Source organism: Mytilus trossulus, chromosome 12, assembly GCF_036588685.1.
Source record: "Mytilus trossulus isolate FHL-02 chromosome 12, PNRI_Mtr1.1.1.hap1, whole genome shotgun sequence".
Taxonomy (NCBI): domain Eukaryota; kingdom Metazoa; phylum Mollusca; class Bivalvia; order Mytilida; family Mytilidae; genus Mytilus; species Mytilus trossulus.
Window position 1 is genome coordinate 37813662 of NC_086384.1, and position 72089 is coordinate 37885750.

The 72089-nt window shown below is 31.9% G+C and overlaps 3 protein-coding genes across 6 annotated transcripts in view; 2 read left to right on the forward strand and 1 right to left on the reverse strand.

Annotated features, from left to right (window-relative positions):
- The first annotated feature begins 251 nt into the window (after positions 1-251).
- LOC134692018 (solute carrier family 12 member 9-like) lies at positions 252-51173 on the forward strand. Of its 3 annotated transcripts, none has more exons than XM_063552359.1 (12): positions 252-287; positions 15401-15674; positions 23042-23176; positions 28296-28582; positions 29940-30108; positions 32457-32564; positions 37616-37727; positions 38100-38257; positions 41650-41732; positions 42526-42650; positions 45428-45620; positions 46233-51173. In XM_063552359.1, exons 1-12 carry the CDS (start codon positions 267-269, stop codon positions 47376-47378), a joined length of 2811 nt encoding a protein of 936 aa, XP_063408429.1. In that variant the 5' UTR covers positions 252-266; the 3' UTR covers positions 47379-51173. The 3 variants fall into 3 exon arrangements, with proteins under 3 accessions (XP_063408429.1, XP_063408430.1, XP_063408431.1); XM_063552360.1 differs by lacking the exon at positions 252-287 and adding an exon at positions 10346-10507; XM_063552361.1 differs by lacking the exon at positions 252-287 and adding an exon at positions 10360-10402.
- A 6347-nt stretch (positions 51174-57520) lies between these two features.
- On the reverse strand, positions 57521-59147 carry LOC134693775 (uncharacterized). The gene is made up of 2 exons (XM_063554684.1): positions 59013-59147; positions 57521-57863 (listed from the first exon to the last, which is right to left on the reverse strand). Exons 1-2 carry the CDS (start codon positions 59101-59103, stop codon positions 57589-57591), a joined length of 366 nt encoding a protein of 121 aa, XP_063410754.1. The 5' UTR covers positions 59104-59147; the 3' UTR covers positions 57521-57588.
- A 12551-nt stretch (positions 59148-71698) lies between these two features.
- The window catches only part of LOC134693307 (uncharacterized), a 5974-nt gene continuing 5583 nt past the window's right edge, over positions 71699-72089 (forward strand). For both annotated transcript variants that reach the window (XM_063554063.1, XM_063554062.1), the window contains exon 1: positions 71699-71741. In XM_063554063.1, coding sequence (XP_063410133.1) covers positions 71731-71741 — 11 coding nt within the window. In that variant the 5' untranslated portion in view covers positions 71699-71730. The remainder of the gene's footprint in view (positions 71742-72089) is intronic.

The window sequence follows — 72089 nt, forward strand, 5'->3', positions numbered from 1 at the left end:
AACAGTATATCAATACCAACATTTTCTGTTTTTGAATATAGATAATTTTCCCGGTTTATACACAATACAGTCTTTACACCCAATGTGACGTCGACTATTTAAACTTAATAAATAAGGAAGATAATAAAAAAATAATAAAAATCTTCCTTTTATTCTTACAATAAATGAAACTAGAACTTTGTAGTGAATATATTAGATAATATTTCAGCCCATACTTCAAATAATTCAAAAACTTTGGTTGGTAATTTTATTTGGATAACACGTCAATGCATCAATTTTCTACCTCGGTAAGTTGAACATTTTCTGATCCTGATTTAAAAATATATTCAATGTCAAATACGATAGACCTTGTTAAAGCTTTTTAATGTCTCCGCTTTTCTGATTTCTGAATACCATCTACAACTGTACAAAAAGCCTGCTGTTCAGGGTATCGTTTGTTGATGTGGTTCACAAGATGTTTTGTTTTTTGTTTTTTTTATGTATATTAGACAGTTGATTTTCCTGTTTGAATGGTTTAACACTAGTCATTTTATGGCCCTTTATAGCTGCTGTACGCTGTGAATAAGACGCCGTGTTGAAGGTCGTTTTTTTATCTTTAATTGTTTACTTATTATACATATCAGACTTGTGTGGAGAGTTGTCTCGTTTACACTCATACCACATCTCCTTTTTTTATATTAACCGTCTAGCCTTGATCTCTGTGTGTTTAGTAATGCACGCTACGTGAGACTGGCTGTTTTGCGTGACCTAAAATTCGATCTAGAATTCTTATTTTGAGAAATAATAAGTGTCCATGTACATCTTTTCAACATTAAGATCTTTAGTGTGTTTCCCTGTATTTGTGTTTTAACCCAATCACGTTCTTTTTTCTTGGACATATAATGTATCCTGTTTATCTATCCTGAAAATAAATCATGGTTTTAATTTTCCTCATATATAAGTACATGGATGAAAAGGATTTTTTATAATTAACTGTTACATGCATGTTTCTATTTCCTCCTAAATAAATCACGGGTTTTCATTTTCCTCATGAATGTTGCCATATCCTAGATGACTGAAATATAACCACAATAAGATTGTAGGATGCAATTATTTATCAACAGGTTAAGTGCCTCGTGTACATTAAGAAAAGATCATTAAGAAAAGATATAAGCAGTATCCTTTAACTTTACTCTCCGCTATGAAGATGATGTTCACTAACTAAATGAATCCAAAATTTGGTGACTATGTTGAACGCATGTATCCCATCGAACTAGTCTAGATATAAAGTAGATACACCAGATACTGTTAGTCTGCCTCATATCTTGACTTTCATCTAGAACTTGACAATGAAGGTCGGTTGAAAACAAAACTTTCAGGCAAAAGAGATAATTTCAACCTTACCAATTATGAACTTTCCATTTCTATGTAGCAACATTCAAGCATCGCCTACATACGGAGTATATATCTATAATCTGGTGATATTCTTGGGCTTGTGTTTCATATCACTATTTCTTTGATAGAGGGTTGCTGCTCACAAGGAAGCTATTAAACCAAGAGTTTTCGAAGGGTGAAGCTGAAATCATATTTTCGTAAATTTTACGTATCTATTGCAAGTTGGTTGACCGTTATGGAATATCCATTTTACAGATGACATTGAATATGTTCCTTAATATATCGTAACTACAATCCCGTTCCCTTTTCACGAAAGTGACTTTAGGAATTATATACTATTTACCGCAGGTTTGTTATAGCATGAGCAATATGACGGGTTACACATGTGGAGCAGGATCTGCTTACCCTTCCGAAGCAGTTGAGATCATCCACTATTTTGGTGTGGTTGGTGTTGCTTGGTCTTTAGTTTTCTATCTTGTGTCTTGTGTACTATTACTGGTCTATCTTTTTCTTTTTTAGCCATGGCATTGTCAGTTTATTTCGATCAATGATTTTAAATGTTCCTTTAGTATCTTTCGTCCCTCTATTAAACTTGCTTTCAGTGACATTGAGTATTCTTTGAATGCATAATATTCCGTGCATCCATTTTTCCAATCTTATATTGAAACGTAATCTCTGCAATTGCCCACGCAGTCACCAAGCATTAAAATGAGCGACTGTGGAGATTTAATTGTACATCATATATTTCTCTGGTCCAATGTTATATTCTGAGTGTACTGACATGTAGAAATATTTAAATTAATTAAGTCCGACATGTATATAACAAAATACTGTTATTCCACTGCAAGTTGATTTTGATAGCAAAATCAACATTTGATTGGTTAAAACTTTCACACGTGACGTCGAACAAAACTTCATATTCCCTTCTGAGTATCATATTCCCCTCTAAACTTTGGGATTGCCTTATGCGACGTTACCTGCGGTTACTGTTTAAATAAAATATTCTGATAGAGTTTGTTTAAAAAATTATTTCAATTCTAAAAACAATAAGAAAAGAATAATTAAATAATTAACTTTCAATCGGTACAATATCATTGTCTATGTGGTGTATATAGTTATAAAACAAAACGAATAAGAAAACAAGTAAAAAAAGGCATAGGCAGTGGAATAAAACATTCATTTCCCTTGGCTTCGTGAGATATGAAGATTTGTTCACCCTCGAAAAGTTATATTTCACGAGGGTATCGCCCGAGGGAAATATGACTTTTCGAGGGTGAACAAATCTTCATATATCCCTCAGGCACGGTAAATAAATGTATAACGTTACATGTTTGTTTGAGAAGAATCTGTTATTTTAATTGGGCGTGACTTAATACTGAAATTAACCTTCATATTCCAATGAAGTGTAACATTCCTAATAACACGTGCCATCACAATAAAGAAATAAATGATATTTCTAAATCGATATTTTACATGACCGTAGCATAAAAATGTAATTAAAAGAATTTAATGGTTCTTTTAGCAATTTAATAGGGTCGTAAACGTGTTGTTCATGCGCACATTTCTAGAATTGTTGCTTCTGCGCTTCATACATTATGTGCTTCGGTCAAGTAAGTTAGTAAAACTTTATTTTGATTCGGCATATTGACAAACATATTACAAATGAACAACATAACACTTTTATGCCCCAATAAAATTGCAAAAATAAGCACTCATTCTTAAATGAGTATTAAACTGGTTTAATCTTAAAACATTGAACCATAAGAAAAGCGGTTATGGTTCCAACATCACTGAAATGAAAATGGGAGTTGAAGGTGCACTACATCATATACATATCATATGAAAAGCAGATAGCAGTTATTCCTGTCTTTGAAAATGTGTGATGTTTTATCATTATTTTTTTTGTACTTTACTTTACTATAGATTGTATTGTTTCGCTGCCACATTGAACAAACTATAGTTTTACAGGGTATCACCAGCCTAGTAGTCAGCACTTCGGTGTTGACATGAATATCAATTATATGGTCATTTTCATAAATTTTCTGTATACAAAACTTTGAATTTTTCGAAAAACTAAGGATTTTCTTACCCCAGGAGTAGATTACCTTAGCCGTATTTGGCACAACTTTTTGGAATTTTGGGTCCTCAATGCTCTTCAACTTTGTATTTGTTTGGCTTTTTAACTATTTTGATCTGAGCGTCACTGATGAGTCTTATGTAGACGAAACGCGCGTCTGGCGTATAAAATTATAATCCTGGTACTTTTGATAACTATTTACACCACTGGGTCGATGTCACTGCTGGTGGACGTTTCGTCCCCGAGGGTATCACAAGCCCAGTAGTCAGCACTTCGGTGTTGACATGAATATCAATTATATGGTCATTTTTATAAATTTTCTGTATACAAAACTTTTAATTTTTCGAATAACTAAGGATTTTCTTACCCCAGGAGTAGATTACCTTAGCCGTATTTGGCACAACTTTTTGGAATTTTGGGTCCTCAATGCTCTTCAACTTTGTATTTGTTTGGCTTTTTAACTATTTTGATCTGAGCGTCACTGATGAGTCTTATGTAGACGAAACGCGCGTCTGGCGTATAAAATTATAATCCTGGTACTTTTGATAACTATTTACACCACTGGGTCGATGCCACTGCTGGTGGACGTTTCGTCCCCGAGGGTATCACCAGCCCAGTAGTCAGCACTTCGGTGTTGACATGAATATCAATTATATGGTCATTTTTATAAATTTTCTGTATACAAAACTTTGAATTTTTCGAAAAACTAAGGATTTTCTTACCCCAGGAGTAGATTACCTTAGCCGTATTTGGCACAACTTTTTGGAATTTTGGGTCCTCAATGCTCTTCAACTTCGTATTTGTTTGGCTTTTTAACTATTTTGATCTGAGCGTCACTGATGAGTCTTATGTAGACGAAACGCGCGTCTGGCGTATAAAATTATAATCCTGGTACTTTTGATAACTATTTACACCACTGGGTCGATGCCACTGCTGGTGGACGTTTTGTCCCCGAGGGAATCACCAGCCCAGTAGTCAGCACTTCGGTGTTGACATGAATATCAATTATATGGACATTTTTATAAATTTTCTGTATACAAATTTTGAATTTTTCGAAAAAACTAAGGATTTTCTTACCCCAGGAGTAGATAACCTTAGCCGTATTTGGCACAACTCTTTGGAATTTTGGGTCCTCAATGCTCTTCAACTTTGTATTTGTTTGGCTTTTTAACTATTTTGATCTGAGCGTCACTGATGAGTCTTATGTAGACGAAACGCGCGTCTGGCGTATAAAATTATAATCCTGGTACTTTTGATAACTATTTACACCACTGGGTCGATGCCACTGCTGGTGGACGTTTCGTCCCCGAGGGTATCACCAGCCCAGTAGTCAGCACTTCGGTGTTGACATGAATATCAATTATATGGTCATTTTTATAAATTTTCTGTATACAAAACTTTGAATTTTTCGAAAAACTAAGGATTTTCTTACCCCAGGAGTAGATTACCTTAGCCGTATTTGGCACAACTCTTTGGAATTTTGGGTCCTCAATGCTCTTCAACTTTGTATTTGTTTGGTTTTTTAACTATTTTGATCTGAGCGTCACTGATGAGTCTTATGTAGACGAAACGCGCGTCTGGCGTATAAAATTATAATCCTGGTACTTTTGATAACTATTTACACCACTGGGTCGATGCCACTGCTGGTGGACGTTTCGTCCCCGAGGGTATCACCAGCCCAGTAGTCAGCACTTCGGTGTTGACATGAATATCAATTATATGGTCATTTTTTATAAATTTTCTGTATACAAAACTTTGAATTTTTCGAAAAACTAAGGATTTTCTTACCCCAGGAGTAGATTACCTTAGCCGTATTTGGCACAACTCTTTGGAATTTTGGGTCCTCAATGCTCTTCAACTTTGTATTTGTTTGGCTTTTTAACTATTTTGATCTGAGCGTCACTGATGAGTCTTATGTAGACGAAACGCGCGTCTGGCGTATAAAATTATAATCCTGGTACTTTTGATAACTATTTACACCACTAGGTCGATGCCACTGCTGGTGGACGTTTCGTCCCCGAGGGTATCGCCAGCCCAGTAGTCAGCACTTCGGTGTTGACATGAATATCAATTATATGGTCATTTTTATAAATTTTCTGTATACAAAACTTTGAATTTTTCGAAAAACTAAGGATTTTCTTACCCCAGGAGTAGATTACCTTAGCCGTATTTGGCACAACTTTTTGGAATTTTGGGTCCTCAATGCTCTTCAACTTTGTATTTGTTTGGCTTTTTAACTATTTTGATCTGAGCGTCACTGATGAGTCTTATGTAGACGAAACGCGCGTCTGGCGTATAAAATTATAATCCTGGTACTTTTGATAACTATTTACACCACTGGGTCGATGCCACTGCTGGTGGACGTTTCGTCCCTGAGGGTATCACCAGCCCAGTAGTCAGCACTTCGGTGTTGACATGAATATCAATTATATGGTCATTTTTATAAATTTTCTGTATACAAAACTTTGAATTTTTCGAAAAACTAAGGATTTTCTTACCCCAGGAGTAGATTACCTTAGCCGTATTTGGCACAACTTTTTGGAATTTTGGGTCCTCAATGCTCTTCAACTTTGTATTTGTTTGGCTTTTTAACTATTTTGATCTGAGCGTCACTGATGAGTCTTATGTAGACGAAACGCGCGTCTGGCGTATAAAATTATAATCCTGGTACTTTTGATAACTATTTACACCACTGGGTCGATGCCACTGCTGGTGGACGTTTCGTCCCCGAGGGTATCACCAGCCCAGTAGTCAGCACTTCGGTGTTGACATGAATATCAATTATATGGTCATTTTTATAAATTTTCTGTATACAAAACTTTGAATTTTTCGAAAAACTAAGGATTTTCTTACCCCAGGAGTAGATTACCTTAGCCGTATTTGGCACAACTTTTTGGAATTTTGGGTCCTCAATGCTCTTCAACTTTGTATTTGTTTGGCTTTTTAACTATTTTGATCTGAGCGTCACTGATGAGTCTTATGTAGACGAAACGCGCGTCTGGCGTATAAAATTATAATCCTGGTACTTTTGATAACTATTTACAGCCAGAGACATATAATTGAAATAAATAATCATAGTAGACAGTATATATACATGGTGTATTTCTGTCTCAGTTTTATTAAATCGTTTTACAGCCTAATTGTTGCCATGATTTTACTTCGTGTCGCTGGTAACTGGTGACAGTCTCAATGAATGATTGAAAAGTTTGATCAATCAACTAAAGCTAAGATTACAAACAAATGTTATTAGGGAAAATATGTTGTGAATTACATTATCAATTTAAAAATAATTCTGAAATGTTGAGTATATTACAGAAATTTTTCGCTGAACCTGTTTCTTTATATGCACAAATTATAATAGAGCATGTATGTGAAATTTCAACTTATAATATGTAAATCAGGTAATTTCATATTAAATTAACACAAGGGTCACTAAAGGAAAACACAACATTGAATGATTAGTGAATATAATTGTATTGAAGTACGCAATTGGCCGAGTTCACTTGAATTGAGTTACTCGGTTTTCAACAATACGATTATACCTGAACCACTCGAGATAACCACTCGTACTCTGATTCCAATCCCCACCGAGCCAGGATTAAACTCGAAAAACTCTTGAATGACGTCAAACCAATGAAAGTATTTTATTTTTTAGGCTTGCATTGGTCAGGGCCTTATCCTAGAGTTACTTAGAGTTGTTCCGTATATCAACTCGAGTGCGTTCAACTCTGACGTCGATTGTAGAGTTTCAAGTGAACTCGGTCATTGATTCAACAATGAAAACATAAATCGTGAGTACAGATTGATTAACTATTTTTAAAAATTTAATGAAACACATAACATTGTCTGTCATTAGCGTTCCTTGACCGTTATGGAATGTATCTGTTATATAAATAGTCTATATGGGAATATATCTGTTATATAATAGATAGCCTCTGATATAATAAGGATTAATGGATTTGAAATTTAATATTATTCATATACATTTTTTTTTCTTGCATAAATGACAGTGCATCAAACGCCTCTAAAGGCTGGTTGGTATAAATATACATGTTATGACTGCTTAATATGTCTAAAATTGTAATATGTTTTATTGCATATCGGTTGAGAATAATCTCCTCTTATTGGATAAAATGGGTCCACATGAAATATTCATTATTCATCTGTAATTAATTCCATCGGTCATTAACAAAGCAAAAGACCAGAAAACCGGTCGTTAATAGATTTTTACTTGATAATTACCGGTGGGGCTAGGTTTCCGTCTGTTAATGACCGTTGGAGCGTGGTTAATTTGTTAATGACCGGTGGGGCGTGGTTACTCTGTTTAGAGAGATGTCCCTTTAATAAAACATTTTCCTGCTTTCAATAGTATATTTAAGTTGTTGAATAGTTTATCATATGTTTTGATAACTGATTATAAAATTATAGAGATCTTGATTTAGTATATATGTCGTGTACAAGTTGCGATTTTGTACAGGTTATAACATGTACAAAAATATTGTACATGTTATAACTTGTATGATGCAAAAATACAAGTTATAACATGTACAAAAGTACCCCATACATGTTATAACCTGTACAAAATATTGCTTAAAAATGGTTTTAACTTGTACAAATTTAAAATCAATCTTAAAGAAGTAAAATATACATTTAAATTCACCAATGCATAAAAAACAACAATAAATAGGCCAGAAAGTGTCTTTTTCTGTAAAGGACAATGATCACAAAGTTTCAGAAAAGTATGTTTCATGAATAATGTTGGCAAAATGTGTGTTCATGTAATTGTATGTTTTGTGCAGTACATCATGGTTTAAATAAGTGTGAAACTATTTACTAAAAGCTTGACATGCATTCCTCAAATGACAACTACACTAGATACCAGTTTCTAAATTCTTCCAAAAAATATCAAAGTGGACACTCACAATTATAATTCATCAAATAAAGATATGTCCATAGATAGTCATAAGAGTATCATATGACATGTCCCAAGATATATATCTTAGAACAGGTCTTAGGAATGCTTTGTAATACCGACCCCTGGACATTAACTGTATCAAAAAAGGACAATACAGATAAGATAAGATAAGATTTATTTTATTAAAGTGTCACCATCCATTACAATATCAATATATATATATATACACATAAAGTCATAAGAACCCAACATTTATGTAAAAGAATGCCAGCCGAAAACGACTTATGAGACACTATCATTAAAACAAACATCTAAGACATACATAAAAGGACGGCTTTGATACATTTAAAATGTATTTCGTAAATTAAAAAAATAAATAAAAAATAACAAAACATATATAATTTCTAGATGACATGTTTTCGTCGATAAAACATATGATAAAGGGAACTAGCTAAAAGAGGAACCATATTCTCATTAAACACTAACATGAAGGAATAATAAAAAAGTTATGACATAATTGAAACATATCCTTAATTTTCGATTTTGTACAAGTTAAAACCATTTTTATGCAATATTTTGTACAGGTTATAACATGTATGAGGTACTTTTGTACATGTTATAACTTGTATTTTCGCATCATACAAGTTATAACATGTACAATATTTTTGTACATGTTATAACCTGTACAAAATCGCAACTTGTACACGACATATATACACTGAAAAATTGCACTAAAATGAATGGCAGTATTACTACGACTTTGCCATAGAAATTGTACAACTACTCGAGTTTGCTTTTGACATTTTGAATTAATAAGAATTTTGAAAAACATGGTTCCTCAGTGAAATAAACATAACAGTTATTAAAGAACTGGTCATTATCGTGATATTTGGACTGCCCGTAGGACAGTGGTATAGACTGTGACAGCGATAATGACCTCGCAATAGGCTCAGTCATTATCACAATCTTACATTAGTTAATACGACTGTCCTGTGGGCAGTTCATATATGGGTCGTTTTCCAAAAATGTCGAATTTTCAGTTCACCTATGCTAACTTTTTTTTTTTATTTCTAATGGAAATTTCAGTTGTAATGGTTTAAATGAAAGCTTGTCGGATTTGTGATTCAGAACATTAATAATAAACACACCTTAATCTATAGGAAACTAAAGAATAAACAACACGAACAACTTTTGAAAACCAATTTTTAGAGGCATTTTTCAGTACAACCTGGAAAATTGGCAAATAATCTATTATATTACAGAATGAATATATATAGAAGTTAATTCTCTTGAAAACCATCTAATTGTCTACGTAAAACAAGCTTAACAGTTTATCTAAACCTTTTATTTAAAATAACCCAAAATTTCTTTTGAAAATGGAAACAGGATAGACAAAATAATGTACCACCGATCAAAACATGTTTCAACATATTCTTGTGTGACATAATTAAGATTGCATCTTTTAATATGTTGTTCTTAAAGCACTGTTTGTTTTGATTTGCCTATGTAGAGGGTTATTTGAATAAGTAACTTTTAATATTTTTTTTCAATTTCCTATGCTCATTGAATTTTCCTTGGAGTTTAGTATTTTTGTGATTTTACTTTTTAATGAGTGCATCGTTCGGTTTACAAATCCATAACCTGTAATGAAATATAAAAAAAATGTGTTTCGACTATCTGTTTTTTTTTTTTTTTAAAGTATAAACATCTATAGACATATAAGCATATATAATATACTCTGGTATACACGAGGGTATATATGCACAGAATCCGAGTGATCACTTTTTTCTACTACTGAGTACTGTACAAAAGAGTGAACGTCAGCCATCTTCATTGAACATCACATATAATTTAATACTAGACCATCCAGAACTTCTAACGTCAAACAAATAAAACTTTTATCAGCGACTGCAAAATACCGAAATTAGTTGACCGTGTTTGGTTTCCTTTTTTAACACTTTAACTTTTAAAGATTTTTATTTACTTCCGGTTTGAAAAAAAATATCACGGGACTATCACCAATCTGGTGGTAACCGGTAAATACTCTTTATATCTCATGCCATTGTCTTTGTCATTAATTCGACATATTGATATAATCAAGACAAGTTTATAGTCACATACAGACAACTCATGAAAGCGAGGTAAGCACTTCATTTGTGCGAATTTGTGGAAATTTACCATATGAATTTGTTTTATTGTACAGTTGTAAACACACTATTTGCCAACTGTCACTATTTGTGGTAGATTTCCCTCATGGAGAGCAATTTTGTCCACAATTTTATTCAAAACAATGATTTTTACAATGGCTATAGCACAGGCACCCCCTTGAAGGTTTTGTAGGACTATGAGAGCCATCTTGCACGTAACCCCCCACAGACATTTTTTGAAAAGTTGGCAGGTATGAGCTCTTTTTATCCTAGCTCTTACAATGTACATGTACATATGTAGGTCCCTATGTCTATGATTTAGTCTATGGGGGGTCTCATTGGGGGGTTCTGATTCGGGATCCTGCTTACTGTTTTGACAGATTCCCGTATCCCACTTACACTACAAATGTATGTACTTGAGCAATTCTCATTTTTTGGTAATTTCCTGTGTCCCGCTGGACTCCATTTCCTGTTTTCCTTCACAATAATTCAACTTTCATATGTCACGCTTACAAAAAATTGGCAATCCCACATCACGCTTAGACCCCAATGAGACCCACTCTATGGACTGCAAATTGTCAAAAAATATCTGCACATGACCCCCTGATATTTACAGTTCTGTTGCTATTCTTGAATTTTGTCCCACAGGCACTTGGAAAATCAATGTGTTAAACCTCTTTCTTTCAAAGAAAATATATTGTTGTAGACCTGGAGATATAACGGTTACATTGTAACTAGTTGAATTAGGGAAGATCTTCTTTGGCTCAATTGGTACATGTACAAATGTACATTGTAATAGCGCTGCATTTAAGTCCACAGATTGAGGATTCAAATCCCACTGGTAAAAATTTTGTTTATATAGATTAGACCGTTGGTTTTCCCGTTTGAATGGTTTTACACTAGTTATTTTGGGGCCCTTTATAGCTTGTTGTTCGGTGTGAGCCAAGGCTCCGTGTTGAAGGCCGTACTTTAACCTATAATGGTTTAATTTTTGAATTGTTGTTTGGATGGAGAGTTGTCTCATTGGCACTCACACCACATCTTCCTATATCTATGTACCATCCATAGATTTTCACAACAATATTTACATGAATTTATGAAGAAAGACATGAGGAGGGGGCTTACTTTAGAGTAAAACAAGTGCCTGAGTCCTATGCAATTGACTATATGTTCGCCAAGAAATACATGTAGCCGTCTTGGTGTTAGATCATGTAACATTTGAATACAACAGTACAAGACAGTGGCTATTTTACAGGCCATGGCAAAATAACAAATTTGCTGGTTTTGATAAATACAATGTATATATATCTTAATAAATTCAAGCTGGCAAAATAGCACCAAGTTGCTGGTGCTGGTACATGTAAAGTACAGTTGTAGCCATTTTTTAAGCATGTTTAGAAATATGTTATTTTGCCAGCTTGAATAACAATGAATATATAAGGAGCTGGCAAAATAGCTACTGCCAACATGGCCAAATAAAGGAGTTAGATGAACATTGTCATGATTGTATTAATATGATTAAAAAAGTAATTATCATTGGCAATACAGTGCTATTTTGCTGGCTTGAATTAATTATATATATTTTAATCAAAAGTTCAGAACTGGCATATGTCGTAGAACATGTAGAAGTGAATGTAGTTATGAGGGGGGGGGGGGGGGGGGCTTTATCAGGACTACAGGGTCAGGTGTTTTTAAGCTAGGGATTTCAGGATTGATTTTTTCATTACCCTGTTTGCATTCTGTGATAAATTGAATGTGATTCTAAACATGCTAAAGAACAAATTTGAAGTGACAGAATACAAGTTTGTATACATTGTAGTTCGTTTTTATGTTGTACTGTTATAAGGGTACCACTGTCCCAGTTTAGGGGGAGGGTTGGGATCCCGCTAACATGTTTAACCCCGCCACATTATTTATGTATGTGCCTGTCCCAAGTCAGGAGCCTGTAATATAGTGTTTGTTGTTCATGTGTTACATATTTGTTTTTCCTTCATTTTTTTTTACATAAATGAGGCTGTTAGTTTTCTCGTTTGAATTGTGTTACATTGTCTTATCAGGCCTTTTATAGCTGACTATACGGTATGGGCTTTGCTCATTGTTGAAGGCCGTACGGTGACCTTTAGCTGTTAATGTTTGTGTCATTTTGGTCTTTTGTGGATAGCTGTCTCATTGGCAATCATACCATATCTTTTTTATATTTATACACTGGCATGGCTGGCATTACTGTAAAACTAGTTTGAATGCTATTTTTATTGATATCAGAAACTATTAGGGTATTATATAGGGAACACATGTCTATTTCCATATATTATATCGTAACTTTATTACCTACAATCAGAACAGTTTGGATTGTAAATGGAAAAAACATCATCATCTACAAATGGACATGCATATATACATTTGCGTACCTGTGTGTTATAAGCTTGTTGAATTTGAAAATAAATTTGATCCGATTGTTTTTTTACAATTCATAATATTCAAGTGTCTGAAGGAACTCAGACTGTGTATCAATATTAAGCTGAAGTCAAATTACAATATATATAAAGTCTTTTTTGGCCCAAAGTCCAACCAGTCTTAGGACGCCATCATAGATTAATGTCTTTTTTAAAAGATGAATAATTTATATATAAATTGGGGAGGTGCATGTTCATGTGTGGAGTAAATTGTATGTGATTCAGGGTGCATGTACCGGTAAGTCAGTAACTATGTCCGCCAAACAGTATTTGGAAAAATTAAGTAAATTTTATTTATTATCAGAGGAATTTTTTAGGAAGCCTTACTAAAGAATAATGACAGCAGTAAGTAACCATGGTAACTCTTGTGTGTTAATATATACAGCAAGTTTCTTAATTTTAATCAGCTTTCTAACTTTTTCTAAAAAGAAAGTTCATTTCATCAGCTTGTTTGCTATCAATTTGCAATCATGTCAATTGTAATGTCACAACTTTAAGAAGCTTAACAAAGCTTAAAAGCTAAAACTCAAATGAAAAAATGCTGATTTTTGTGGTTTTTACTTACTTCTGAACTATATAAATTATATTATTGTGATGCATATACACATGTACATGTTTACAGTCAACACAGTAGTGTAGATATATTTGTTACTTCTCATAAACATGATAAAGTTATATAATAATTAACTTAAACATGATATTTATGCTACAAATGTATATAATACAATGTAATATACTGGTATACACTTACATCTCACTGCATAATCATATACATGTACATGTAACTACTGTAATCCAACTTATTTTTGCGAGCGATTTATTTTCGGGACTTTTGCGAATAGATAAATAACGTGAATGTAAATCGTCGCAACAATTGATTTCTTTATCTTCCACATAAAGTTATTAAGAAAATTGCGAAAATAAATCGCCGTGAAGTGGGCTAGAAAGGGCTATACGTGAAATAAATTATCTGCGAAAATAAGTTGGTTTACAGTATACTGCATGATTATTAAAGGACAGGGGACTCTTAAAATATTTACTTTTATTGTGAATATTAATGATCTTGTTGTTATTTTTTATTTTCATTTTGTTATGTTGTGTCACATACTGTAAATATATGTAGTTTTATGGCAATAAAGATTTGAATTGAATTAAAAGGTGCTTACACAACACTGAGGTGCCACATGTGGAGCAGGATCTGCTTATATTTATAATCACAAAACATGTACCCTTCTAGAGCACACAAGAGTCACCCTTGGTTGTTTTTGAGATTCATGTTGCTTTTCTTTAGTTTTCTATATGTCATATTTTCTGTACTATTATTTGTCTGTTTGTCTTTTACTTTTTTAGCCATGGCATTGTCAGTTTATTTTCAATCTATGAGTGTGATGGTCCCTCTGGTATCTTTCGCCCCTCTTTTATAATTATTATGAACTGAATTTACTGTACATAAAATTAAATGGTTTATTGACCTGACATATGACAATATAGGGTTATTAACCTAAATTACATTGTATACATGTATGAGTGGGGTATTAACATACATGTGATGGTTTATTGACCTGTCAAATGAAGGACATGTGATAACTTTTTAAATTGCGAGGACATTTAATAGTTAAATACACACAAATAAAACCTTTTTAAATTAAGCACTAAAAGTATATATATATTAACAAAATTGGTGTAATCAATTTAAGAGTTGTCATGATTTATTTGCTTCTATCTAATTCAATATAAAAAAGAAGATGTGGTATGATTCTCAATATTGAGACAACTCTTCACAGAAACCATAGACACTGAAATTCACAACTGTAGGACACAGAATGATCTTCAACAATGAGCAAAGCCCATACTGCATAGTCATGAAGTCTATATATTTTAACAATAAGTTTCATTCAAGGGTAGAAACTACAACACATATTTATACAAAAGGATCACTAGTGACAACTTTTTACACAAGTTATAATACATGTATAACATATATGCTTGTTTTTTTTTAACAAATGATGTTAAATTATTCTCTATAATAAATAAGAAATACAAAGCCTTGAAAAGAGTAAAAAAGAAAAAAAAAGAAGCTATTTATGTCATGTTTGATGTATGTCAAAAACTGTTTTTACAATTTGACTAGTTTGTTCCAAAATTTAATGACTATGTATATTTGTACTTGGAATTAAAAATGATAAAACATTATATATACACTGTAGTCACATCGACATTAATAAAAGGAGAGTCCTTATAAAAACTTAAAAAGATAAAAATAAAACACACTTTTTCTCTTCTTTAGACATGTTAGATATATTATTACCATATATTATATATCTAAATAACAGGGATGATTGAAATGCTCTTTTTTTACCTTCTACATTGTCTGCCAAATATTAGAAATTTTAAATATGTCAAATTGAATGTAATTGTATAACATATTTTTCAGCTCCCTTCAACACCAATGCAAAGAATGAATTCATCAACGACTGGATCCTTCAATGAGGGCGATGATGAACATTCACCTTTAGTATCGGGACAGTCGTCCCCACGGACACGCTTGGTTTGGCAGATGTCACAGTCCAATGCCTACCTTATACCAGATGCCAATGATGGAAATCCTGCCAGACCTAGGTCCAGTAATAGAACTTTGGGCACTTTTGCTGGTGTATTTTGTCCAGTGGCATTGTCAATGTTTAGTACTCTTCTGTTTCTGAGAGCAGGTAATTTTGTGTCAATTAATATGATGATGCAGTAAATGATCCAGCAATTTTGAAAAGGTGGGTTCAAACTTAAGATAAAGGGGGAGGGGCAGCTCCCACAATATATCCCAATTCAAAAGTATTGATCATTAAAACGGGGTTATCCCAATTCCAACCCTCTGAATCTTCCATTGACAAGAGTCATAGACAAATTAGATTCATTATTCTTTGTCTGATTCCGTTTTACTTCTCATGCTTGTGGAAGGCATATACATTTATCAAAATATGTTTATGAAAAAAAAATAATGATATGATTCTGCCATAACATGTAAAACAGTAACTACGTTTAATCATACATTGATACAATGTATATAAATGATCATTGTGTTCAGATGACGGTAAAAAAAAACACATTTTTTATCAAGATCTACATTGTACAATTGTATGTCAATGAACCTGGCAGATTTACATACATATCTGTTGGATTTTATACTGCATCAATTGTTCTTTCTGTACATGTATATATTTGTATTTACAAAATATTCACCATAGGACATTGCTCAGTAGTCAGTATTTTGTTAATAATTTTTTAAATAGTAAGAAACTATTCAGGTTTCAACATTCTCGGGCAACGTTGACTGTAGATAAATTTGGCTATTTTGTAAGATCCTTTTAGATCATTATTAGCTATTCAACCAAATGAAATTTTTGAATTGTTTTCATTAAAAAAAAAAACAATCAATAAAACTGGTACAATTTTAAGTGGAACTAAGTCATATGGATCCAAATTACTTTTACTTTTTGAACATGCTATAGATATGGGACAATTTTTGTTACACTTTGTCAATGGTTAAGGCCATTAATAACTCAAAATAGTCCCTAATTATTAGAGTCTAAAATACTAATTGTTTCTAGATGGCAAATCAAATAAAAATATTGACAATTTTATTTGGATAATATATAACAATGTATAATCATGATAATTAGCCACACATAATGAGAGGATGATCTCTTTTTATTATAAGGAAAACAATATAAAAAAAAAAGGAGATGTGGTATGATTGCCAATGAAACAAGATAATATATTATGGATACAAAAAAATTGACCAAGTTTGTGCAGAGAAGTGTTTATTTTTTTATTTAAAAAAAAACCACTGCATGTCGAATTGCTATCATATCTTGATATACTATAATAGCTTTTGAATATAAAAAAGAAGATGTGGTATCATCACTATGATTGCCAATGAGACGACTCTCCACAAGAGTCCAAAAGGACACAGTAATTAACAACTATAGGTCACCGTTCAACCTTCAACAATGAAGTTATGTCTGCAGTCAAGGTCAAATTTTCATATTTAGCATGTTTAGTGCAGAAAAGTGGTTTTAGTATATTATACATGGGATTGTAATCTTACTTGAATATGTGGTTAGCACATATATTAGGAGGAACATTTCTTTTGATATACAAGTCACTTGATCTAAGGTCAATGTCATACCTTTTAAAAATAGAATTGTGTCAGACAATCTTATTTTTGGGGGGGAGGGAAGAGGTTGAATGGTATTTGCATGGGTACAATATAGCTTTTAATAATTAAAGGTTCAGGACTAGTTGAATTGTCAAATGAAAAGGTCCTCATTTTAAACCCAAAGATCTGTACAAATCATCAGTTGGATTTTTTAACATTTGGATATCCTGAACTTTTTTTGTATGTAAAGGAAAAGCCCCTCCAATAGAAACAACCAGTCCAGGACCAACACTTATTTTAACCCCTGATGTGAGCTTGCTCGATCTTTAATTTTATAAGCAAAAGGAGACCTAAGTCAATTTTAACTTATTTCTACCCCTGTAATGTCTCCTTGATAAACTCATGGTAAAACAAGTATGGTAAACATAAAAGAAATACTGTACCTTCTGACCCTAATTTTTTTCATCATGTGACAATAAACACATGTATTGTTTGTTTCGGTCTAAAGACAAAAATTTAAGGAATTACATTAACTCATCATGTTTGTGGTTTTTGAAATGGTGACAGAGCCATTTTTTACCGGTACATGTATGGATCATTCTTTACCCTTTACCCTTAAGATCAAACACAAGTTTTAGCTTGAAATAATATTCTGTGAATCATACTGAAAATGGAATGCATAAGCTAGCTGAGTTTAAAATAACAATAAAATAAGAGTGGTACTTGTGGTTTGTGAAAGGGTGACAGTTCCATTTTTTTACTGGTACATGTATGGATTGTTTTTTACCCTTTACCCTTAAGATCAAACACAGAAACAAACTTGAAATAATATTGAATGAATCATTCTGAAAATGGAATGTAGTTAAAGTTTGAAGTGGTGCTAGAGAGAAACCTTTTCTAAGTGGTACTAATTAACACTCTTAACATGTAAATTGTAAAATTAGAATGTATCATTTGATATACGAGTCATTAGGCAAAGGTTGAATGGGTTTCTTTGATTTTTAAAAGAATATTTGTAGTGCAGAATAATTTATTATACCTTTTAATACCCAGTTTTATCATACAGTGCATTGGCAGGACATTGATATATGTGACCTACACTTTTACTGTATGAACTTAGGTGAAATTAAATAAATCTAAAATTTTAAAATAGTATCATAACATGTATTAGCATGATCATAAATTAGATATAGAAAGATGTGGTTTGAGTGCCAATGAGACAACTCTCCATCCAAGTCACAATTTTTAAAAGTAAACCATTATAGCTAGGTCAAGGTACGGTCTTCCACACAGAGCCTAGGCTTACATTGAACAGCAAGCTATAAAGGGCCCCAAAAATTGCTAGTGTAAAGATCATTCCAACAGGAAAACTAAATTGATACTATTAAGTCTGAAATTAAATAAATCTAGATTTTTAAATTGATACTATAAGACAGAAGATAAAATTGAGAATATAAATGGAGATTGTGTCAAAGACTCAATGACCCGACCAACAATGACCAAAGAGCCTTTGTTAAGGAATATAATAAGCTAAAAATATTGATATGAATTAAGCTCCTTTTCAAGATATTTAATTTAATTTTTTAAATGACGGAGAAAGGCTGTCTAGGACTTTTACCTTATATTTGCATTGGTATTCTTTGGGTATCAATTTAATTATTTAATCAAAAGAAAAGAAATTTAGAATCTGTTTAAATTTTGGTAAGCTATTAAAGTCTTATATTTGAAAGAAAATGGGTGTCCAAAACATATCTGACAAAAATTCCTTAACCTGACCTAAGTACATCCTTAAAACCCTTTCAAAAAATACTCTACATATTGTATTTTAACTAGATCACGTACATGTAGGTGGTGATTGATCCAGATTTTTTTTGTTATTTCATCATAATTTTGTTTTCATATAATAATTTGATTGTTTATGATGACTAAACATGTATAAACAGTTGGTTTTTTTTACATTTTAATTTGTTTGACATATGTTGGAAATTTCAGGACAAATAATAATACTGGTATATGTCATCAGGAAATTAAAATGCATAATAACAAAATTGAACCAAACAAATTAACGTTGTGAAAATTCTGCTTCTATTGGTGGAACCAAGTTCATTAAAGACAGACCAGTCAGAGCTACCCCACAATAATTTTTGAAACATTGTTTTAAATATGAAATATCATGATAAATTGTAAGTGACTAATCGGTATGTCCATGCACTCTACATTACCCCTTTTCCCATGATGCATTGCATTTAAAAATCCAATGAACAGGAGATACAGTACATGTAGTTCCACTACAACTGTGAAGAATTATGTATAATTTTATATGTCCATCAGGTGCAAATGGGCACAAAGACAGCCAAAACTTCTAGAATGTTCCCATTTCTTTTCTTGTATCAAATAATTTAAGAATTTAATAATATATTTATATAAACTAAGTCAAAATAATGATGACCTCTTTCAAGGCTATTTAAAAAAAAAAAAAAATAGCCTTGCAAGACATCAAAATTATTTGGACTATACAAAACTGCAAATAAATGTTAAGTAATTTTTTTTGCATTTTTTACATTATCTGAGATTGGATTTAATTAGATCAGAATGGACTGTCCACAGTGAACAGGTAGAAGTGACAAGATTTAATTTGTGTTTTGTTCTCATGTGCTTGTCTTTCTTCGAAGACCATATTTTGACCTCTATCACTGTTTTGATTTTTTTATTCATGGCGATTTGACAATTTGTTGTGTAACTGTTTTGCCTTTAATTCCAACAGACATTTAAATTACATGCCTCAAATGTATCATCTTCTATAATATATTGGAATGATGTTAATAAAGAAATAAAATTAAATGACCTCCACATGAATCTTTATAATGCAAGTCGAGGAGTTTTAACTTTCGATCGATAAAATGTCACATGATCACTTGCTTGGACTTTATATATATATTTCATGTATTTGAAAGACAAAAAATCGGAAAAAAGGAACAATTAATTTTTCATATTTAATGATTTTTGAATAAAATACATATATGTTTATCAGAGTCATCTGATCATTCAAATTTAACAAAAAAAAGACTGAATATGTTTTACATAGCCTTGATAAATGTATCATCTTTTATTTTATTTTAAAAGATTTGTACAAACAATGTTAAGGTATCTTAAATTGGAACAAGTTACCAATTTGCATACTTTTGCAGAAAAAGCGACAAAAATTATATAGCTTTTCTTACATATACTACCTGTTAGCAATTTGACATTTGAGTGGGGCATCCATGTACTATGGACACATTCTTGTTATCATTTGTCATTCAGCATGTCTTTTAACATACCTTAATATACTTAAAGACAGTTGCATAAATAAATGATTATGTATTGTGAAAAATGTAAATTTCACCGAACATTGCAATAATACATTAGAAAGGCATACAAAATGGTCACCTAATTTACAAATGTGCCACGAAAATTCTCAAGTGAATAAATTTAAACAACAGAAATTTAAACTTAAAGATTCACATAATGGTCACATATATAATAAATAAACAAAAGTTCCAGGTCAAAAGATTTTACAGAAACGTCGCATATACTTATAGATCATACATAAAACCATCACATAATACAGGCCCGTAGCAAGGAATTTTCAAAGGGGGGTTCGTTGGACTCACAAACTCGACTTTAATAGTCACAATTCGAACAGAACATTGACTTTAACAGTGCTTATTTATTTTCAAAGGGGGGTTCGTCCGAACCCCCCCTGGATACGGGTATGTAATATGTAACATTTTGGTCTTCAGTGCATGTAAATAGAATAGAATAGAATTTATATAAACGCTACTTATAAATATATATATTAAAGATGAATGAAATGGTAACATACAATGTTACATGTCAATAAAAACTTCCAGAGAAAATTAAATTTACTGAAACATTGCATATACATAATATAAATACACAAAATGGTCACATAATATATCAATATAAGTCTTCAGTCATGTCAGTGAAAAAATTAAAATTTACTTAAAAGTTAGGTATAATTAAAGATTCACAAAATTGTAATATAATATATATAAAAAAATCTAGGATTTTTTTTTTATAGAAATATCGCATATATACACTGTAAGATACATGAAAAAGGCTATAGGGAAAAAAGTAAAATTTATAGAAACTTTGTATATATATATATGCATTTTAATGATATTTCAATAATAATTAGTTAGAATGTTCTACACCCACGATCTGATCGCTCTTTACCATACTTATCTATAAATAGTGTGCTTTAAGTTTTAAATGTTACACCCTGTCATAACGCAATATATGAGGGTATTGAAACGAAATTGACAGGTGAACAGAAATCACAGCCTCAGACTATTAGCTGACCTGATTGACTGTACGATTTGTAGGTTACAGTTATACAAATGATATGTACGGATCAATGATTACAGATCATTTCAGATGACAAGGCCCATTTTTCAAGATGGAACTTAAAATAACAATGATATAATTATGTAAATACAAAAATACCGGCCGATATCCAATTTCAAGGAATAACCATTTAATTTAATGCAAATCTGCTGGGTTTTCTTGATTTGGCTGGTATGGACAGGGAGAGGCTGTATTCAGAGAAACTACGAAACAAGGGTGATGCACTAAATAGTTATCAAAGGTACCAGGATTATAATTTAGAACGCCAGACGCGCGTTTCGTCTACATAAGACTCATCAGTGACCCTCATATCAAAATAATTATAAAGCCAAACATGAACTAAGTTGAAAACATTTTTGAACAGAATGGCAATTTTATTTTTTTTGCTTTGCACGTTGCTGCAGAAGTTGTCAAAGCAACAATTAAATAGCCGTTCAAGACATCTTAATTATTTGGACTAGGTACACATTAACTGTACTGAGAATAGTCATTAGAATTTAATATAAGTACTTTTTCTACCAAAAATAATGCCAATCAGTATCTTAATGATAAATTACACAACCCTGCTTTAATTAATTTTGGAAAACAATTATCTTTTAAAGTGCACTCAAGTTTTGGTTTTTAAGTTTTTCATCATTGAATTATCAAACTACTGAAGTATTTTTTTTTTAAGATGCACTTGGTTTTCCAAGGTATTTTAATTTCATGAAAATAGTAATAAATGCATGTATGTATTTAAATCAAGGAACAATGTATTCCAGTGGAATTACAGTGGTAAAATTTTACAATATTATTAATCAAGTGGAATTACAGTGGAAAATTTTTCAAATGTCATTCGAGTGGAATCACCAATCAAATTCCACTGGAATTTTTAGTTTTATATGATTTACCAGTGTAATTCCAATGGGTCACTGGAAACCAGTGGAATCAACTGGTATTCCACTGGAATTCCATTGACTTTTCTATGGGGTACACTTTGAGATACTTAAAAAGTCTACATGGAAAAAAATAAACTTACAGAAATGTTGCTAGGGACCGCAAAAAAAGCAGAATTTTAGAAATGAGCAATTAAACATGTCACATCATATGCATCCATTTCTAAGCTGGAACTGGTGTCAATTTTGTTTGAAAAGTTGAGAAATTGAACAAAGTATCAGTTTCTGTTAAATTCAGAAATTATTGCAAGGTTTTTATTAAAGCAACTTCTTGAGTATTGCAAAAATTAGAACATGCATTTTGATTACTGAAATATTAATATAACTCTGTATGGATTTTTATTCAAAATCCCAAAAATTGAAATTCCATTATGTCCAATTTATTAAAAAAATAATAAATAATAAATGCAAGCAATAATTTCTGAATTTACATTATTTGATTTTTATAGATGTTTTGAAATAAGGTACGTACTCTTCTTTACAGAACCTTTGATTGTTAGTAGGTTGCTTTTTCTATGTTTCAATATATATCATTATAAATTAATTCAAACTTGAAATTTTGTGATTTTTTTTTCAGGTTTTGTGGTTGGTCAAGCAGGAATACTTGAAATCATGCTACAGCTTATATTGGCTTACTTTATTTTAATGATGACAGTGCTGTCAATCTGCGCAATTTCGACCAATGGGGCAGTAGAAGGAGGAGGAGCCTATTGTATCCTTGACAGCAGATGTTTACATTTTTTAACAAGATTTAAGAGCATATAAAAAAACTAAATTAAACTTGGTTATAAATTTAAATCTGGAACAACATACATCTTAATTTTTTTTGTAAAAACTTTGATAATGAACTCTGACCTGCACATGCTATAAATTGCATTTGTGTTATAAATTCCATCATCATTAGTTATTTTGAAAATCAACAAAAATGTTTGATATTATGTAGATTTTTCAATGTATCAGCTGAACAAAAGAAGAGCTAGTCAAATTTCATTTATTTATTAGCCATTAATTCACATTTTTTCTCTTTATCATCATGAATTATAAATAGATTTATGTAGTCTATTTTTTTGAAACGAAGTTTACCGTCTTTGCATTACATTTCCTGGTGTTTTTATTTTCTAGGAGAAAGGAAGATTTTTAAAAGCTGTTTTTGCTACATATGTTATTTTAAAAGAATTTGCATATCATGCAGTGTTAGGTACATGTAGAAAATGTCAACTCAGCAAAATAGTGAAACGTTATGCATCATTATTTTCATATATTTTTTACAGAGTTTTTAATAAAATTGAAAATGGAAATTGGGAGTGTGTCAAAGAGACAACAACCTGACCAAAGAGCAGAAAGCATAGTTACATGAAAAATATCTTTATGTAATTTTAAATAAAAACTAAAATTGTGCAATTAAGGACTACCATATTTGTCCAGTATAGGAGTTCATGCAATCTTTTATTTTTTATTTTTCTCTGACTACATATAGCATGCTCAAAGATAATAACTAAATAAGAATATATCTTCCTTAATATACAAGCTTCCCTAATAAATCCTAAATATGTAAACTTGCCAATAAAAAAATCCTGGTTAAACAAAATAGCCAAAAAAATCCTAAATAAACAAACTTGCCAAAAAAATATCCTGAATAAACAAACTTGCCAATAAAAAATTCTGAATAAACAAACTTTCCAATAATTTTTTATGAAAAAACAAACTTGCCAATAAAAAATTCTGAATAAACAAACTTTCAACAAAAAAACCCTGAATAAACAAACTTGCCAAAAATTTATTGCATAAACAAACTAAATTTTGCCAATAAAAAAACCCTGAATAAACAACCTTTCCAATAAAGAATCTGGAATAAACAAACTTGCAAATAAAAAATAATGAATAAACAAACTTGCCAATGAAAAATCCTAAATATACAATCTTGCCAATAACCAACCTGAATAAAGAAAGTTTAACTTGAAACTTGCCAATAAAAAATCATAAATAAAAAATTTGCCAATGAAAAATCTAAAATAAACATTCTTGTCAATAAAAAAAACTGAATAAAGAAATGTGCCAAAAAATTAGTGCATAAACAAACTAAACTTTGCGAAAAAAACAACCTGAAAAAACAAACCAAATGTCAATAAAAGAATAAGAAATAATTACAAACTGGCCAAAAAAAACCCTGAATAAACAAACCTGCCAATAGTAAATCCTGAATATGTAAACTTGCCAATAAAAAAATCCTGATTAAACAAAATTGCCAATAAAATCCTAAATAAACAAACTTGCTATAAAAATACCCTGAATAAACAAACTTACCAATAAAAAATTCTGAATAAACAAACTTTCAAATAAGAAATCCTAAATAAACAAACTTGCCAAAAATATATTGCATAAAGAAACTAAATTTTGCCAATAAACCCTGAAAAAACAAACTTAATGTCAATAAAAGAATATGAATTAATGAACTGGCCAAAAAAAATTTTTGAATAAATAAACCTGCCAATAAAAAATCCCGAATAAACAACCTTTCCAATTAAGAATCTGGAATAAACAAACTTGCAAATAAAAAATCATGACTAAACAAACTTGCCAATGAAAATCCTAAATAAACAATCTTGCCAATGAAAAAAAATGAATAAAGAAACTTGAAACTTGCCAATAAAAAATCATAAATAAACAAATTTGCCAATGAAAATAAACAGTCTTCTCAATAAAAAAACCTGAATAAAAAAAACATGCCTAAAAATTATTAGATAAACAAGCTTGCCAATAAAAAATCATGAATAAACAAACTTGCCAATAAAAGATCATGAATAAACAAACTTGCCAATAATAAATCACAAATAAACAAACTTGCCAATACTAAATCATGAATAAATAAACTTGTCGATAAAAAATCTTGAATAAACAAACTTGCCAATAATAAATCCTAAATAATTAAACTTGCCAATAAAAAATCCTGAATAAACAAAATTGCTAATAATAAATCATGAATAAACAAAGTTACCAATATAAAATCATGAATAAACAAACTTGCCAATGATGAATGCCGAATAAACTAACTTGCCAAAAATAAATCCTGAATAAACAAAATTGCCAATTATAAATCCTGAATAAACAAACTTGCCATTAAAAATCCTTATTCTGAAAAAATAAACTTGCCATTATTAAATCCTGATTTGGGTAAACAAACTTGGCAATAAAAAATTAATTCTGCATCATAGAATAAAAAAATATACAAAAAATGGTATGATAAAATAAAAATATACATTGGAAAGTGAATAATCATGGTATTTTAAACTCACCTGGACAAAATGTTAAAATAAAAATATGTTCAGTATTTTTAGTGGAAGAAGACGTCAAGTCTTCTGGAAACTTAAGGGGCCGACCCTTGGCATTGAGTCTCCGTATGCCGCATTCATTTCGTGTATTACAATTTCAAAACAACTTAAGATTCCTGACACCGATTTTTACACATGATTAGGCATCTGAATCATTTAATTTGTAAATTATGATTGTAAAACAATCACTATCGTAAACATGACCCTTTTATTTATGTAAATTATTAGATTTCATCTCGTCCACATGAACGTTATTTGTTTACTTGTAACAGGATGTTTTAACTGTAGATATTTGTAGTACGCATGCGTGAATTCGGGACAACTCGCCCTGTTTACAAGTTCGCCCTTGAAGTTACGAATTTGCAATCCTGCAGACAAGAAAATTTTGTTTTTATATAAATAAAAAGGATATATCAAGTGTTGTCTTTATTCATGGTTTTCCTTTGTCATGTGAATTAGATGCCCTTCGTATTTATATATACATGTGAACCTCCCGACGGGAGTACAAAAATCCCGTTTTCAGGGGTCTCCTCCCGTCCTCCCGTTTAGGAGAAAAAACTCCCGTGTATGAAATATTTCATGAATGAAAATTTTCAGACCCCATATTTGATCATTTCTTACTACTGTACGGGTGTAATTGACACCTGTGTTAAATTTTACCTGAACATCAAAGAAGATGTATAATTATATGGCTTCACTTGACAGCTTGGGTGTCAAACATACTGGTAATCAACGATGTTTACCTCCGGCTAACTGCCGTTGTGTTATCAAAACGATGTGTATTGGGAATATTGAAATACTTTTTTGTTACTTCCCTTTGTTTTAGCCTGTTTTCAGTTATTTTGCTTTCAAAAATGTAAATTGTAAAAAGACTATAAATGATTAATATTTTAATCAAATAATCATAAAATGATGTTGATTAAATGAATTTAAATTATTTTGGACAAATAAAAAAAATAAAATTTATAAATTATTTTAGCAATCTAGACCTCCTTTCAAGGATGACATTGAAGTTTATATGATAAATTTGTTTAGTATTTACTAGATGTCAACATACAATATGTGCAACTAGACTAATAAAAGGTCTAGTAGTTAGATTAATTCCTAGTAAAATCTTGAAATTTAAATTTGTAAATGTTAGTATATATTAGATTTTATTGTGTAAGCTAAGAAATAGCAAGACATTTTACACTGTTTTTAAGTCTTTTTAAGCTTTCTACAAATATGACTTTCATAATGCTTAAAATCCATGCAGTACTAGTGCTAGTGAATGTTATTTTTTTAATTAATTTACGATGTTGCAAATATACATGTGGAGCTTATTTCTTTCTTATTTGTCTAAACATTTACAAATGATAAGGAGATGGAGACATGAACAAAAATATATACAGATAAGATATATAAATATAATGATTCATTTGCAAGCAGTGAACAATCATTTGTCAAAAACAAAACAAAACAAGAAACAGATTCTTCTTATTATTTTATTTTATTCAAATAGAGAGGCAATAAGGGAACTATAAACATTACAATTTGATGGAAACTTGAAGAAAAAACACAATTTCTACATCATTTGGTTACATTTACTACAAAATTTGTGTCGATAAAAAAACATGATGTTTTGACCATTCAGTACTTAATAGATGCATAGTTCTTGGGGAAAAGTTTCATCAAATAATGTGAATATAAATGACTTTTTTTTGTGCTCATTTTTTACAGTGGGTTGTGATGATCTTCCAGTTAGTTGGAGTATTGTTCCCAACCTGTTAAAGGTCCATCTTTGTGCATTATTCAAAATTGGAATTTTCAACAAGCATCTAATATTCTTAATCTGGAAAATAAACCCTGGTCTGCTAGCTTCATGTATATTTTTTCTACCAATTTAATATATAACATTGATATGATCTTCTTAATTTTACTGCCAAATTAAAGATTTTACCTAATTTTCATAGTCAACTGAACATAGAAAATGATTGAACGGATGGGAAATCCATGTACTTATGACCTTTTCTTGTTTGAAGAAAAAAATTTTTAACAATAATGAAACAAAGCAGCCTGGGTAAGTGGGGCTGCTTTTATGGTAATTCAAGTTACTTTTTATTCACCTTCTTCCACTTCAGAGCTATCAGCTCTTTGATTACAGAGGGTACCATAAGGAGAAACTTTAAATGGCATGTTAAATATTAAATGATATATATATATACAATGTATGCATTAAACAGCAAAAATGATAATTGATTGGTCAAGACTTTTGCAAAAAGTTCAAGGTTAGTCTTTTGTTTTTGGGGTATATTGATTTTCTTTTTCCTTTTTTCCTTCTTAAAATTTACAAGAAAAACTAAATTCCTTTTAAGATTCCTTGGTTTTATAATTTGGTTCTAGTAAGGATAACACTAAACTGCAAGCAGTGTCTTTTTAGTCTGAAACATACTTCAGAAAACCTGCAGAAATTTCTTCTGCTAATTGTAAACTGTCAGGTTAGCAGTCCTTAACAAAGCACAGATATGATAAGCAGGGCTTTAGGTCCAGAATTTGGTGGCAGTATTGGATTTTTGTTTTTTGTAGCCAATATTTTAGCATGTGGACTTTACGTGACAGGATTCGTTGAAGCTGTCCTGGACAGTTTTGGTCCAAAAGGAAGCATGATATCAGATGGAGGGGCCTATTTACCTCTAGACGACAAGGAATGGTATAAGTACTTGTATTCATCTGTAGTCCTATTTTTCTGTTTGGCCATTTGTATGATTGGAGGGAGTATGTTTGCTAAGACTTTAATAGTTATTTTTATGGTAAGTTATTAGTTTGTCGTTGTGAATAAAAATGTAATGTGAATTAGAGTTTAAAAGACATAATATATAATCCATCAACCTAAAAAACTTTTTACATTTAATTACTACATGTGTACTAAGAGTTCAGCATTCAATCTTGAATTTTGCATGAGTCATTTAAAACAAAAGTAAAGATAAATGGTAAAATAAGTGGACAATGACAAATCAAATACATAATGGTTCAAATATATTGACTACTTGCTGTGCTTACCCGGTACAGTGTAACCTGTGTTACCCAACACACTGGGGAACCAGAATTTAAGTTTTGATTAAGCAGGGTGTTAGAATTCACAGGATTTTTCTGCAAGGATAATCACATTTTAGGACATGAATTGTGTCAGTTAAAGCAGGATGTTGGAATACTAACTAACATATGACTAGGGGGTCAGATTAATCAGGTTACACTGTATCTATGCATTTGATACAATTGGGATCATCTACTTCTGCCATTATTGTTCACACCTTCTCCAGTTTGAAGGCTGACATTTCATTGAGGAATGAAATAAATCTCTAAATAGACAAATCAAGATCATTGCAAATGAGACAACAAAACCAAAGGACTGTACTGTGAATATATCAGGACTCTGTACAGACCTAAAATAAAAAAATTCAAAACCTAGTCCCTATGCATTTGCCTCAGTAAGCTATAAATAGACTGGAGATTAAAACATGTGAAAAATTAAGAAAGAGAAAATAAACAGGCTGATTTATTCAACAACAATAAACTGAAAACAAGATCATGGCATACAGCAACCAACTACAACCACTGGGTAACACTAATGGGCTCTAGTTAGGGATCACTTTTAAGCTTTTACGGTGGGGTCTAATGCAATATCTGTTGAAAGGTCCTTCCTCAACCCCCAACCACCACCCTACCCCCACCCAAGGTCCCAGATTAGATTGACCATGTTGGAACCACATTACAAGTTCCTGGCTTTTGACTGCAGGCACAAGAAGTTTTGAATTTTAAAATATGATTTTCCAGATTACTGTGGTATGTTCACTTTCTGACTTCCTGTATACATCCAGATATTTTCATCAGTGGGGACTTTACTGACTGCCTAAGAGGCGGCTCTCGCCTGTCACACTTCAGTGATTCCCTAAGCAACCTCATTTTTTTCTCAAAAGGGCCCCCTCTCCTAAATCTGCCTCTGACATCAGTATATTTGGACAGATTGGATTGCCCATGTTGAACAATATTACAGGTTCCTTGCTTTGCATGGACAGTCCTAACAATTTCTGTAATTTCAAAATTTATTTTCCAGATTACTGTGATTTGTACACTGTCAGTATATACATCAGTATATTTATTTTCCAGATTACTGTGATTTGTACACTGTCAGTATACATCAGTATATTTGCAAAGAGTGAGAGAAAGTTGATACAGAACCCTAGGATTGACATGTTAGACAAGAGGAATGAATCGTGTGCTAATCATACCTTTTATACTGGTCTCTCTGGAACAACGTTTAAAGATAATTTGTATGGTTTGTATATTATTGATAACATAGGTAGTACTATGAAATGATTTTATGCCCTACCTAGAGGCATGATGTTTTTTTATGCCCCACCTAAGATAGTAGAGGGGCATTATGTTTTCTGGTCTGTGTGTCCGTTCGTCCGTCCACTTGTTCGTCCGTGGCCGTTCGTTCGTCTGTCCATTTGCCGTCTGTTTGTTCGTCTGTCCGTTCCTTTGTTCGTCTGTCCCACTTCAGGTTAAAGTTTTTGGTCAAGGTAGTTTTTGATGAAGTTGAAGTACAATCGACTTCAAACTTGGTACACATGTTCCCTATGATATGATCTTTCTAATTTTAATGCCAAATTAGAAATTTTACCCCAATTTCACGGTCCACGGAACATAGAAAATGATAGTGCAAGTGGGGCATTCGTGTACAATGGACACATTCTTGTTTATCTGTGCATCTGTTTGTCTGTCTTTTAGCTGTATATCTGTTCTTTACATCCCTCTGTACTGCTTCAGGTTGCATAAACTTTTTAGTAAAGGTAGTTTTTGATAAAGTTAAAGTCCAATCAACTTGAAACTTGGTACACATGTTCACTATGATATGATTGTTCTAACTTTAATGCCAAATTAGAGTATTGACCCCAATTTCACCGAACATAGAAAATGTTAGTATGAGTGGAGCATCCATGTACTTATTAAGACATTGATGGACACATTCTTGTTTTTATAGATTAAAGGAAAATCTCAATTTTCTTGGATACTGTGAAAGTACTTTAATTCGTGGGTATCAATTTTCGTGGTTTGAGGAAAACTTACATATTCGTGGGTTTTTAAATTCGTTGATTTTAGTTTTCTAGAAATAAAAAAAAATAAAATTAAAGACAGGTTACATTAAGTCTGGATTGAGGAAATTGCAAAGTAAACATTGATCCGTGTAAATTGTAGTGATGACACTTATTAACTCATGATAAAGTGATCAACAGATTAAAGACCATTGAACCGTTAATTAGGCCATAAACATGTCATCTAAAGAAAACAGTAACATAAACAAATACTATTAACGTATCTTGAATTGTCAAATAATTCTTATCAAAATCAAACCCAGCATGAAATTATAATTTCCCATATGTACGAGAACTACGAGGATATAAAATGAACACTTTATCATACTAGCATATCAATACTGGAAATCTGACTTTTATCGATCAAAAATATTTGTGAGATAATTAAAAGATCAAAAGTTGTACAGTTTAGGTATTAAAGATTAAATGGGTATAATTATGCATGCGGTTGTAGTTCTATGACTGCTATTAAAGAATTCTTAGATTTGGCGTTATTCAATATATTCTCTAGATCATATCAGTATTCAACCTATCGATGGGGATCTCCCCATGTCTTGATTTGCTTATTGGTTGTTTTATTTCGTTGGACACTTAAATTCGTGGATAAAGTCATCCACGAAAACCACGAAAATTGGTACCCCACGAATAAAAGTACTTTCACAGTATTTGTTTTTGTGGTTTTGATAAATTAAACTTTGCACACTAGCCTACTGTATACTCATGTGATAGGAAATATGTACTTCCTTAAACATTTAGAATTGTGGTTTACCCAAACCCATGAAATACACCGAAATTGGTAAACAATGAATAGAATCATATTGAATTTCCATTAATATTATATGAATTAAATATTCATTTAACATTTTAGTATATAAATACATGACTTTATGATGATTTTGAATTAAATAATTAATTTTGGGTCATGATTAAAATTTCCACCTTGAATGGTGATTGTGGGTAACTCATTCTAATTTGGGTCATACACTCTTTTTCATGTAAGGGTGAAGGTTGGTGTCTGTTCAAACATTTGTAATTTTTAGGGCACCTCTATTATCAAATCATGCCTGCAAGTCCTATAACAATTTGTTTTTTTAATGTTCATTTCTTAATTTTTATGCCCCACCTAAGATAGTAGTTTTAAGATAGTAGATACTATGTTTATAGGTCTATGCATCAGGTTAAAGTTTTTATTTTAGTCAAGGTAGTTTATGAAGAAGTTGAAGACTTATCAACTTGAAACTTAGTACTTTTATTCCCTATGATATGATCTATCTACATTTTGTATTTTTTATTGCTAAATTAGAGTTTTGACCCCAATTTCACGGTCCAATTAACAAAGAAAGTGATAGTGCAAGTGTGGCATTTGATACTTTTGAAACATTTCTTGTTTATATCATGTAGACAACCTTATCTTAAAATGAATTGAATATTTGTATAAATGGCAGATCTTTGTATTAAAAGTTGCCACTTCCTTGCAGATACCCCCATTTACCGCCCCCTCCAATAATTGTGACATTTTTTTTTTCAGAACAGTATGGTAGAGACTACATAACACGTGACAAGATGGATTTTGCCACAGTATTTTCTATTTTATTCAGTAGTGTAACTGGTATCCTGAATGGAGCTAACATGTCAGGTTAGTGAGCATACAATTTGTTAGGTTCCAGCACATTTTTAAGTTTCAACAATATGAATAAGGAAAGATGTTAGTTATATATCAATTAACAGCAACCCAGCAACACAATATAAAAAAATAAGCTTCAGCTATATGATTCCATGTTTCACAAAAAGAAAAACATAATGTTTGAAAAATATGTTTCAGGTTTTAGTTTTCAGATTTTCTTGCCTTGAATTTCATAGGGTCAGAAAATTGATATTTTGTAGGTGGGTGAGGTTTTGGTACATTCTTATTAACCAAGATATATAATATTTTTGCTCAAAATTTCAAAGACATAAAGTGAAAACTGTTTTTTTTTTGGTGAGTTATTTTTTTTCATTTTCAATATTGTTACGTTACTAAAACTTTTCTCAAATTACATTTCAGAATTATTATTTTTCTAAAGTTTTGTTAAATGCAACTGATGTTCATATTTATTTCATTTCTGTTTGTAAATAAACAAAGGCACTTTATTGTACATGAATAATTGCCTACTAATAAATATTTTTAAATTTTGTTTCATAAAATAAAAGACTTTAGTTATTGGTTGTAGTTTGAGTGAAACCTACATGATAATTATATAATAATTTCCCTTTTCTTAGCCAAAAAATAAAAAGTCTTCATAATTTTTATATTGTAATAACTGTGTATCATTATACAAGTTCATCTATATGATTAATTTACTTATGACAATCCTAGAACATGGAAAATGACAGCATAACAATATTTTTTTTTACAAATGATTTATTTAAAAAAACTGATTTGTTTTGAAAATTAGATACAATGTTTGTTATAAGGTTTTATAGAAATATTTCAAAGTTAAGATTTAATTAAAAAAAAGGTCCTATTTCTCATAAAAACTGAAAAAATTATGTAAGATAAAAATCCAATATTTTTTAGATTGTGAAATTTAACAACTCACTCAGGATTAGGTGATATTAAGTTTTTCAACCAATACTTGATTATTTAAGTATTGAAGCTGTAATTATAAGACAGATTCTTCAAGATCAGTTTCTTCAAAAGTGGGGGCCTCGGTGGCAGAGTGGTCTAAGTAGTTTCTTCTGTTAAAACTAGCCAGTCAACACTGAGGTTGTGAGTTCGAACCCCCTTCCGGTGGGTGCACTGGACTCAAATCTTAATGTCTAGGAATTTCAGTTTTCCTATCAAAAGTCATGGTTTTCTCTGGGCACTTATGGCTTCCTCCACCAATAAAAACTGATCCCATGAAATAGCCTAAATGTGGTGCTTAAAAGTGACTATAACATTAAAAATCATTCAATCTTTAAAAGTGTTTGAGCTTATGAATTTGCCATTTTATTAGGGACTTTACGTTTTGAAATAAGTATTTTGTGATTTTAGCTTTTAGTATAACTAGTCTTGTAGCGAATATATTATAAGTTAAAGCAAAGATGATTATATTTGGTACATAAAAGGATTATAATCTGTGTATCTCTGTTAAACAAGCTTCATCTGACCTTGACCTCATTTAATATAATTCATGTCAACTTTTAAGATTTTGTGATGAGGTCTGTTTATACTAATAAGATTGAAAGTTATTCATGTCCATTATGCAGGTTTTATCTAACCATTAACTTATTTTCATAGTTCGTGGATGATTTAAAGTTTACCTTGACCTAAGACTGATTTTTAGCTCACCTGGCACGAAGGGCCAAGTGAGCTTATGCCATCACTTGGCGTCCGTCGTCGTCCGTCGTCTGTCATCATCTGTCGTCGTAAACTGTTTCAAGAATCTTCTCCTCTGAAACTACTAGGCCAAATACTTCCAAACTTAAACTGAATGTTCCTTAGGGTATCTAGTTTATAAATTGTATCCGAAGTTTTGATCTATCAACAAACATGGTCGCCATTGCTAAAAATAGAACAAAGGGGTCAAATGCAGTTTTGGCTTATATCTCAAAAACGAAAGCATTTAGAGCAAATCTGACATGTGGTGAAAATGTTCATTATGTCAAGATCTATCAGCCCTGAAATTTTCAGATGAATCAAACAACCCATTGTTGGGTTGCTGCCACTCTATTGGTAATTTTAAGGAAATTTTGCAGTTTTTGGTCATTATCTTGAATATTATTAAAGATAAAGATATACTGTAAACAGCAAAAATGATCAGCAAAGTAAGATCTACAAATAAGTTAATATTACCAAAATTGTCAATTGACCCCTTAAGGGGTTATTGTCCTTTAATGACAATTTTTCACAATTTGTTCATCATATTTGCTAACTTTAAAAAATCTTCTCCTCTAAAACTACTCAACCAAATTCAACCAAACTTCAACTGAATGATCAGTAGGGTGTATAAAATAAAGTTTGTGTTTTATTTTCTATTTCGTCTAAAAACATGGCCGTCATGGCTAAAAATAGAACACAGGGTAAAATGCAGTTTTTGGCTTATATCTTAAAAACACCAGCATTTAGAGCAAATAAGACAAGAAGTTAAAGTATTTATTAGGTCAAGGTCTACCTGTCCTGAAATTTTCAACCGAATTGGGTAACTGGTTTTTCAGGTGTATTGCCCCTGAATTGATGATTTTAAAGAAATTTTGCAGTTTTTGGTTATTATCTTGAATATTATTATAGATACAGATAAACTGTTAAAGCAAAAATGTTGAGCAAAGTAAGATCTACAAATAAGTCAAATTGACCAAAATTGTCAATTGACCCCTTAAGGAGTTATTGCCCTTTAAAGACTTTTTTCACAATTTGTTCATCATGTCGACTTACTTTAAAAAAATCTTCTCCTTTGAAACTGCTGTATCAATTTCAGCCAAACTTAGGTTAAATGAGTTTCACAGTATCTAGTATAAATTTTATATTTTATTTCCTTGTATGTCAAGAAACATAGCTCCTAGGGCTGAAATAGAACATAGGAGAAAATGATTTTTTTTTGCTTTTGAAGAAAATAGGACTATTCAAAGAACATTAAAATAAATTGAAAAGCCAAAAAAAATCATTGATGAGAGATTTAACCAAAAAAATTAAGGTGAGCAATTCGGGCTCTTGAGAGCCTCTTGTTTAGATAGAACCACTTACACTTATAAAAAACTGGCAATTTTAGAATCTATTGTACCTTTAGAGTGGGGTTCAAACACTCAACCTCAGTTCTAATATACTAGTAAGAAAAGATAGGGAAAAGATATCAGAGGGACATTCAAACTCATTTATTGAAAACAATGCCATGGCTAAAACAGAAAAAAAAATAAACAGAAAAACAATAGTACACAAGACATAACACAGAAGACTTAAGACTAAGCCACACAAACCGTAGAACTCTTATACACCACAGGACTGCCAACCTAACTTAAACAAACTCTTATACACCACAGGACTGCCAACCTAACTTAAACAAACTCTTATACACCACAGGACTGCCAACCTAACTTAAACAAACTCTTATACACCACAGGACTGCCAACCTAACTTAAACAAACTCTTATACACCACAGGACTGCCAACCTAACTTAAACAAACTCTTATACACCACAGGACTGCCAACCTAACTTAAACAAACTCTTATACACCACAGGACTGCCAACCTAACTTAAACAATGATCAGTTTATCATCTTGGACATATCAACATGTGCACTTTTCCTTTATCCATTGATGAGTTGCACACTCTTGTATAAATATAAACAACTTGGTTTATTAAATCTTTTTTCCATAAACTTAAAGATTTTGTTCAATTTTTAACATTATTTTGACAATTAATTAATCATAATGCACGACAATTATTAAATTTCATGCAAATTTGACATGAAAAAGAACTTCTAAATGATAGATTGACGTCTGCTTCTAGCTAAGGTACATACAATGTAATGTCGATAAACTAATCGTAGAAACCATACCAGGATACAAATTTTGTACGCCAGATGCACATTTCATCTTCACAATTTCATGCTAATTTGACTTGAAAAAGAACTTTTAAATGATAGATTGATGTTTGCTGCAAGCAAAGGTGCAGTATGTCAATAAACTTATCGTAAAACCATACCAGGATACAAATTTGTATCCAGATGCACGTTTCATCTACACAAGACTCATCAGTGAAGCTTGAATCAATAAAGCTAAAAAGGACATAAAGTACAAAGTTGAGGAGCACTCAGAATCCAAAATTCTAGTAAGTTTTGCCAAATACATCAAAGGTTATCTATTCCTGGGGTAGAAATTTTTTGTATTTAAATGAAGAAATGTATTATGATTGCAAATAACACAACTAGCCACCAAAGTTAAAATAAAGTTCATGTATAAAACAGTTATAGGCAACCATACAGCTTTGAACAATGAGAAAACCTAAACTGTATAGTCAACACATGAGATATATGAATCAATTCAATTGAAAAATACTGCCCTTTAGGACCTAAACAAGCCTTCTAGTATGTATGTATTAAGGAAAAAAAAGTTTTATTAATTCCAGAAAATACATTTTTTTATGAACCCTTGAACTGATTTATATTTCATGAGTTATGATATAGATTCATTGCTAGTTCATAGACAATAAATTTAGAAAAGTTGTTTTTGGACACAATTTAATGTTTTTTTTTGTGTCATTTACTGAGGATGAAAAAGAATGACCATAGGCTATTCTTTAGGAACTGATCATTCATGTTTTTTCCCCAATTGATTAGGACTCCCCCAAAAAGGATTGCAAGTCAATGGAAGTACTAGTGCAACTTGATAAATATGTATTAAAAGCTGGCTGTGTGACTTAATTGTAGTTCCTGATAATTTTAAAGCTTCAAGAAAGGTTAAGGTCATTATAGAGCATACTGCCTCTCGATACATTTTAATGAATAACACTGTTATGATTTAAATTGTTAAAAAAAAACGAAAATAGGAAAAATTTTCAGGGGAGATAACTTCACATTTTAATTTGTAGGGGAACCTGAGTTATCTCCCATTTAATGACTAGGTTACTTCATTGTGAATGCAGTTTTGTTTTTGTTGTTGTTGGTATTTTTTATTTAAAAACAATTCTTTGTGTGTATTTATTTATATACTTCTATTTTAATTACAGGAGAGTTAAAGGACCCAAGTAAAGCCATTCCTAAAGGCACCCTGTCAGCTGTTACTTTCACTTTTGCGACCTATTTTATTCTAATGGTATTGGTTGGTGCTTCTTGTGATAGGTATATTATATTATTCTGCGAGAAATACAAAATAAAGATTTGAACGCAAAAGGGGTAGGGGGATTTATAGCATGTCCTTTGATGATTATTTATTTTTATTCAAGTTTTTATTTACAGCAGAATAGAACATAACATGATTAAACAAAAAGGAGACAGGACGAAAAGACCGCTGTTTTGGTGCAAGTGATTTGAAAATCATAAAGAGTTCTAATCTAAACCTTAAGATATTTTTAAATTGAGTTTTCAAATTGTCTCACATATTTGAATTTTGACTCGTATATTAGAATTTAGACATCAGCAACTTTATAGACTATCATAACATTTAATTTTTGTTCAAAAACAACTAACAAGAAATGTTTATATTATTTTCAGGTGTCTTCTGCTGAATGATTATCTGTTTCTACAATCCATTAACCTGTGGAGTCCATTCATACTGATAGGTATATTTGCTGCGACCCTGTCTGCAGCTTTAGGAAATCTGATTGGAGCATCTAGAATCTTACAGGCTTTAGCAAATGATGAATTATTTTGTAAGTTTATATTATTGTGGTTCATTTTTATGACAACTTAATTTATGTCCAAAAAAAATCAATGTTAACAAATACATTTTTGTATAATTACATTAGATTTATGTTTCATTATACAGTGAAACCTGCCCAAATCGAACACCCACTGGACTTTGTGTTTTGTTCGGTTTTCACAGGTGTTCGGATTATAGAGGTTAACGGAAGTTGACACCAAAATAACTTTGGCTCTTACTGACAAAGGATAATAGGTGACATAAGAGACGACAATTAATTTTCCTGTTGATTTAAGTAGAAGAAAATATTGCTACATTTTTATTTAAAAATTAATCAAACGCCACTTTGTCAATCGCACTTGTGTGAAACTATTAATTGTTCAATGATGTCCGACGTGGAGCGATTTAGTTTCTTATAATTATTTTCTTATCCATTAATTCACTGACCAATTCAGCCATTGACCTTGTTGTGTTGCACGACTTCTTTATCCAGTGAAAGCTTTTAAACTATTATTTAATTAAACAGTTACACTACAGAATGGCAGTTACGCTTTTGTGGCTGTGATCATTTGAGTAAAGTGCATTTAATTGATATAAGGGAAATTTCCTTTCTTGTCATTTTCTGTGATGGAGACAGCTGACCAGTTCAACATTCCTTCACCAAAAAAAATCATTTGAATACTGAATACATGGAAACAAACATGTTAAATAATTTGTAATAACAACTCACTTGTTAATTTAACCTCATATACCATCTGGGATACTCTGTCATCCTGTGTTTTATTAATTAGATCACGCAAATAATTAAAAATACTTTTCTGTTTTGATTGCTATCGATCGATTTTGACAGGTAATTTTTAAATACATATTCACTAACAATCCTTCAAAAAGCATTTGGAATTCAGTGTTGACAGGGTTCGGTTTTTACAGGTTATTTTTACGTTAATTGATAAGAACATTTTATGGGACTTTGAAAATTGCGTTATTCCTAAATCAATTTCATCACACAATAAAATTTATCATATCTGATGACACAAGATCCCATAGTAAAGTGCACAAGTAAATTAAATAAAAACTTGATGAAAATCGTGTTTTCATGATCCTAGCTAAAAATGTAATTATAATTATTATAGCATACCTTACAACAGTCACTATTTGCAGGGGATTTCCCCCATAGAGGCTCCCAAATTGAAATTTTGAAAGAGCAATTTTATCCACAATTATGAAGAAGCCAAAAAACAACATTATTGTTGTTTTGTTCCTATACCCCTTTTTAATAATTGACCTACAATGGTTTACTTTTTTATTAAATTGTTATTTGGATGGAGCTTTGCCTCATTGGTACTCACACCACATATCTTCCTATATCTATTTAAATGTATTTCCTACCCCCTTGAAGGTTTTTTAGGACTATGTCAGCCATCTTGCAAGCAAAACCCCCATGGGCATTTTGAAAAGTTGGCAGGTATGTTATAGGGTTGTAAAAGCATTGACCGAGCGCACATCTTTGGAATGACGCGCTTCTGCACTTCATACAAAATGTACTTCCGTCAACGCTTTTACATTCCAATGAAGTTACAAAAAGGAGCATTCAATTCTTAAATGCAAAAAAAAAAAAGCATATGACAGACAGCAGGCAACGATTATCCTTTAATTCCATGCTCCTTCCTTAGACAGGTATGTAAGGGATTTATTTTCGAGTTGAACATTTTTATACCCCCGCTTTAAAAAAAGGGGGGTATACTGTTTTACCTCTGTCTGTCCGTCTGTCTGTCAGTCCGTCGTACCGTCTGTCCGTCCGTCAGTCAGTGCGTCCGTCCCATGAATATTTTTCGTTGCATTTTTCTCAGGAACTACAATACCAGATTTCTGAAATTTGGTTTCAGGGTTTATCTAGGTCAGCTATACTGTGTGATACGTTTTCAGATTGATCACTTGACAAGTTCCTGTTTACCGAACAGTTGTATGATTTTACACATGATAGCCAAGTTGAAAATTTTCTTCACACTTTTCTAAGGAACTACAATACAAGGATTTCTGAAATTTGGTTTCAGGATTTATCTAAGTCAGCTATACCCTGTGATGTGTTTTCAGATTGATCACTTCACAACTTCCTGTTTACCGAACACTTGCATATTTTTACACTATTTATTTTTTCGTCGCATTTTTCTCAGGAACTACTATACAAGGATTTCTGAAATTTGGTTTCAGGGTTTATCTAAGTCAGCTATACCGTGTGATGCGTTTTCAGATTGATCACTTGACAACTTCCTGTTTACCGAACACTTGTATGATTTTACACATGATAGCCAAGTTGAAAATTTTCGTCACACTTTTCTGAGGAACTACAATACAAAGATTTCTGAAATTTGGTTTCAGGATTTATATAAGTCAGCTATACCGTGTGTTTTTCATCACACTTTTCTCAGGAACTACAATACAAGGATTTCTGAAATTTGGTTTCAGGATTTATATAAGTCAGCTATACCGTGTGATGTGTTCTGAGATTGATCACTTCACAACTTCCTGTTTACCGAACACTTGCATATTTTTACACTATTTTTTTTTTCGTCACATTTTTCTCAGGAACTACAATACAAGGATTTCTGAAATTTGGTTTCAGGGTTTATCTAAGTCAGCTATACCGTGTGATGCGTTTTCAGATTGATCACTTGACAACTTCCTATTTACCGAACACTTGTATGATTTTACACATGATAGCCAAGTTGAAAATTTTCGTCACACTTTTCAGGAACTACAATTCAAGGATTTCTGAATTTTGGTTTCAGGATTTATATAAGTCAGCTATACCGTGTGATGTGTTTTCAGATTCATCACTTGACAACTTCCTGTTTATCGAACACTTGCATATTTTTACACTATTTATATTATCCACTTGCGGCGGTGGTATCATCAGTGAGCAGTAGCTCGCAGTTTCACTTGTTTTATCACTTTAACATCTAAAAACAGTACAACATATGTATAAACTCAAAATCAATCAGATGTATGGCTTCACTCGACAACAAATTAGTAGAAAGCACAAAATCAACTATTGTGAATTCCTTTGTTTTTGTAGGGTACCATTTTTTGTGCATTGAGCAAAAGATGTATTTTTTTATGATTTTATATTTTATGGTTCTGCCTAATTCTGCATACACCCTTGATGGAACATTTGTTGTTCACAGATACCCACAAAATTGATGAAAATTAGTATACGGAATATAATAATGAATACACAGTTACATAAAGACAAAAGACACAAAGTACCAACCTTAATTTACTAGCAGTCACTGAAAGCTAGTTCAAAACCAATTACAACTCATGAATTAGTCATACTGTGATTAATATGTCATTCATATATCTGAGATTTTCAGCATTTAAATGAAGAACATATATTTTCAGGGTGGGTTTTAAGGCCTGCTACAAAGGTTACCAGGGGAGGTAATCCATACATTGCTGTGTTGATATCCTGGTTCCTTGTTCAGGTAACAGAAATTTGTGATACCTTGTTTATTAATATATAGCTTAGACAATGTTAGAATACCTATGAAACTTAACCTAACTGACTAGCCAAATGGTTTTACTTTTCAATCCCTTGTTCCTACAGTTAGTCAAGGGTATAATATTACATTTATACAAATGTGTTTTAATTAACTAGTACAAGTAACAAGTAAAAATAGAGTTATATCCCTTAGACTTCAGATTTTGTTGCTTTTACAAGTAGAATATTCATATATTTCTTCTTTTCCCTCATCCCTATTAGCTACATTGCTCAAATAGAGTGTTAAAATGCATGTCTTTACTTGTTGCCTTTACTTTTTTTGAAAGTTCAATTTGTTGGAAAATAAAAATCCCATTTGTCTGTTGTTTACAAAATACTGTCTATTTACAAGATTCCAGGGAGAAATTTAAGAAGGTCTTTCATAGTTACTGAACGGCCATGAAAATTTGATTTATTTCTTTAGGTCTAGAAGTAAAAGGTTGCATTATTATAATTAAAAGATATTATAAGCAAACAAGAACAGAATATTCAAACTCCCAAAATTTAAGAATTCCAAGGGGAGATAATTAGAGAATAATAAGAAAATCTATGTACATGTTTTTTAATGAAATTTAGCCGTTCTTAAAAATAAGACATATTCATCTTTTTTTTTGGTCTAAATATCATATAACTTTAAATGATAGATACCCTATGTTAAAAGTCGGTGTGTTCAAGATAAAAGACAAATTCACAAAAAGTGCACAAAATGTAATAAATGATTTTTTTGTGTATTTCAGATAGTATTATTAGTAGGATCACTGAATGCCATAGCTCCAGCAGCCTCTGTGTTCTTCCTTCTGTCCTATGCCTCAGTCAATCTGGCATGTCTGGCATTAGAGTTAGCATCAGCTCCTAACTTCAGGTACTTAAATATTAAATATTATAATTATAATTACGTGTGATGTCACAAAGAGGTTTAAAATGACATATATTTGACCTTAAATAACCTTTTACATATATATATACACTTTGTAAACAAATCTATACTATTAAATGAGAAGACCTCATTTTGTGTATCACTTCTCTTTCTTCCACAATAAATAAATCATCATGCCTCTGCATCCTATAGGTACCATGCATAGTGGCATTTGTCATCCTCACTTATGACTATTTTTTTTGGGTTATTTTCGTTTGGAGGAAAATAAAAATAAAGCTGTCTGGATATTGTTTCCATCATAAAAAAAAAAACTGAAACATTACTAAAAAGTAAAATCACAAAAATACTGAACTCATAGGAAAGTTCAAAATGGAAAGTACAACAAAATCAAAAGCTGGCATATCATCAAAAGAATAGACTGTCATATTCCTGACTTGGTGCAGAATTGTAGAAAATGGTGATTTAAACCTGTTTTTAGCTCACCTGGCCCAAAGGGCCAAGTGAGCTTTTCTCATCACTTTGCGTCCGTCGTCCGGCATTAGCTTTTACAAAAATCTTCTCCTCTGAAACTACTGGGCCAAATCAAACCAAACTTGGCCACAATCATCAGTGGGGTATCTAGTTTAAAAAATGTGTGGCTTGACCCGGTCAACCAACCAAGATGGCCGCCACGGCTAAAAATAGAACATAGGGGTAAAATGCAGTTTTTGGCTTATAACTCAAAAACCAAAGCATTTAGAGCAAATCTGACATGGGGTTAAAATGTTTATCAGGTCAAGATCTATCTGCCCTGAAATTTTCAGATGAATCGGTCAATAGGTTGTTGGGTTGCTGCCCCTGAATTGGTAATTTTGAGGAAATTTTGCTGTTTTTGGTTATTATCTTGAATATTATTATAGATAAAGATAAACTGTAAACAGCAATAATGTTCAGCAAAGTAAGATCTACAAATAAGTCAACATGACCAAAATGGTCAGTTGACCAGTTTAGGAGTTATTGCTCTTTATAGTCAATTTTTAACCATTTTTCGTAAATTAAAGTAATCTTTTACAAAAATCTTCTTCTCTGAAACTACTGGGCCAAATTAATCCAAACTTGGCCACAATCATCTTTGGGGTATCTAGTTTAAAAAATGGGTGGCATGACCTGGTCAACCAACCAAGATGGCCGCCACGGCTAAAAATAGAACATAGGGGTAAAATGCAGTTTTTGGCTTATTACTCAAAAACCAAAGCATTTTGAGAAAATCTGACGGAATAAAAATGTTTATCAGGTCAAGATCTATCTGCCCTGAAATTTTCAGATGAATCGGTCAATAGGTTGTTGGGTTGCTGCCCCTGAATTGGTAATTTTGAGGAAATTTTGCTGTTTTTGGTTATTATCTTGAATATTATTATAGATAGAGATAAACTGTTAACACCAATAATGTTCAGCAAAGTAAGATCTACAAATAATTCAACATGACCAAAATGGTCAGTTGACCTGTTTAGGAGTTATTACCCTTTATAGTCAATTTTTAACCATTTTTCGTAAATTAAAGTAATCTTTTACAAAAATCTTCTTCTCTGAAACTACTGGGCCAAGTTAATCCAAACTTGGCCACAATCATCTTTGGGGTATCTAGTTTTAAAAATGTGTGGCGTGACCTGGTCAACCAACCAAGATGGCCGCCACATCTAAAAATAGAACATAGGGGTAAAATGCAGTTTTTGGCTTATAACTCAAAAACCAAAGCATTTTGAGGAAATCTGACATGGGATAAAAATGTTTATCAGGTCAAGATCTATCTGCCCTGAAATTTTCAGATGAATCGGTCAATAGGTTGTTGGGTTGCTGCCCCTGAATTGGTAATTTTGAGGAAATTTTGCTGTTTTTGGTTATTATCTTGAATATTATTATAGATAGAGATTAACTGTAAACATCAATAATGTTCAGCAAAGTTAGATTTACAAATAAATCAACATGACCGAAATGTCAGTTGACCCCTTTAGGAGTTATTGCCCTTTATAGTCAATTTTTAACCATTTTTCGTAAATCTAAGTAATCTTTTACAAAAATCTCCACTGAAACTACTGGGCCACAATCATCTTTGGGGTATCTAGGTTGAAAAATGTGTCCGATGACCTGGCCATTCAACCAAGATGGCTGCCACGGCTAAAAATAGAACATAGGGGTAAAATGCAGTTTTGGGTTTATAACTATGAAACCAAAGCATTTAGAGCAAATCTGACAAGAAGTTAAATTGTTAATCAAGTCAATATCTATCTGTCCTTTTTCAGATGAATTGGACAACTGGTTGTTGGGTTGCTGCCCTCCAATTGGTAATTTTTAAAGAAATTTTGCTGTTTTTGGTATTCTTGAATACTATTATAGATAGCGATAAACTGTAAACAGCAATAATGTTCAGCAAAGTAAGATCTACAAATAAGTCAACATGACCTAAATGGTCAATTGACCCCTTAAGGAGTTATTGCCCTTTATAGTCAATTTTTAACAATTTTCATTAATTTGGTAAATTTATGTAAATTTTTACCAAATATAGTTCTCTGTTACTAATGGGCAAAGTTCATTATAGATATAATTGTAAGAAGCAAAATCGTTCAGTAAAGTAAGAACTTCAAACACATCACCATCACCAAAATACAATTTTGTCATGAATCCATTTGTGTCCTTTGTTTAATATGAACATAGACCAAGGTGAGCGACACAGGCTCTTTAGAGCCTCTAGTTTTAGCTAGCTAAACCTCTCAATTATTTTTCAGGCCAACGTTTAATATATTCACCTGGCATACCTGTGTTCTGGGGATGATTGGATCAATGGTCATGTGTTTTTTAGTCAGCGCTATGTACAGTTCTATAGCAATTATTGTCATGCTGTTATTGGTTATTTTACTTCACTTTAAATCAGTACCATCAGAATGGGGCTCTATAAGTCAAGCTTTGATCTTCCATCAAGTGAGTATTTAAACTTTTATTTTCATTATTGAAAAATTGACACTGCATTTAAAATTTTGATGGTCTGTTATTTAGGCAATATTCCTTGAAATCTCAATGATAAATCTTTTATTATTGTCAATTGTTTTAACATTCTTAAAAAAAAGATACAGGCTAATAATATTTATGAGTTTACAGCATGCAGAAAAAAGAGCATAGCAAAGATGTGTTAACATCCAGTAGCTAATATTTCATGCACATTTAGGAGAAGAAAAAAAGAACATGCGGGTCATTTACATCTTTCCTGAGTTATCTCCCTTTTGATATTTAAGGTGGTACCTAACACTACAGGGAGATAACTCTGTAAAGTCTGCTAAACGTTTTAATTTTACTGTGTTGTAAAGGGAATATGCAGCTTAACAGTGATCAAAATTGGTGTTTGTCAAACTGCTATATAACTGGTCAGTGTAATTTTTCTGATAAAATGGTTGGTTCAAAATTTTTGAAATTTTTATATTTTTGTTAAAGGGTCAAAGTAGATACTTTGTCAAAATTTTATGAAAATTAAACTATCCAAATTAATTTTAGTGAAAGTGTTGGGTACCACCTTAAGTATACAATTTATTTTTTCAGGTGAGGAAGTATTTGCTAATGCTGGATCCAAGGAAAGCCCATATAAAATACTGGAGACCACAAATACTGTTAATGGTAGCCCATCCAAGACAGGCCTGTGAACTTATTCATTTCATCAATGATATAAAAAAAGGAGGACTTTTCATTGTAGGCCATGTTAAAATTGGGTCTTTGGATAAATTTGATTATGACCCAGTTCAGACAGAATATCCCCAGTGGATGAGTCTGATTGATAAACTTAAAGTGAAAGCCTTCGCTGAATTAACATTGGCTAATACTGTTTCAGAAGGTCTAGCACATTTAATAAGACTTTCAGGTTTAGGTGGAATGAAACCAAATACTGTTTGCCTGGGATTTTATGATGATGCAAAACCTGTCGATTCTTTAGTGAAATGTATGAGGAGAAAAAGACGATTCTTTTCATCGGAAGAAATTAATTCCTCTAATGATGTGGACATGATGTTCGATAACCTTCCAATTAGAAGTGAAAGAAGTCACAAGCACCAGAGCCCATCAGATTATGTGAAGATGATATATGATTCATTAAAATTACAGAAAAATGTCTGTATATGTAGGCATTTTAACCAGCTTGATAAATCTATGATTTTAAAGTCAACCACTGAATATTATATTGATGTATGGCCTTTGAACTTATTCAGACCATACACAGCTAGTATTTTTGATGACACATGTTTATTCATGCTTCAGTTAGCATGTATACTTGACATGGTTCCAGGATGGAAATCCAAAACATATCTTAGGGTCATGCTGTGTACCAACAATGAAGGCGTTGCAGGTAAAAATGTTGAAACAAAACTAGACAAGGTTTTGAAAACCTTCCGAATTCCAGCAAAAATCCAGCCGATATCCTTGGACCTTGGAGAATCGTACAAAGATTTATCTGAAGATGAGGACCACCAGATGACTCTATACAAATCTATACCAGAACATATAGTTCAAAAAATAAACACTAGGGTTAAAGAATGTTCCAAAAAGACTGCCGTGACTTTTATGTACTTACCAAGACCACCTCAGGACACAACCGGCCAGCTTGAATATCTACTGAGTCTTACTGCCCTAACCAATGACCTTCCTCCAACAGTGCTTGTTCATGGGTTAAATCCAGTTATATCAACAACGCTATAATATTTACTTTAAGACCAAAGAAAAAATTGTGATATTTAATAATGCCTTATTGTATGATTTGTATGAAGAAAAATTATGAAGATGTAATGTGATTTTTAATTGAACAGGGTTATCATGTGTTCACTAATATTTGTGTTATTTTCACATTTCTTGAGCAGAGTGAGATATGATTTTTCTCCTCACTAGTGAAATATCTGTAGTCTGTTCTCAGCAAATGATTGAAATTTAATTATGACTTAAAATTTTCTTGATTTCTTCTGAATTTCCTATTGTGACATCCTGAAAAATTGCCACCATGCTTGATGACTTCACATAAATAGGTAACACAACTTTCTGTAAATGTTTGAAAAGGAACAAAAAAAATCATAAGGGAAACAGATTCCACCATTAAAACTCATGTATTTAAGACATTTCTCAACTGTCAACAGTTAAATTTTAGCTATTTAAAATATCGGCAAGCCTTGGGGTTTTTTAGAATTAAAAATCTTACTGTCTCGGGTAGAGAAATATTGTAACACACTTGTTACTGTGATGGAATCTATATTACCTGACAATGAACCAGTTCTAGGAGACAAACTTCCTCTTTTTCCTTAATTTATTTTTAAATTAATCCTCTTTGACCTGTCACCTTAGAGAAATGACAAGTTCTCTGTCTTAGACAAATGATCAACCTGTTTTCACCCCTTTTCATCATTTGTGGTGTTTTTATAATATTTTCTGTAATTGAGTTAAACTGTATTGCAAAAATAATTCTTATTTGCACAGTTAAAACCATATTTTCAAAATTTCTTCTTCAAGATATAGAAAAGTATTGGAAATGAATATTTCCATTTCTAATGATGTTTTCTCGGGTTTCTGTTGTGTACAAATAAATATTGATTAATCAATTTTTCTAACAATCTTCATTTTATTGCGATTATTCTAAAATATTTGTAAAACACTACTACTACTTATAAATAAGAGATATTTATGTAATTTTGTTTTGGAATTTTATTATTCTGTAATTTAAAGAATACCTAGGATCATAAAATCTTTTGTTTGTAAATAGTTATCAAAGGTACCAGGATTATAATTTAGTAATAAAGACCACAAAAAAAAACCCAGTGCAAAGTACTTTTTGATGATTTTCTTAAGAACCTTACATTATTGGACCAAACACTGAAATTCTTATGACATTTTATCTACTTTATAATAGATATTGAAACCTTTTTATTTGTAAATAAAGAGTAAGCACAAAGGGCAAAGACAATAGAGCAATGTACTTTTTGATGATATTTCAAACAGATATAAATATCTGGGTCAAATGTGGTGGCAACCTTAATGCTTGAACACAAGCACATCAGCCCATGCTTGTTAAATATGCGTGTAAGTATTTAGGAAAATTATACAAACTTAAAATAAATGATTAAAGGAATAGAATTATTTTTGAATACCACATTTCTACTAATAGCCAAATAGAGTATTGTTAAGGCAATATTACCATTGCAAAATTTGATGATATAAATATGAGGAGATGTGGTATGATTGACAATGATCAATGATGTCAGATATTCAAATTACCATTTTTTTCAAACTAATAGGGAGATAAAACAACATTTCCATATCAAGTTGGTGCTGACCTTTCATAAGGAATACCATTAATGGAATATGTAAATGAATATATGCAATTAATTTTTTTATTATTATTATTTACTGCCTGAGAGATTATTGTTGTTATAGAAAATGTTTGATTTATTAATGAATCTAGTACTGGTATACTGTAAATCAATTTTTTTTGTGGATAACTTATTTCATGTTACGTCCTTACTAGGAATTTTGCTGTAATTTAATTTCCCGATTTTTAAATTTGCTTGATGTAGTTAAATAAGAAAAGATCCATGTTTTACATATTCTCGATGATTTGTATTCAAATTATTTTTTGTTATGAAATTAGTGAAAATATATTGCTTGCGTAAATTAGTTGGTTTAATACTGTAGGTAAAATGTATGTACATATTGTCTGTAAACATATAAATGTAAAATACATTTATAAATACTGCCAATAAACACTCTGTCTCAAGTTATTCATAAACTTCCACCCATCCACAAGTCCTATAAGCACAGTAAACCTTCTCAAAAACATTGAAGTTAATAATATTGTACAGCCTCAAACTTTGTCTTGGATAAGTACTGTAAAACCAACTTATTTTTGCGGATACTTTATTTTGAGTTTCACCCTTTGTAAACTATTTCGCGGTATATAGTTTAATAAGGAAAGATCTTAGTTGTACATATTTGTGACGATTTGTATTCGGGTTAATTTTCTACTCACGAAAGTCACGAAAAGAAATAGCTCGTGAAAATAAGTGGGATACAGAATTTCATAATAACCAGTATTCACCAGTAAAACCAGTAAAAGTCAAGTTTTTCAAGTATTTCCACTGTTCTGGCCAATACTCATAAAACCAGACTATTGCCAACTCTGGTCTGGTATCAGGATAGTGCAATATTATATGTTATAGAACTTCAGATCATAATTTCAAAAATGTAAACACTTAAAAAATGATTTTTTTTTTATTGTTTTTAATAGTATTTCAATAGATCACTTTCGAGTTTGTCCGTCTCCAGAAAAAAACTCATCAATAATGCATGCCTTTACGATGTCATTAACCAGATAGAGGGGAACGCCTTTACTCCTGCACTATATGAAAGTTCATTAAGAGTCTAAACTAAAATTGATATTTGTTCTGTAGGTACTTATTCACAATTCCCAAATGACAGCAGTGCTGAAAAACAAATATGAGAATTCAATTTGCAAGATAATTCATGCAATATAGCTTTATAGTTTTCCAACCACTCGCTAAACATTGGAATTGAAGTGACTATGCCCCTAAACCCACGTATGTTGTTCACTAAAGCCAAAGTTTTATGATGGAAATGCATCGAACTCGAAAGTTGTCTTTTAAGTATGATGATATAATTTTTGTTATGCCCCACCTACGATAGTAGAGGGGCATTATGTGTTCTGGTCTGTGCCTCCCTATGTCGGTCCGTCTGTGCGTCTGTTCGCTTCAGGTTAAAGTTTTTGGTTGAGGTAGTTTTTGATGAAGCTGAAGTCCAATCAACTTGAAACTTAATACACATGTTCCCCATAATATGATCTTCCTAATTTTAATGCCAAATTATAGTTTTGACCCCCAATTTTATGGTCCACTGAACATAGAAAATGATAGTGCAAAGTTCAGGTTTAAGTTTTTGGTCAAGGTAGTTTTGATGAAGTTAAAGTCACATCAACTTGAAACTTAGTACACATGTTCCCTATGATATGATCTTTCTAATTTAAATTCCAAATTAAAGTTTTGACCCCAATTTCACGGTCCACTAAAAAGAAAATGATAGTGCGAATGGGGCATCCGTGTACTATGGACACATTCTTGTTTAAATTGATCAGGTCAACAAAATGTGTTAGATTAGTATTCAGGGATGTACACCTATTGCTTCAACAAATATTCAAGAAACAATTATTCCTTCACATTGTTGCATGTTTAAAATATACAAATACTGTTCCAACACTTGTTTTTGGAAAGAGTGTTCAAACAATATTCCAATTTATAAAAAGTCTATGGGCTGGTAGAAATTTAAAGATTTTTGAGCAGTAGTTGACAAAGCCATACTCAAAATATGTTCATGTTTATACATCTACTCCGCCATGTATACTATATTAAATGTTTCTTTTTGGTGCAATGTATTTCAATTTTTACTATTGAAATAAATTTATAATTTCATATTTTATTTAAAAAAAGTCTTATAATTTCATATTTGTTTTTTTTAAGCCATTTCCAAAATGAATTGTCAGTTCCGTTACAATTTGCAGTGAAATTTCTGTTTTCATTTCCTATTGTTTTTTGTCTAACTTTTTTAAGCAAGGGTGTTTTACTTTCACCTTAGGAACACTTGGTAACCAACAAGTGCATATCTAGGAAAACAAGATATAACTAAAAATATATATCAGTAGATTGATGGGCTAACCAGAGTGATAATGTTAAACTATAACATATAGAATGAATATTTCATACTTCTGTCATGTCGTGTATTAGGACTTCTTCTATAATAGTCATGTACTAGTTATTGGTCAAAATTGGTGTAGTTACATGAAAAAAGTTTAAGCTTATATCTTGTCAGTCATGTCAGTGGATGTTTAATGTCATAAATGCCTTTGATGGGAAAACCTTGTACATGTATGTTTGTTTTCAAGAATACTATTTTCTACGTAGGAACATGCATGTACCAAATATCGATTATGACAGTTATTATCCATTCCTTCGAGGTGTTTGAACTTTTGATTTTGCCATTGATTAGATACTTTCCGTTTTGAATTTTCCTCGGAGTTTTTAGATTTGTGCTCTTACATTTTGCTTTTTTTATTTTTGGCCATTTTGAAACAAGTACCTTGCATAAATAGATACAGACATCATTTCGTAGATGCAGATTTAATCTGGCTACATAAATGTAAAATTAAATAAATCTTTAAAATGATGATTGAATGATGGTAAGGTGAACTTGTCCATCTGGAAGTTGTCATCTGACCTTGATCTCATTTTCATGGTTCAGTGGTTATAGTGTAGTTGTGTTTTGGTCTGTTTTAAAACTTCATGCAATATACGTCTACACTATATGGTGTATACAAACATTTTACAATGTACATGTCAGTCTTGTATGTTTTATTTTACCTTCACATAATTTTTATGGTTCATTGCCTAATGTTAAATTTTTGTGTTTTGGTCTGTTTCTAATACTTTTACCAATAGGTCAACTATATTAGGTGTATGCAATGATTGTAATGTATTTATGTCTGTCTGGCAATTGTCATCTGACAATGACCTTATTTTCACGGTTCATTGGTTAATAGGAAGTTTTGCTAGTTTAGTTTGTTTCTTAGATAATATATGCAATAGGTAAACTATGTCTTAAACATTTAACGATTGTAAGTTGTACATGTCTGTCTGGTAGCGTTTATCTGACATTGGCTTCGTTTTATGGTTCATTGATCAATATTGAGTTTTCCTGGTTGAGTTTGTTTCTTTAATGTTTAATAGGTCAACTTTATTTAAAGCATTACTTATGGATTGATTGTAAGGTGTACATGTATTTCCAGTCTGATTTATATGACCTTAACCTTATTTCCTTGCATTTTGGATCATATTTAATTTATGAGTTAGTAGCACTAGTATTAAAGCTTTATATTTAGGACTATTAAAATACTATCAGTGGTTAGTAAAGAAGGAGAGACATTTCGGTGTATTCACTCTTGTTCTTTTCAATGCTCTTTAAATTCATATTTGATGTGACTTCGCATTGGTTTGATGCGAGTGCCTCTGATTACTATTTTTAAGACGAAACGCATGCCTGGCGTACCTAATTATTAACCTTGTATATCTGATGAGTTTGGATTTAAACTAGAATTTACAAGGAACATCCGTGATGATTACACAAATAAAGACAGCTGTTGTTTACCAATGTTTTTATTGTCGAGCCTGCAACGTTTGTTGCAGAAAGCTCGACATATGGATAGTGATCCGCGGCTGCGGCGGCGCCTGAGGCGTTAGCTTACCTCTTAAAAGCTTTATATTTTAGAAGGTAGAAGACCTGGATGCTTCGTACTTTTTATATCGATGCCTCATGTTAAGAAGTTTCCGTCAGTCACATGTCCAATGTCCTTGACCTCATTTTCATGGTTCAGTCACTACTTGAAAAAAAGTTAAGATTTTTTGTAATGTTAAATTCTCTCTTATTATAAATAATTGGATAACTATATTTGGTATGTGCGTACCTTGCACTGTCCTCATGCCCGTCAGACAGTTTTCACTTGACCTCGACCTCATTTAATGGATCAGTGAACAGGGTTAAGTTTTGGTGGTCAAGTCCATATTTCAGATACTATACGCAATCGGTCTAGTATATCCGGTGTATGGAAGGACTGTAAGATGTACATGTCCAACTTGCAGGTGTCATCTGACCTTGACCTCATTTTCATGATTCAGTGGTTATAGTTAAGTTTTTGTGTTTTGGTCTGTTTTTCTTATACTATATGCAATAGGTTCACTATATTTGGTGTATGGAATGATTCTAAGGTGTACATGTCTAGCTGACAGGTGTCATCTGCCCTTGACCTCATTTTCATGGTTCAGTGGTCAAAGTTAAGTTTTGGAGTTTTGGTCTATTTTTCTAATACTTTCTGCATTAGTCAACTTTATTTGGTGTATGGAAATATTTTATGATCTATATATCTGTAACGCAGGTTTTATTTGATCTTGACCCCCTGTTCACGGTCCATTGCTAAGTGTTTGTGTTTTGGTCTGTTTTTCTTAATTTATAAGCAATAAGTTAACTATATTTGTTCTTTTGAATAATTGTTAGCTGTACATGTCTGCCTGGCATGGTTCATATGACCTTGACCTCATTTTCATGGTTCATTGATCAATGTTTCTTTTTCTTTGGTTAATGTTAAGTTTATGTGACAGTTGTAATAAAGCTTTATATTTAGGTCTATCAACATAATATCAATGATTAGTAAAGAAGGCGAGACATTTCAGCGTGTGCACTCTTGTTTAAATATTGATGTTACCTTTTTACACGACCGCAAAAAAAAATTTGGGATCGTATAATGGTATGATGTCGTCGTCTGCGTCGTCCGAAGACACATTGGTTTCTGGACAATTACTTTAGTTCAAGTGTATAGATCTTTATGAAATGTTACAGAAGGTTCAATACCACAAAAGGAAGGTATGAATCGATTTTAGGGATGATTGTTCCAACCGCTTAGGAATTAGGAGCCTAAAACAAGCAGTTTAGTTTGAGGATAATAACTTATGTATAAGTATTTCAATTGCTCTTAAATTGTACCACAATGTTTTAAACCACAAGTAGAAGGTTTAGATCGATTTATGAGGTTATGAGTCCAAAATGTAGGGCTTACTGGCCAAAAAGGAGAAAAAAACAAGCATTTGTCTAGTTTCAAGACACTTACTTGTGTGTAATTGTATGCTTTAACATTTTAATTTTTTGTTACTGATTCAAGGTCAATAGATATAAGAAAATATGGTATGAGTGCAAATTAGAACACTTTCATTTTAACAGTGCAGGACATGATCATTGATAGATAAGACCATACGCACAAAACGTGGCAGGTCAAACAAGCCATACATTAGAATACACAAATTTTATTCATATCTGCTGCCGTCTCAAGACAATGACAATCAAAACCAAGGAGATAAACAAAGACTAAAAAAACCAAAGGACATTTACATCAACAGTAAACTGTTATAATTAAGCAACAACACGAACTCCACTAAAAACCTGAAGAGTAAGCTTTTCCTGCACCGTATACGGCAACCGTCGTGTTGTTTCTTTGTTCAGTTCGGTAATGATGGAAGATCATTATGACTGAGGAAGAATATCAGATATGATTTCTGACACTCTTTTGTCATAATGGCCAATCAGCTCATGATGGCGATCGTAAAATTTCTTGAGTGATGACCTTTATTTGATTGAGTTATAGCCCTGTCTTAGCAACTTTTGAGATGGGATGCTGCTACACAGAAATGGAAAGTTGACGATAGGAAAATTAAAATTATTGCTTTTGTCATGAATTGTGATATTTCAACAATTGGTACAGTCATAATTCACTGTCAAACAACAGTTCATTACTTTTTAGGTCACCTGGCCCAAAGGGCCAAGTGAGCTTTTCTCATCACTTGGCGTCCGGCGTCGTCCGTCGTCGTCCGTCGTCGTCCGTCGTCCTGCGTCCGTCGTCGTTAACTTTTACAAAAATCTTCTCCTCTGAAACTGCTGGGCCAAATTAATCCAAACTTGGCCATAATCATCATTGGGGTATCTAGTTTAAAAATTGTGTCCGGTGACCCCGCCAACCAACCAAGATGGCCGCCACGGCTAAAAATAGAACATAGGGGTAAAATGCAGTTTTTGGCTTATAACTCAAAAACCAAAGCATTTAGAGCAAATCTGACGAGGGGTAAAAATGTTCATCAGGTCAAGATCTAACTGCCCTGAAATTTTCAGATGAATCGGACAACCTGTTGGTTGGTTGCTGCCCCTGAATTGGTAATTTTAGGGAAATTTTGCTGTTTTTTGTTATTATCTTGAATATTATTATAGATAGAGATAAACTGTAAACAGCAATAATGTTCAGCAAAGTAAAATCTACAAATAAGTCAACATAACCAAAATGGTCAATTGACCACTTTAGGAGTTATTGTCCTTTATAGTCAATTTTTAACCATTTTTCGTAAATCTTGGTAATCTTTTACAAAAATCTTCTCCTCTGAAACTACCAGGCCAAATTTAAACAAACTTGGCCGCAATCATCATTGGGGTATCTAGTTTGAAAATTGTGTGGCGTGACCCGGCCAACCAACAAAGATGGCCGCCATGGCTAAAAATAGAACATAGGGGTAAAATGCAGTTTTTTGCTTATAACTCAAAAACCAAAGCATTTAGAGCAAATCTAACAGGGAGTAAAGTTGTTAATCAGGTCAAGATCTATTTGCCATGACATTTTCAGATGGATTGGACAAACTGCTGTTAGGTTGCTGTCCCTGAATTAGTAATTTTAAGGAAATTTTGCCGTTTTTTGTTATTATCTTGAATATTATTATAGATAGAGATAAACTGTAAAGGGAAACAATGTACAGCAAAGTAACACCTAAAAATAAGTCAACATGACTTAAATGGTCAATTGACCCCATAAGGAGTTATTGCCCTTTATAGTCAATTTTCATAAAATTTGTAAATTTTAACTAACATTTTCCACTGAAGCTCTTAGGCCAAGTTCAATATAGATAGAATGATTGTAAGCAGCAATAATGTTCAGTAAAGTAAGATATACAAACACATCACCATCACCAAAACACAATTTTGTCATGAATTCAAATGCGTCCTTTGTTTAATATTCACATAGACCAAGGTGAGCGACACAGGCTCTTTGGAGCCTCTAGTTTCTTATTACCTTAATGTTGATTTACCGGATATGAACATCAATAAACAATACAATTGTGTTGTCTTAAATTAATTTATTTTACATTATCAATATGAGAGTTTAACTTAACCAGTTATGATATTACCACAAAATGCACAAGTCCCTGGTAATAATGATTATTGTTCTTATGCTTTGACAATTTAACTCTTTCCGGGCCCATCATTGTAAAATAAAATAATCAACGTTTGGAATCCGATGATCTCAGAAGATGATATAGTTTCTGATTGATAATCGGATTTCTCAATCCCGATACTTGTATTAACAATTTGAGAGTATTCGCCAAGGCTCTGACAGGTTAAACAGGTTGGATAAATTAACTAACGAGATTGGACAAATCCGTTAATCCACTAGTACCAATGTATAATTTATATGTAACAAGTAACGTCTTTTCTCCCCTGTAAATTTATTACACTAGTGCCCAGACCGCAAGGTTTTCAGAGTTAACCGTATATCAAAACTGTCATGGTATGATTATAGTTTGATGTTCCTCTACTTTTCATCTAAACAACGTGTATAGACAATACTAGGGGAGATTAAGAACTTGGCGTACTGCGAAAAAAATATTTTCTTGAAGACTATATCTTAACTGTAAAGATCCCTGTGGAAAAAAAAGTAAAATAACTATAATACTGAACTCTGAGAAAAATTCAAAACTTAAAGTCCCTTAATAAATTGAAAATCTAAAGTTAAAACCAATGGATAACAACTGTTATATTCCTGACTTGGTACAGGCATTTTTTTAGTAGAAAATAGTGGATTTAACCTTGTTTTACTACTAACTAAACCTCGCTTTTGCATGAAAGTCGCATATCATTCGATTATATTGACAATGTAATAATGTGTGACAAAAATAAACCTGCTAGGTAAAAAAGGGTTAAAAGATCAGAAAATTATTAAAAAAAAAATTAAGATAATGAGATGTTTACGGATACAGGATAGAAAAGTAGCCTATAAGAATACATATTACAGAAAAAAAACACTTTCATACAATTCCTCCTAGTATATGGAAACATGTTTAGATGTCTTATTGTTTGTTGCTGGGTTTATAACATTAACCTACATATTTTGTTCATAATGTCTAACTTTACGATGAGAAATAAAACGAATATCATATTGCTACTTTAATTGCAACATTAACACAGTTTAAATACAATTTAAAATGTGAGTAATTTTTTTTTAAAATAAGCTCCACTGTGCGTGTTTGACATGATTACGCCATTTTTGTTGTAAAGATAAAAGGAATCTGAACCAGGAATCGTCAATGATCCCCTGTTTATATCGCGCGGATGCCAATGATGTACCAGGTGCAAATCCTTCTTGTCCACAACAAGATGTATCAGTACAGGTTCGTCTGACACATGCGCAATTACAGACAGCTCTGCACGCAGCACATGTTCCTGCAAACCCACCTGGGGTTCCTGTTGTTTCTGTCACAAATGGCTGTTCTTGTACTTAAAGTTAGATAAAATATTATTATTAAAAAGATAATCAAAGCAAAGCAAATTATTCTGTTATATAAACGGCATTTAGCCTGAGGCAGTTTGAGCCCTTTTTTATATATTGTTATATATGTAATCAAAAATATCAGAAACCTGAGCTGATGAAGTAACATAGCTCAAAAGGACTTTTATTTTATCTAAATAAACGTTTAAAAAATCTGGAAACAAAATGTACCTGTACCTAATGCGGTTACATTTACCATGCTGACTGAGCACATACATAAAAAAATGTATTTTGCCGACGCTTGACCATGTCATACACAGGAATTGCAATTTCGATTACGATCTCAAACCAATTACATGTACTCTAGTCAAAATGAATTTTATTTCACCTATATAATTGCTACATGTCAAATGGGATGCATGCATTTTCCTGGACGGTAGAATATAGAAATACCTTAATTGAAAACGGTGAACGAACCGGTTTAGGTCTTATCTAATTATAAAAAGAAGGAGATGTGTAACGAAGTAAAACCTCCTGAGTGATCGAAGTCTTATCTCCATAATTATGCATATCATACATTTTTTTATAACGATAAAACAGTTACACTATTGTATATTCTACGCAACAAATTTTAACCATCCACTCTAAAAACACTCCAGCATCTGAGAAACGTTTGCTTTGACTCATAATTCCTGACATTGTCGAATTGTTGAGAAATGAAAATGCGACATTTTACATTTCTTAGAACATAAATTTCCACAACCGCAATAGTTACTAGCAAAGAATTCATTTTGTAGTTAGGTGTGTTGCGTGGGTTTTTTTTTTGAAAAAAAAAGAAAAGAAAAAAGAAAAAAACTAGTAAATTGATTCTAAAAAGAACTTAAAAACAAAGCAAATCTAAAGTAAAATTGCTTTATTTCCTTTTATTTACAATATGTTTCAGCGAATGTTAAAGACAAAATATTTTTACTTAGCTCTGACGGATATCAGGTTGCATTTGTGTTATGTCCGAATAAATACAGAAAGTCATACGTAAACTTTTGTGTTCGGGCAAAATCTAGAGGAAATGCAAAGTCAAGAATACAAAAGAGATACCTTCAAGATGTGTTAATATGATTCATTTGATTATAATTAACAAATATCAATTAGGTACTTACATCGTAACCCGTAACTTGTAACTAATCCAAAGTTATATAATAGAACGAATATAATAGAAACTAGAAGGGCTTCGGTTCTAAGAAACGCCATTAAACGAAATATTGTCAATGTGTCGTAACAGTAAAACAAGTACAAAATCTTCTTAACAACAAAAAATACTTAAAGATACATCATTATCTATACAATTTACAGATGAAATATGTCGGTCTTAAATGAGGGTCTTTATATAACGGTATGAATTAAAATATAGAAGATTTAAACAGTTTGATTTCATAGTCAGTTTAATATGAAAATTCAGTATTTAGCATTAAATATTTAGAACGTAAACGTATAGAAGTTGATTTTTTTTCTTACATACATGGTGCGTGATTGTTCACTACAACGGATGCCATAGTTTACCTTTCCTAAAACATAAATGTCCAACCACAATATTATTTATCAACGAATTCATGTTGTTCAAATTGTAGTTTGTAATACCTCTTGTACCTTAGAACAGTACTGTTATTCCATTATTTAGCACGTTTTTTTAATGACAAGCATTATTACTGAAATGGTCATAATTTTGAATTCACTTAGAATTTTCGATTTTCTTAAGATGTTCCATTCCAGTTAAAAAATACATTAGCAATATTTGTCATAACACCTCGGAGTTTTTGTTTTTCAACATCTTTATATTCGTACCATATTTGGCTTTTTTAACTTTTCAATTCGCGCATCACTGATGATTTTGAAGTCTTACGTCGATGCCACTGCTGGTGGACGTTTCGTTCCCGAAGGGATCACCAGCCCAGTAAGTCATCACTTCGGTGTTGACATGACTATCAATAATGTGGTAATTTTGTTTAAAATTTCCTGTTTTCAAAAGTTTAAATTTTTTTGAAAAACTAAGGATTTTCTTATCCCAGGCAAATATTTCCTAAGCTGTATTTGGCACAACTTTTTGGAATTTTGGATCCTCAATTCTCTTCAACTTTGTACTTGTTAAGTTTCATATATATTTTGATATGAGCGTCATTGATGAGTCTTGTGTAGACGAAACGCGCGTCTGGCGTACTAAATTATAATCCTGGTACATTTGATAACTATTTAATTAATGCCAATCCTTGATAACTATTTACGTACATAATGCCAACCAGGTAGGTATCTTTGACGACTTTATGTTTCAATCACTTGGTCGATGTCAAAGCCGGTGAAGATTTCTTCCAGAAAGTATATCAAACCCAGTAGTCAGCCCCTCTGAGTTGACATGCATTATAATTATATGGTTAATTATGAATATGAATGGCGGCCTTTCGAAAATGTCTTTAAGGTATAAAAACAAAATTTCTGAATATACCGGAATTATACTGGATTTTTTGTTATTCTCTTTATGTATATACTTTTAACATTTTACACCTCCTAAGGTATACATAGTGTTATGTATTTGGTTTAGAAGTAGACAATTTCCGACTTGTTGTTGATTAAGAATTGTCTTTGTCTCAAGTGCGGGATGTTATAGGTTCAAACCCGGTCTGGTCAATCCAAAGACTTAAAAAATGGTATGAATAGCTTCTCCTCTAAGCGCACGACGAGATTCAATATGGCCGAACTAAATAGGCGGAGAATGTATACAAATGGAAATAATTAGATAATAGTGTTAAGTACTTCATATCCTAAAAAACATATCTAACGAATTGAACTATATATATTAACAATCTGTGTATGGAGTATATACAATATTTTTTGGGGAAATTTGTGCGACCTGAACCTGGGTCGCAATTCCGAACGTTTTGAAATAGGAAAAACCGTAGCTCTATGGTCCGCAAATAGTCAAAAAAATAACATAAGGACATAAGAGCTATGGTTCCGCAACTAACTTGGTACAGGCATTTTAGTGCATGTAAAATTTTGGATATAATCTTGTTTTATTGACAGCTAAACCTCTCACTTGTATGACAGTATGTGTGAGCAAAGAGATATACTACGTTATACAAAATTGAAATAATTACATGCTTACGTTTAAGAAATTAAAAAAAGTAGTCCACAAAATTAAATATTACAGAAATGAAAATCTTCAAACAGTCCTACTTATAAAACATGTCTTACTTTAAGTTTAATTTGTTGCAGCGTACTGAAAATTTACTAACGTATTTTATTCATAGTGTATTATTTTACGACACCGACAAATAAAACGAAACTCATCTTTTAGAACTTCCTTTAATTGCAACATTAATCCAGTTATCATTTAATTTAAAATGTGAGTAAGTACTTGTTATTCAAAATAAGCTCCACTATTGATGTTTGACAAGATTATGCATTTTTTGCTGTAAAGATAACACAAATCTTAACATGGGATCTTCAAAGATATCCTGTCTATGACGCGGAGTTGGTGATGTAGTTTCGGGTGCAAATCCTCCTTCTCCACAACAAGATGTATCAACGCAGGTACGTCTGACACACGCGCAATTACAAATATATCTGCAGGCAGCACAAGCTCCTCCGAACCACCTGTGGCTTCTGTTGTTGTCCCTGTCAATAATGGCTGTTCTTGTGCTTTAAAAAAGACAAAATATTATTATTTATGAAAAAATCAAAACAAAATAAATCTGTCTGAAGTGTCATCTTCGTGGAAATGAATATGTGTTGTCAATTTTATTTAGTATTCGGCAGAGTGAGCAGTTTTTGTTTATAGTGTTGTCATATCTGTACGTAATAAAACAAAATGTGGGAAACCTACAGAAAATGTAACATATATCAATAATAAGGTTGTGATCTTAATAAAAGTATGATAAATTTGGAACTAAAATGTTACTGTATTTATACTTAATACGCTTGCACTTACCATCCTTGATGGCAATAACAATAGCACATCAACATAGTAGTATGTTTTATTGTAATTAGCTGATGCTTGACATAATCATAAAACCGTATCTTAAATCTGGTGGAGTTTTAATTCCCTGAGGGTATCACCTACCCAGTAGTCAACATGTCTGTGTTGACTCGAGTTATCATTGACATGTTCAACCATAAATTAACTGTTAACAGAATGCATTTTTTAAATACAAAGGTTCTTCTACCTCCGGAAAAGATTACCTTGGGTGTATTTTGCATAACTTTAAAGAATTTTGGTCATTAATGGTCTTCAACTCTATGTTTCGATTCGAGCATCAGTGATGAGCCCTTCGTAGACAAAACGCGCGTCTGGCGTAAATATAAAATTTCAATTCTGGTTTCTAGGTTTTATAGTTTGTTTATACACAAGAACAGCAATTTGATTACGATCTCTTACCAAATACAGTGAAATATATTTTTCAGCGTAAGTTAAAAAGGGAGATATCGTATTCCTCAGCTTTGACGGTTTTCAGGATGCATATGTGTATTTTCCACATAAGAACAGAGATACATACTCAAACCATAGATGTCTCAGTAACAATCTAGCGGACACGCAAAGTTCAGTCTACAAAAGAGATACCTTCTAAATGTGTTTATATACGTAGCAAAGGTTCAAGAATTATAACTTAGTACGTCAGACGCGCGTTTTGTCTACATGAGACTCATCAGTGACACTCATATCAAAATATTTATACAGCCAAACAAGTACAAAGTTGAAGAGCATTGAGGATCCAAAATTTCAAAAAGTTGTGCAAAGTACGATTAAGGTAATCTATGTCTGGGATAAGACAATCCTTAGTTTTTCGAAAAATCCAGAGTTTTTTAGACAAAAAATTTATAAAAATGACCACATAATTGATATTCATGTCAACACCGAAGTGTTGACTACTGGGCTGGTGATACCCTCGGGGACGAAAGGTCCAACAGCAGTAGAATCGACCCAGTGTTATAAATAGTTATCAAAGGTACCAGGATTATAATTTAGTACGCCAGATATATGTACGTTCATTGGGTTCATTCGGAACGTATGTATTATGTAAATAAGATTAACAAATGTCAAGTACTTACTTTGTAAACCGTAACTTGTAACAAATCCAGAACTATCTAAACAAACAAATATAATCGAAACTAGTAATGCTTCGGTTCTAAGAAACGCAATTAAACGAAACATTGATAATGTTTTGTAATAGTAAATTATCTAGTCTTCTAAACGACACAAAATGCTTAAAGATACATCTTAATCTATATAATTTACAAGAGAAATATGTCGAACTTAAATGAGGGTCTGTATGTGCAATCGTAAGAACTGAATGACAAAGAGGAATTAGACAGCCTTTTTTTAAAGTCAATCTAATATTGATATTCAGTATTTAGCATTAAATCTATAGTAATTGAATGTACACCAATCGCTAATGTTTCTTTCATTCATGTTGCGTTATTTTTTTTCATTTCAAGGAATGAACATAAATGTCCACCAACAATATTTGATAGCAAAGAATTATTTTGCTTAAGTTGTAGTTTTGTGTGTAATACTTCTTGAACCTTTTAATATTATTCCAGATTAATTTAACTTACCAGTAACCTTTCATATCTGAGGCAATTCGCCTTTTCAGAATCTAATGTATCCTGGGACACATTTTCAAAAGTGTACACCAAAAATAACTGATTAGTTAAAAATGCCATTAACAATGGAAAATTAACCAATGACGTGACGTTATTTTCATTTTGGGATACGAATAATGAAATTTCTCGTGATGCTTTAGATGCTGACCCACAGAACGTATTATAATGTACCATTGTCTATCTCTCTGGATGTTGAAACGCGTTTTTCCACCACTCTGACCATGGACCGTGTTAAAATCAGAGCCCAGCATAGAAAACTTGTAAATATTGTTGAAGTAGATGAAAGCTGCGGGATTTATAATTCCCAGGTTTGATGTTTCATAGTATTGGTTTTACATAAATGATCCCATACCTCGATTTTCATAGGTTTTCTAATTGTTGTTCCAGAATAAAACAATAATAAATATGAACCAAGCGTCACTAATTACCAAATATGACTGTTATACCAAGTGTGAGTTTGCATTGCTATAGACGGGTCATGGTATTTTTTTCTTCTAACATTCATATATTAATTTTGATTTTTCTGTAATGATTTCGATTTGATGATTTTTAAGTCTTATCATTTGTAGTCCAGATTATTATAAATTGTCTGTCAAAGCCATCATTGTCATGCAAATTGTTTGGATTTGTAATGTGAAAATAATTGTGTAATTTATAGATTGCATATGGCCGGATCGATCCGTTACGTAAAGGCGTAACTGTCTGTCGTAGGTGGTAGAGTTTTGATTTCCCGAGGGTTACACCAGTCCAGTAGTGAGCACTTCTGTGTGGCCCAGAAGTATCAGTGATTTTGCCATTATTATAAATTTACTGTTCCCAAAACTTTGATTTTTTTTATATATAATCTTTCTTCCTATGAATTAGATAACAGCAGCTGTATTTTGCAAAACTTTTAGCAAACATTTGAACGTTGTGTTTCTTATTTTTGAGTGTTAATTGACATTGCTTTAAGACGTGTCACGGTACTTATCTATCCCAAATTCATGTATTTGGTTTTGATGTTATATTTGTTATTCTCATAGGATTGTGTCTAATACTTAGTCCGTTTCTGTGTGTGTTACATTTTAATGTTGTGTCGTTGTTCTCCTCTTATATGTAATGCACTTCACTCAGTTTAAGTTTGTTACCCCGACTTGTTTTTTGTCCATGGATTTATGAGTTTTGAACAGCGGTGTACTACTGTTGCCTTTGTTTAGCAACTTTTGGTTCTCAATGCTCTTAAATTCGTACTACATTTGTATTATATTTAGTTCGTTTAACCCCTTTTTGATCGAGTGAAACTAATGAGTCTTTTGTAGACGAAACGCGCACCTGGCGTTCCTACAAAATATCAATCATTGTATATATGATGAGTTATATACAACTTCTCAGCCAATGCTATTGTTGATGGAATCCATGCGGATATAACCAGCCCATGGCCAGTGGGTAGCACTTCTGTAATTACATGAATTATCATTGCCATTTTCATGATCATAAATTAACTCTTTACAAAAACTTTGAATTTTTGAAATACTAAGGCTTTTCTTCATCTGGATTAGGTTACCCTTACTGTCATTGGCAACACTGTAATGTGTTGTTATTTCGTTACCAATGCTCTTCAACCTTGTACTGAATTCGGTTCAATTTATCTTTTTTGGATTAAAGCGTCACTAATGGATATTTTGAAGACGAAACGCGCGTCTGACGTAAATAAAAAATATCAACCCTGGTATTTGTGATGAATGAATTCATCATATGGAAATCAAGTGAAATCCCTCCCATTAGGGTGTAGTATTTTAACCTCAAACAATATATCAGAAGAACAACCGTATCACGCCAAAACTGGTTTCAGAATAAATGTGTTTATTTCCGGTGCAAAGACCTTATGGGTGAATTAATATTAATACTGAAATATGTAATTCTTAATGACATGTCGACAGTATCGTAACTACATTCCTTCTGAATAACTCTGTTTAAAGGTTTGCAAGCATTTGAAGTGATTGCACGATATTTTGGTGCATTATCTTTTATTCATTGAAAAATATAAAAAGACACTTTTGTCTTTTCTGTGTCATAACTATTTTCTGTTACGGATTACAAAATGATTAAAAAACTCGTGATGGCGTCCGTAAAATCTACGACATAATGGTCATTTTAATAAATTATGTTAACAAAACTATTAATTTTTCAAAAAACTAAAGATTTGCTTAGTCCAGGCATGCTTTGCTGCTCACAAGGAAGCTATTAAACTAAGAGTTTCAAATGAAGAAGTTGAAATCATCCCTTCGTAAATTTTACGGACGCCATTATGAGTTGGTTGACCGTTATGGAATAACCGTTTCACAAATGATATCGGATATGCCCCTTACGTCGTAACTACAATCCCCTTCCCTTTCACGAATGAGACATACTCAGTTAAACTATTAACCGGATTTGTTATCACATAAGCAATACGAAGGGTGTAACATGTGGAGCAGGATCTGCTTACCCTTCCGAAGCACGTAAGATCACCCCTAGTGTGTGGTGGGGTTCTAGTTATTTATTCGTTAGTGTTCCATGTTGTGTCATGTGTACTATTGTTTGTTTGTTTGTCTTTTTCATTTTTAGCCATGGCGTGGTCAGTTTATTTTAGATTTATGAGTTTGACTGTCCCTTTAGTATCTTTCGTCAATCTTTTATCTTAGCCGTATTTAGCACAACTTTTTAATTTTGGGTCCGCAATGCTCTTCAACTATGTCCTTGTTTGGCTTTATAACTATTTTGATCTGAGTGTCACTGGTGAGTCTTATGTTGACATTGTCATGGCAAAACATGATAAACGATCAAAATAAAACAGTTTATAAAACACAACATAGGAAAAAAAGACTGAACAACGAGACCCCCCCCCCCCAAATCAAAATTTGTGGATAATTCAAGGTGCTCAGACAGAGTAGGCAGTACGTGATTCACATTGTGGGTGAGTATGAATAAAGGAAACAGTAGTATACCGCTGTTAAAAAGAGGTGTATGACCATATATTTTTCAATTATATATATTTGTTTTGCCCGTGAAATAGCTGTCACATGTTTATAATGACTTGAATGGAGTGTTGTTTCATTGTCACTCATTCCACATCTTTTTATATCTAATCATTATGAATTAACTTCTTACAAAACTTAGAACTTTTCGAAATACGAAGAGTATGAAGATATTCCTACACAATACAAATACTTTAGCTAAAGTTGGCATAATAATTCGGAGTTTTGGTTTTGCAATGCTCCTTTTCTTTGTACCTTTTGAACTTTTTGACCTTTTTTTGCACGAAACGCGCGTATTACGTACAAAGACAATAACAATCAAAACCAAGGAGTAAACAAAGACTAAAAAAACCAAAGGACATTTACATCAACAGTTATAAATAATAATTAAGAAACAACACGAACACCACTTAAAACCGGGAGTGAAATCTTCGGAAGATGAGTCTTTCTTGCACCGTATACGGCACCCGTCGTGTTATTCTTTGTTCAGTTCGGTAATGATGGAAGGGTATTATGACTGAGGAAGAATATCAAATATGATTTCTGACACACATTTGGCGTAATGGCCAGTCAGCGCATGAAGGCGACCGTAAAATTTCTTAAGTGGTGACCTTAATTTGATGGACTCACAGCCCTGTCTTAGCAACTATTAAGAAAGCAGTATTCCTCGTTCAATAAATTCAACGTACTTTGAGCTACGTACCAGCTCAAGCGAGTAAATCAATCTCGTTGAGATAATCAACGATAATCTATAAATATCAGCTTATTGGTGTATTGTATGGGGTTTATACGTAGAATAATTTAAAAGCATTAAGAGCAAACAACCACAATCAAAATCCTGTATCATAGTAGACATTGAAAAGAAAAGAAATTAAAACATATATCTTTTACAACAAAACCTGTATCATAAATGAAGATTGCTCTTGTTAGTGACACAAAGGGGAGTGAAATTTTACAAGATGGAGAAACGCGAAAGTCATCGAACATGATTTATGTTTCAAAGAAAATAATGAAAAAACATTGAAATCTATAACTGTCATATGCAAATGATGAAGTTGTCTTAAGCGAAATTGAAAATAGTCATAAAACTTTGTTCGCTGTTTATATATATACGAGTCTAAATTCATAACTACGTTCAAACCTATGATTGCGTTGGATAAAAACCGCAATTTTTACACGTGTGCATGTTAAACAAATTTCGTTGTAGAAAGGTCTAAAAACAGCACAAACAACATTTTCCTGAAGACCAAAAAGGTGAAAAAGTATATTTAAACAAACGCATTTGACTAACAGGTTGAACAACTGATGTTCTTTAACCCTGCTGACTGCCATTGGAGATTGCCAAATAAAATTGATCACAAGATGTAACAAAATGGATCTTAATATAAATTTAAATATATATATATATATACAACTCAACAATGTTAGATCTGTTTGTTCTTCCCTGGTCGGGATTCGAACCCATGCTACTGTGATATCGTGACACATATATATACATATATATAAAGCTAATGTCAAATTGTATTTTACTTTCGTACCAAAGGCTAGAAACGTAGGTTTACAGATTAATTAGTTGTTCCTAATAAGCAGTGCATAAAATTCGAATATGTTGTTTTAAGTGTAAATAATATGAAATAAGGACACAAAACTTATTATACTCTTTGTTGTTACACATCCTGTTATGTAAATTATACTGTGCGAATGGACATCTAGTCTGGTCACTGTATTACCATCAGGTGTAGACAAGGTTGTTTTCATCTTTAATTATTGAGGGTATGGAAAAATAAAAAATAAAAGAATAAAAAGATTCAAACATAAGGCAATAACTGGAGAATTAATATAAACAATGATCTATAAATTAGGCAAAATAACAACAAATTTGAGAGAAAAAGAGGTGCATGTTGCCAGACTCAATCTGAAAACTCATTACCGAACATCAGTGCTCTGTCATCAATACATAACGGATTTTTTTTATACAAATGTGTTCATATATTAAGTGCATAACAGTTTATAAATGTTATCTAAGGACTTGTATTTTAAAGAACGAACATAATTTTTTTCTTAATTTCGACTTTTATCTATGTTTCCACCAATTGAACCAAATAAAGAGTGTATATTTTTCGTAACAAAGAAATTACTACAAGATTTTTTTATATAAAAATATGTAAATATCATTATAAACATTTCATTGATTTGAATGAGGGTATGTAGGGGCAATCGCATATATCAAAAAAGACATAGAAATAGTATTATGATTTCAAAAAAAATAATATGTAAACGGTTTTTTTTATCAAATGTGCCGTCGCGTTCTCGTATTACTGCGACTTCCAATTTGCAGCACCAAATTACAACAGGCATTCAATTTTAATATTTTAATTTTGTTTTCTATATTAATGCTTTACATTTGAAAAAACAAATATGTATTGATAAAACATAAGTTACATATTTTCATTAATATAATAACACAATTTATGTGTAAAAAATAAAATCACAAAAATACTGAACTCCCAGGAAAATTCAAAACACATCAAACGAATAAAAAACAACTGTCATATTCCTGACTTAGTTCATGCACTTCCCTTAGCTGAAAACGGTAGATTAAACCTGGTTGTATAACAAGCTGAACCTCTTATTTATATTACAGTCTCGCGCAATTCCATTATATTGACAATTATGGTAAACAAAACAAAGAGACAAAATGGGTACACATGTAAAATAAAATAGGGGTTCAGTAGTCAATACTGTCATCATAAGAACAAACAAATGTGTACCAAAGTACACAAAAAAGGCATACAGAAATGCACATAAGCAAAAATGAAAAACAAGAATTCAAAAACATTACAATATAACAATAAAACAATGACGGGTGTAATAGTACAGAACTGCGTCATTTGTAACAAAGAAACACAAAAAGGCATATTAATTACAAAGCACATTTGAAAAATAAAACACAAGAAGACAAAACTTTTACATTAGAACAATTACACAATGGCAGGATGTATTAGTACAGAGCCACGTCAAACGGATATCAACAAAAACAGACTAAACAGTAAAAGTAATATTCATAAAGACAAATAAATAAATAAATAACAATAAACAACAACTATAGTACCAAGAATATATTATTCAAGACCATGGTGAATTATTTGAGAAGTTGATACGGAATATTTATCAACACAGTCTTGGTACCTTCCGATGAACTTTTTTTTAGAAAAAGAACGATACATTCTTTGACATACCCATGGTTTCTGCTCAGACACAGGTGACGTTTTATAAAGTCTGAGTAGCAGCTGCAAGCTTTTAAAGACATTTTATAAATTGCAATTCTATGAATACTTGAATGTGATTTGTCATTAGGACTTATTCTGGGTTTATACTTTGATAGACAAGGAAGCCGTTTTTATTAATATCTCGAACTTTTATTCAGTTTGTTAACCTGTCGGCCTATGTTTATCAATGATAAACTATAGAAAAATGTGTTTAATTCTATATTGACCTCTCCGTGAGCCCCAATGTTCGACCGTTGTATGTATGCTAGCCTAACTAGGGGTTCATTTTGCTGAACGTTTAGATTTAAGTGTAGTGTTTTTCGTATTTAAAAAATCCAGACTTGGCATGCTAGATTTAAAGGACCTAACCTGGTATATGTGTTGTGGTATTTTTCTCTAATCTTTACATCGTTTGTCCATCATTCTCTTTTCTGTAAACCCCATTGAGACCCTCTTGTATTCTTTGTGATGGATGGGATTAATATTTCTTTTGATTTTTTAATGTAAATATTCATAAATAAACAAATAAGACAGATTTTTTAAAACTTAAAGTAAATTGCTTGAATCTTCATATTTTTTTAAAGTTTTTTATTCTGACTACTATTTTCCCCTTTAAATCATATTTTTATCTTTCGTAACTTCGTGTAGTGGTTTACAATCTGTTGAACAAGACGAAAGATTTTCTTTCAAAATGAAAGTAATTGATTTACCGCGGAATACAAAAGAAAAATGCATGTATGTACTGGCACTTGAAGACGGAATTTCAGGTTCTCAGTTAATTTTTTTCTCAATTAAATAGCAGTGCATGATGTCTTTTTTCTACATTCAAATGAGCTTCTAAAATTTAAAAAAAAGGTAAGCAAATAAGAATCAAATCACTGTATAAAAAACTTGCAAACAAAAAGTCATAATTACTATGATTTAGAAAAATAATTATTAGTTAAATGTTAAAAACGTCAGAATTTAAATCTTTTTGATTGGATCGACATGGCAGGGTTTTCTATTAAATCTTTGCAATTTTGAAAATGTAATTGTATAATGATCAGTCAGTTTTAAAATTGGAGGTCAAATAAGGCATAATTATGTATCATACGACAAGAAATAAATGTACTAACATTAAATACACGGTAGGGTGTTCTGTCCATCGAAAAACCGTCTCTTTATAAGTCTTTTCCCGAAGAAAAAAAACCATGCATAAGCGTATTCTTATTTGAAGATTAGTTCTTATGGCAGATATTGGATAGTCTGTGTTGATTTGTCTATAATTATATTTTAAAAAAAGTCATAGAATCTGAAGAGTTTGAAATATGGTACTGACGCCACCGACCCTATAATGATCTCAAGATGTCATGCCTATTACTAGATTTATTTCACTTAACTGGGCGGGGTTTAAGAAGTTCGCGTACGTAAAGCCTCGGTCACACCTTACCGGATAGCTCGAACGAACGCCTAACGTTATATAGTTGCTGTCCCAAAGAGTTATAATACAAATTACAAATTTCGTTTTATTCGAATGAAAGTGTAGAATTGAATTATTGACGGTTCTTAAATTTCTGTTGAATCATTGTAAATGGATTTTTAGATTACGTATTCATATTGACCTAGGGTCATTTGCATAACCCAGCTTCCATATCCATTGTGCCTTACTTTTTTTCGTTGATCATATAAAAGTTTGACAGCTATATAGCCAAATCCGGAAAAATTAAACATTTCTTGTTTCTCAATTATAATTTTTAATTATTAATTTTTTACTTTCTAGATATATATATACATGTGTATATGAAAACCAAAGATAAACAAGGGTTCGATCAACAGTATGTTTCTTCTGAAATATATGCAGAGTCATTTAAACTTCTTGTAAAAAAATATCATACTACAATCAGAGACATTAAATACAATTAGTGTATTATATATCCTCGCTAAAATATATATTTTGTATAAAATAAACCACAAGTAGGATGGCGGAAGTGTAAGTAATATTGCTAAATCATTTGATACAATATTATATTGTCACTTAAAAAAATACAAATGACAAAAATTATCTGAAATAGGAGTTCAATATAGCAAGTTAAAAGCATACAGTGAAAAACATACTACTGTATTTTGAAAATAAAACAACTCTATATAGATATAGGAAGATGTGGTGTGAGTGCCAATGAGACCACTCTCCATCCAAAAAACAATTTAAAAAAAAGGTAAACCATGTCTCATTAAATTCTATGAAAACTTGACAAAATTATTGATATCTGAAAATACTTGAACAACAGACTGACCATAAATTTTATCTACATAATTAAAATAGTCATAAATACCAGGA

Coding starts and splice junctions, on each gene's coding strand:
- LOC134693775 (XM_063554684.1), bottom strand. CDS start 59,103: ATGGCGTTTCTTAGAACCGAAGCCCTTCTAGTTTCTATTATATTCGTT. Junction 57,864..59,012: donor TACAAGTTACGGGTTACGAT/GTAAGTACCTAA, acceptor TCTAACTTTAAG/TACAAGAACAGCCATTTGTG.
- LOC134692018 (XM_063552359.1), top strand. CDS start 267: ATGCATCAATTTTCTACCTCG. Junction 41,733..42,525: donor TATCCTGGTTCCTTGTTCAG/GTAACAGAAATT, acceptor TGTGTATTTCAG/ATAGTATTATTAGTAGGATC. Junction 42,651..45,427: donor GCATCAGCTCCTAACTTCAG/GTACTTAAATAT, acceptor ATTATTTTTCAG/GCCAACGTTTAATATATTCA.